Raw genomic sequence first — 72,089 nt, 5'->3', positions numbered from 1 at the left:
GCAGTCAACCATGGCTAGGCACATAACCATTTATGGATGACAATGTGGGCACATTTCACCAAATTTGATATGCTTGACCTTGTGGTATACTCAGTTGTGCAAAAACTATTCTCAATTCTGGAGCAGATGTAAATAATCATGATTATTTACTTCTGGGATTTTTTTAGCAACTTTCTGCCAAAATGTTGATACAAACAGGTGAAGAAACTCAACTTAAGCTCCCTAACAAAGTTTCACCAAGTTTGGATAAACTCTACTCAATTTGTCAACAATTTTGTGTCTTCAGACTCACTTTACAAAAGTGGCCACAATTTTCACTTTATAGATCCAATCTTACCAAATTTGATATGAGTGCTCAATACAACATGATAGAACTTGAGGTATGCTTGGTTGGTAAACAATGTTTGAAATTGGGACAAAACTAAATAAACATGCTTATTTACTTCTGGAAAATTTTAGCATATTTTTTATCATCTAAGCATACACACATGTTCTACACTTTAAAATAAGCCTCTGAGTCAAGTTTCACCAAGTGTGAACAAGATTTATCAAGTCAAACTCAATTTCTCAACAATCAATATAGATTCTAGCTTTCATCAAGCATTTGGTCTGTTTTGTGATCCAAATTCTATGAGTCTTCACAAAAGATGTTTGTAGTCTTGCATAGAGTCTCTGGTATCAACCTTGGTCAATTTTGAGTTAAAAGTAAATAATTATGATTATTTTCTTTTGGCCTAAAATGAACACTTTTTGCAATTTTTTCAATGGTCAGTCTTTTTGTGACATGTTTCAAGCCTCTGAGTCAAGTCAAAACTTAATTTGGCCTAAATTCTCAAGAAAATGAAAATAATATGAGTTTTTGTAAACTCTTGAAAATTTACCTCAAATGCATTCTTAAGCTTACCCACTGGTTCATAAAACTTTTATGACCACAATCTCCAGCCAGATTCAGTGTGGTTGACAGTCTTTTGATGTTGTTTCAAGCCGTAATCTTGAATTTTTGCAAGTTCACATAAACAACTCACAGATATTCTTTTGGAGTGAGCAATGATTTGAGATACCACCTTGGATTCTACTTATCCTACTCCTAGGCTCTACTACAATTGGGTTGTGGAAGGTGTCCACAAGCACTTGTTTTCTTGTTTTTTATGGTTTTGTGAGCCTTGATCTTAGGACTTGTCTTGTTCATCAATCATTTTCAAAATCCTAACCTAATCCTGCAATCCTACAAGGTACTTAGCAAGTACAATCTACTCCCAAGCTACCTCTACATAGCAAAATATGACACTCTTCAGCTATGTGGTTTTAAAGAGAAAGTTTAACTCTAGGTAGTCCTAGAGGAAGTTAAAGAGCAACTACACAAGATGCTCTTGTCTTCCTAGTTTAGGTTTGACGCCATGTGTTGAGTTTGGATTGAAGAGGGTCATTGCAAAAGGGAATGCATTGCTAGTCATGAATCAATTGCTTGGTTTGTGGAATGTTAAAAAAGCCAATTTGAAGAAGTGGTTCTATGGCATCAAGAAGATTTTTCATGAGTTTGAGATGATACAGTTTAAGCATGTTTCTTGTTAGTAGAATAAAGAATCTAATGAGTTAGCTAGGGACAAGTTGGATGCCTTGATAGATCCTTTAAAGGTCAAGGAAGCCTTGTATGCAAGAAGGGAATCATTGCAAGATGTAGAAGTACTTCTTGGTAAAAGGCAATGTCTAGAGGGCATGTCAAAGGTTTGACGTAAGAGGATAGTTACAAAAGCAAGAAACTACACATTGGTAGGTGATGATCTCATATTTTATGGCTCATCCCCAACAACGGTGCCAAAAATGTTGATGGGTTTCCTAACCTCACTCTTATCTTATTGCAGACATTGTGAGAACCAGGAACATAATTGTCAATCCATGGGACAAAGCTGACTCGACTAGTACATAGAGGCTACAAGAGGGTGTCAATCTCTTGGAAAACAACAGACAACATGCATCTAGCACAAGCTACACTCAAATGACCTCAGTCATCAAAATCTAGTCACTAATCGACAAACAAAACATGATTGTTACAGCATCAAATGACATCCAAATGTTAGGAAACTTATAGCACAAGTATACAAGACCTAAGCACCCATGCTTATGGTCTCAAATCTCACTTCAAGTGAAGTGCAAAAAATGTAATTATTAACAGCAGCAATGAGATTTTGACTTAGTCGTTTCTAACCCCGAATGCTTGTAAATGCTTAGCAATGATGTCCCAATACCCCGCTTATGCTTACCTTGCAATTTCCTATCTTAAATTCTTACTTATGATGAAATTAGGCCAAGGGTTGGCGACTCCAAAAGCTACAAATTACCAGGATATGTTTATGTAAATGCATAGAGCTGTTACCTATGGTTACAACGCAACAGATGACACTACAATGTGACAATCGACAAGGGAGAAGGAAGCATGAGAAGGAGAGAAGTGAGCGTCGTAGGCTCACGCTGTGTATTTCTTATCCAAAAACTTAAACTTAACTTTACAAAATTGGATTTCATACCTTAGCCAAGGTTTCTTCGGTCAAAACTAATCATTTGGGAGCTCTAACTAAGGATAAATTGATACAGTCTGGAAGCTTATATCTCCGGCTCATAGATTACAATATGCACTTGGAAAAAAGAAGTTACAATATTCTCGATCTATCAAAAGAATAAGTATTTTTACAATAAATCTCCCGAAAAATGTTATATGGGTTAGCTTGTTGCTAACACACACACACACACACATAGAGAGAGAGAGAGAGAGAGAGAGAGAGAGAGAGAGAGAGAGAGAGAGAGAGAGAGAGCTTAAGACCACCCCCATCTTTGCTTGTCTTCCTCATGAATGGCCATTGCCTCCAATATTGTCAACACAAATCCTTCCTACTGGGTGTGAAAATCTGCAATTTTTTCAGCTCTCAAAACCTGTTTAAAGAGTGAGACATGAGCATATGGATCCCCCTACCCATTCTACTTTATCTTGACACATTGGGACAATTGATATAGTTTCAATTGTCATGGTTCAATCACTAATTTGACCAATTTGTGGTCTCTTGCAAAGACATCTCTCACTCTCCCTTCTCGTTGTCGGGGGATATGGGTTTGAAACTTGAGCTAGGTCAGCACCGAGCTACTCGCTGTCGGTATTTAGAGCCAAGAATTTCCGCACCTCACAATAGAGTAGTTATAATTTACTTGGAAATGCTAATGACACACAAAAACCGCTCAAAAATTGATAATACTGACAAATTGATGCACAATTATTGAAGCAGTGCCATTAACGACACCTGTTAATTAATTCAAATGATGGTTTAGGAGTTTAAAATCCCCTTACTATTTTCCGTGGGCTGTTAATGGCTCCGTGATTCATCAAACCGGGCTAATTACACATACATTCACATCAATAATCAAAATTTCTCTTGTGATGGGCTTCAAGATTCAACCCTGCTTAACTTCGTCCGATTTGCTTGAGCCTTGGCTTACCGATCCCAACTTGTTCCTTGCTTAGATTCGAAAGCGAGATCGAGAGAGAGTATCTTCCCCTTGCTCATGCACGAGAGGAATAACCTCTTTCTTTCCTCCTTTGCTCGTCCAAAAACGAGAGAGAGAGAACGTCACTTCTTTCCTTGTTCAATCACGAGAGAGAGAGAGAGAGAGAGAGAGAGAGAGAGAGAGAGAGAGAGAGAGAGAGAGAGAGAGAGAGAGAGATAGTGTCTTGATTTTCCTTGTTAAAGTCCTGTAAGCAAGTTCAAGAGATAGAATCTCACCTTCTTCCTCCCTTTCTTAAGCACGAGAGAGAGTGTGGCTTGCTTCTCCAAGAGCATGGGAGAGAGAAAGTCCTTGAGCCTCGAGAGCTTGAGAGATAGAGCCGTGTTTCCTTCTTCTTCCCTCCTCTCTCCCTTGCCTTGAATACTTGCCTCCCCTTTGTTATTCCCTAAAAATTTCCCTTTGTTACCCTATTCTTGCCTCAGCCCATCGGCGTCGGTGACTGATGTAGCACATGACCCGGCATGATGACGTGCACGTGAGTGACTCAAGCAGTGCCGGTTTTTCCGTGGCTTGTACCAAATGTGGCACCAGGTAGCAAGCTGAGCATTTTTCCCTTCTTGCTCGACACCAACCGCGGCATGTAGATCTTGCTATGACTTCATCTTCTTCTCCTTGAGCTTGTCCTCGCTGCCTGTTGCTTCACGCCATGCTTTTTTTTTCCTATTCCCACTAAAAGCCCTTATTTTCAAGTATTGGGCGGCCACACCCTTACTCAATTGGGCGTAACTTAGGGCCCTTTTAACCTTCAAAGAGGCACCACATTTACAATACATGGTAACCAATGCAATATAGCATCCCCCCCGTGAGCAATCTCATCACGAATTCTCTCACCCAGAGCCTGTTGGGTAAATCTCGCAATCAACATGTTCTAGGAGACGACATTGCAGACAAAGAACTCCTCAAGAACGTTTTATGCTTTCTTAAATAACCACCTCATTTGACATGCATATTGGTCAAAGCCTTGTCAAGGATTTCCTTAGCCCTAAACTAACAATATCATCATGAATTTTGTTTTCCCCATCAGTGTCTCCTGCCCTCGAGATGCAAGTACAGGTGATTGGATTTTGAGAAAGGCATTCCCTTCACATTTGGTTAATTTCCGTACAGTTTCATTGCCCCAACTAGGCTGGGTATATCTTGCAATCATTGTTCTACATAAGATGACATTCCAAAACTTGGTCAAAGTCAAAAATTCGTAGATGGCAGTCCGAGCGAGCCGATCAGACTAGTACGAAACCGGCCCTCCGTGAATCTTTAACGGACAATATCTTGGCAATCAAAACTCCGATCACTGATCCAAAAAGACCAGAGTGCTCCACAAAGTGATCACTTCTGTCCCATGCATTTACTTAAATTTTGTCCCCTCAGTGTTGAGCTTATATGTGAAGCTACTCAATATATGGCTTCTCTATATATGGCACCCAGGTCCCCTCTATATATAGATCATCTCTTGTGTGTATTCTACACACTTTGGGGTTCTACTTCTGTGCTCTCTCCTTCTCTCTCAACATGGTACCAGAGCAGTACGTTTTTGTTTTCAATTTTTCTCCTGATCAAAATCGATTTTGCAGAAACTACCCGCATGGGGGATCGAAATCGATGTGGTCTACATCTTTGCAAAAGGAAGTTTTTTCAAATTCTGCACCGATTTTGAGTTATCGTTCACGGACTGTGTACATACCTGAAAAACAGCTTTTGCGTTTTGTTTTTGATTTTTCTGCTAATTGGAAACAATTTTGCAGAAACTACTCGTGTGACCGATCGGAATCGATGTGGTCTACAACTTTGCAGAAGGAAGTGTTTTCAAATTCTGCACCAATTTTGAGTTATCGTTCTCGGACTGCGTACATACCTGAAAAGCAACTTTTGCTTTTTGTTTTTGATTTTTCTGCTAATTGAAAACGATTTTGCAAAAACTACTCACGAAGGAGAATGGAATCGATGTGGTCTACAACTTTGCAGAAGGAAGTTTTTTCAAATTCTGCACCGATTTTGAGTTATCGTTCGCGGACTGCGTACATACCTGAAAAACAGCTTCCGCGTTTTGTTTTTGATTTTTCTACTAATTGGAAACGATTTTGCAGAAACTACCCGCCTGAAAGACCGGAATCGATGTCGTCTACAACTTTACAGAAGGAAGTTTTTTCAAATTCTGCACCGATTTTGAGTTATCGTTTGCGGACTGCGTACATACCTGAAAAGCAACTTCCGTTTTTTATTTTTGATTTTTCTGCCTATTGAAAACGATTTTGCAGAAACTACTCACGAAAGAGACTGGAATCGATGTGGTCTACAACTTTGCAGAAGGAAGTGTTTCCAAATTTTGCACGGATTTTGAGTTATCATTCGCGGACTGCGTACATACCTAAAAAGCAATTTCCGTTTTTTTTGTTTTTCTGTTTATTGAAAACGATTTTGCAGAAACTACCCGCGTGAGAGACCGGAATGGATGTGGTCTACAACTTTGCAGAAGAAACTACCCGCTATGGGGATTGGAATCGATGTGGTCTATAACTTTGCAGAAGAAAGTTTCTCTAAATTCTGCACCGATTTTAGGTTATCGTCTCAGACTGCGAATATGTTTGAAAATCAAAATTTTACTTTTTTCTTTTGATTTTTCTCATAATTGAAAACTTCTCAATTATATTTTTTCATCAATCATATATTTGTTACTGACATAACTTTGCTGCAGAAGCTAGTTACACATCGTTCCGATTCAGTCGAGCCGTTGATGATCGTCCAAATTCTATCGAGCTACTGTTGGTACATGATCTTTTGTTATATGATATACTCGTTCATTGATTCTCATATAATTATTCTTTTAGAGATATAGTTTACGTCGTTTTATTGATAATTTCTCATTGATACCATAGTGATTTTGATGGTACCATGATGATGTTTTGTTAATACTTTGGTCATGGTGATTTTCGTTGATACCATGATGATATGTCATTGATACCATGGTTATTCTCGGTGGTGCCATGATGATATTTCGTTGATACCATGGTTATTCTCGATGATTCCATGATGATATTTCTTTGATTCCATGGTGATTTTTGTTGATACCATGATGATGTTTTGTTGATACCATGGTTATTTTTGGTGATACCATGATGTTGTTTCGTTGATACCATGGTTATTCTCGGTGATGCCATGATGATGTTTCGTTGATACCATGGTTATTCTTGGTGATGCCATGATGTTGTTTCGTTGATACAATGATTATTCTCGGTGATATCATGATGTTTTTCGTTGATACCATGATCATTTATTATTTTTATTGATATAATGATGATATTTTGTTAATATTTTGATGGTATTCATTGATCACTACATTGATAAATGTTGTTTTATGTAGTATATACACATATCATTTGCATTACGTAATCACACATTTTGTACTTTTACGTTTATACTTTATGTACCATATGTTGTCGTGCATATATATGTCGTCAAAAGAGTGGCGTCGCGAACCATCTCTTATGGCATTGTGAACGTAATTATTTCATTAACGATGCTAATAATTTTCATGACATGTTTTTTTTTTGGAGTCTATGATCTATGTAGGATTGATCAAAGAATTGATTTTATGAAGACAAACTTGGTGACAATAAAAGATTTATGAAGATATGTTTGGTGATGCCATATTGATGACAACATGAAGACATGTTTGGTGATGCGATATTGATGACAAGCTACACAGCAGATTCACGGAGACACTTTTGATTACAAGCTAATCGATAGCTTTTACACCTCTTTATTGAACCTTTGTATTCATTATTGTATTTGATAGGATAGGAGTAATGTAACTCCTCATAAAACATTCATTGTAAAAGGAGTGATATAGCTCCTCGTAAACATTTGTATATTCAATGATTTTTATAATATAACGGTGGGTGTATATAGAGCTGTGGGTTTTTCCCTTGATCCCCCAAGGGTTTTTTCATCCACAGTTAGGGACCCTTATTTGAGCGGGGGTGTTGAGCTTATATGTGAAGCTACTCAATATATGGCTTCTCTATATATGGCACCCAGGTCCCCTCTATATATAGATCATCTCTTGTGTGTATTCTACACACTTTGGGGTTCTACTTCTGTGCTCTCTCCTTCTCTCTCGAGCTTATATGTGAAGCTCAACACTCAGCTGCAGTTGCCTAATTTGGTACGGATCTGTAATTGACTCAAACTTCAAACTGCCATAACCTTTTCATCGTAGGTCTAATGGATGAGCTGTAAAGACAAACCGATAGAGCACTTGAAGCACTATAGTTCTAGATCATAAACTCCCATATGTGCTCAATTTAATCATAATCCTATTTAGCATCATCAAGGCATCTGTTGGCCCTTTAAAGCCACATCTGGCATACATTAACCATTTAACTTGGCCTACTAACAAGCCCTGGTCATTGCTCAATAAATGTGTAGGCTCCAAAGAAGCTTAGCTTGTATTTCTCTGCTCTTTTTCCCATCATGGAAGCGGAGCTGCTCCACATCTACCGCCTCTGAACCTGCACAGCCTCTGGTCTATGCCAACTGCACTTAAGAAGCATCATCAAGAGCATCGTCAGATTCATCGTCTGATGCATACATAGCATTATCTTCAGGAGCTTGATCTATGTTAAAGTGTTCAATATTAATCTCACCTTCTTGTTGTTTAAACAGCTTAACTCTTTTTCATGGAATAGGCACTTTGAGCTTAGTGCCATCAAGCTCACATAACTTATAGGTCGCGTTATCATAAACATGAAGTACTACATATGGTCGAAAATATCGTTTAATCATCTTTTGCATAGCAATGTACTAGTTCTTCAGACTACTCATATACAAGGACCCAATCCCCATCTTTAATAGGATGAGGTTGTAGTCTGTGCTTACCATCAAATTTTGCTTTATTCTTTAACATTGCTTCCTTAAGATTTACTTTAGCCTGTTCAATATCTTCCTGACACCTCTCAAGTTGGAGAATGCACAAAGAAAGAAAAAATTTTGTAGACATACCTTCTTCCCATGGCATTATGGTCCAAGAAATAATTGTTTCCTTTGTAGGCATAATGGGTTTTTGCCCATACATTAGCTCAAATGGCATAGAACTTGTAACAGAACTATGTGTAGTTCGATCAGCCCATAAAGCAAATGGTAGGAGTTTAAGCCAATCACCAATATGTTCCTGGCATGCCTTTGCTAAATCTTTAACAATAGGCGGATTCCCTTTTTCACTTTTACCATTACCCTCTAGATTGTATGTTGTGGTGAGAGCCAATTTAATGCCCAAGCGAGCAAAGAAATCGCAAGCTTCATCTGCATCCAGCTCTCCTCTATCAACAGTAGTTCTACCAACACATCCATACCTGGAATAACATCCTCAATCAAGAACTTGCATACAGAACTGATAGATTTGGTACGCAAAGCTCTACCTTCTACCTGGTTAGTAAGATCTTCTCAGGCAAGAACAATATACTACATCTGCCAAACACCTACTGGCATGGTAATCAGGTCCACCACCCACTTGTAGTGCATAGCCACTGGGTGGGATGAAATCCATCTCGATGTCGCACATTAGAATACTGTTGGCATATTAAGCATGTCTTTACAAACCGAGCCACATCTTTATACATACCTTTCCACGAGTAACAATCCTTAATCTTGACAAAAGTTGCCTAGACTCCTCTGTGTCTATCCCATAAACTTTCATGAAATTCTTTGATAACATGTTGTTTGGTCTCTCTATCACAAACAACCCGTTGTGCTACCCCTCTATAGCACTTTGGTTGCTTCCATCAATGTCCATCCTTTAGCAAATAGTGGTAAGCCTTCTTTCTGATCCTTTTATCCTCTTGATTTGTCCATCGTTTATGCTTAGTAAGAGTGCTACCGTAGCGCCCGATCAAAATCCACTCTTCATCATAGAAATCCTCATAAAATACCTCAAAAATATGAGCAATATTACCACAATTTGCATGTAGATAAGAAGACGTGTAGAACTTCAATCCAACATCATCACTTGTGGTCAACATCTCTTCGTCTTCAATCCTAGCTCTTGATAACATGTCTACGACAGGACTATCTCTACCTACAATAAGACAAAATTCAAGGTTAAGAGACTTAATAAGCCAATCCATTGCAGCATAGCAATATCCGGAGTAGAGCAGTTTGCAATCATCTCTATCAATGGCAAGAAATCTATCTCTACCACGACTGAAGCTCCAATAAAATATTCTTTATCAAACCTTAGAGCAGTAGCAATGCCCCAAAGTTCTCTCTTAACCTGTGGGTAGCCTCTTTGGTGACATTGAGCACTTTTGTTCCAAATCGTACTGCATACATGTGCCCTTCTTCATCATCTTGACCTATAGCCCCTGTCGGGCTAGTGTCAACTATTAAAATTATCGGCCTTCCACATTTGTAGTCAACTTTACTCAAAGTAGGAGCCTCAAGAAGCATCTTCTTTAACTTCTTGATGGCTAGAGTGTGAACTTTTTCCCAAACAAATCTTTTACCTTTTCTCAACAGTTGATAAAGCACTTCTGCAACATGAGAAAAATGTGGAAGCCAAATAAGATAGAATACACATGTACCCAGAAATTGACGAACTTCAGTAATCAAAGAGCACATTTCCTTAATCTTTTGAATAGCTTCAACTTTAGCCTCAACTTTAGCCGGACTTGGCCTTCTACCTTCTGGACTGCACATATGCCCCACAATTAGAACCTCTTTAGCATCAAAAGTTGATCGTTGCCCTGAAAGTGTTAAGTTAACTTCTTTAGAGTCCTACCATATGGCTAGCGAATATTTTTGAGCAAGGAAATAACCGAGCGAACAATCTAAGAGAGAGAGAGAGAGAGAGAGAGAGAGAGAGAGAGAGAGAGAGAGAGAGAGAGAGAGAGTTGGCCCGTGACTCCCTAAAGAAAACATGTACAATCAAAGCCAAACTAAGTATTTGGTGTCACATAAATGAATCAATTGGTCATACTTGATCTAGAAAAGTTGCTTCCTCTCCTCAATTGGACTCGCACCTCTCTTATACCCCTTTAAGATCATAGAATATTTGCACGATAATCACAAAAACAATGACCATGGCTTGAAACGATTTATATTCGTGATGTTGATTGAATTTTCATTAAAAGTAAAAACATGCTTTACTTAGTGAAATCACCCAAGAAATCAAAATAGCCAAAAGAAATATAGTGAAGAACCATAAAGAAATGACTACTAATTAAGTCTAATGATTGAGTATACTTTGCCACCCATCCTACCGTATCATCTTTGCAACAAAACAAGGGTAATTTTTTCATTGTAACCAAGCTATCGCGTCTTTTCCTATCAATAGATACTTAATCAAAAAGTTGGAATGAACAACTAGCATGTCGCAATGGGACATGCCCATGAAGATTCATCTCTCCAATTATTTTCTTTCCCTTCTCTAGTGTGTTTTTTACAATGAAAGGAGATCATGTTACGTTTCTGTATCTTGAAATTGGGGAGCAACAATGTGTAGTCTCTCATGTATATTATAAAAATAATAATATATCCATCTCTTTGTATTGTTTGTAGCTATTTGTGGTGACACAAATGGGTGCATGCAATGGAAGGTGACAAAGAAAGGAGATTGTGAGCAATAGCTTTGGTTTCTGGGTGCAGAGAACATGGATCCATTCAAGGTAGCATGGATATATATGTGCAATTATTTATGGTCAAAGAGGGCCATCTAAGGCAATGAGATTTAGCATAATTTATAATTTTGGGGGTGCATTAATAATATTTTCCTCCATTGTTGTTTCTTTAGCCATCAGTGCAGATAGAGTTTGCAAAACTCTGTCCTCTCTCTATGCATTTTTGTAGGGCACTTTACAAAAGCCAACTAATACCGTTCGCGATTGATCAAGTAAGCAAAAATGTTACTCTTGTTGCATGTGAAAGTGCTCAAAGGGATTAAGTACACAAAAGTTGCCATGCACTAAAAAATTCCTTAAATCTGTCATCATTTGAATCTCATAACTCTATACTGGTAGCCTCGTTATTATATTACCTAGAATCTTTTATAGATCCCTTTAAGTTTCATTTGATGATTCTCATCAATCCTTCAACTTGAACAAAAGATCACTACAGTATTGGGACTTGAACCCGGGGAGACGGAAGTTCCAACGAGTTGATGCCGCCTTGTATCTACAAAAAAACCATGTGGTGGCTTTTGCGTTCAGCTTCTTGCCATTGTCCACCTCTGCACAGCCCCGCCTTGGTAGCCTCCCATATGTCTGATCATCGCGTCTCGAGTGACTTGTCTACTCCTGCCTACACCCCTTGCTCCGACGCAACACGGCCCTGGAAAGTGCTTGCATCTTCAGAGATTCAATATCATTTATGATTTTTTTCAAATCGTGGAGACATACTATTACTGACATACTCGCTCAACTTTATTTAAAAACACTTTTCACAGATTCCCTCCATTACCGCCCCCTCTAGACACCCCCCTACCACTGCCCCTTGGGCATTGGCCCCTGCCACTACAAGAGGCTCTTCATATTAGCGACGCTCACACAGCGACGCTCAAAAAAAAATTTCCCGGCGTCGCTATGAGCGTCGCTATAAGCGTCGCTATGAGCGTCGCAAATTTCTTTGTAAATTTGCGACGCTCATAGCGACGCCAGCTGGGGTAAAAAAAATAACCGAGCGCGCCCAAAAACTCAGATCTCAGATCTGAGTTTTTCGGCGCCCTCAAGCAAAGAGCAGGTAACGCTCTCCCTCACTCTCTCTCTCTCTCTCTTTTTCTTCTACACACACACACACACACACACACACACACACACACGAGGAGAGGAAGGAGAGCTAGGTATGCTCCTTCCCTCTCCTCATTCTCATGTTCCCTTCCCCTCTTTCTCTCTCCCTCTCTCTCTCTCTCACACACACACATACACACACACACATAGTGTTTTTGAGAGAGAGAGAGAGAGAGAGAGAGAGAGAGAGAGAGAGAGAGAGAGTACAAACAAAAACAAAAATGCACACACATACATAAACAAAGAATGCACACACACATTGAGAGAGAAAAAGAGAGAGAGAGCATGCATAAACAAAAAACGCACGCATTGAGAGAGGAAAAGAGAGAGAGAACATGCATAAACAAAAAATGCACACATTGAGAGAGGAAAAGAGAAAGAAAACATGCATACGATCCAAAAAAACGCACACACATTGAGAGAGAAAGAAAGAGAAACTAAGGGAGCGTCGTAGGAAACTAATTAAAATTAAAAGACCTAAAGATCTAGCCGACGAGGAGTTGAACTGAAGACCTATTATTCAAGAGGGAAATGGCATAATCAATCTATCATACTTGGCATGGGTGATAGAAAGGTTATACCATTTATCTCTTTTTATTGGCACACACATCCACACACGCGCACACACACAGGAAGAAGAGAGTTATAACGTCGTAGGAAACTATCTTAAAAGACGTTAAAGATTAGGTTATATGTAGACTTACATTAAATTAGATTTAGGTTTATTTTTAACTAGATTTACGTTTATTTAAGCTAGATTTAGATTTACGTTATATTAGATTAGATGCGGGTCTCCATAGACTGCGATGCCTGCATGAAGCGGGTGAAGAAAGCCCTCAATGGAATATAGGGTATTGCTGCCTTCACTCATGGTGGGCTCCGTCGATCCAAAAGTACTGGTGAAATGTCTTCAGAAGATAGGGAAGAAGGTGGATCTTCAGGGCGGCAAGAGTCACTACATCCCCGACACAATGACCATCTAGACAACCTCTAGTCATTAGACTTACGTTAAATTAGATTTAGCTTTATTTTTAGTTAGATTTACGTTTATTTAGATTTACGCTTATTTACGTTAGATCGAGTCCACGCAAGAATTACTTACGGTTTAGGGTTTAGAGTTAGACGAACAGTGAAAAGATCTACTGTGAAAAGATGTTAAGATGAAGTGAAGTGCTACAGCTAGAGAAGAGGCAAAGGGATTTTGTCCACTACATGCAGTATCATGTAGACGTGGGTGTGTAGATTTCTTGTACCCACAAATATAGGTATTGACCAATAAAGACGAGATTATAACCCGGTGGTTCTGATCTCCGTGCACCTCTAGACCGAGGTGTGCGGGGATTGGACATGACTAGAGAATGTGAGGTAAAGAGAGAGAGAGAGAGAGAGAGAGAGAGAGAGAGAGAGAGAGAGAGATAAGACGAAGAATGCCAATAGAATATTAAATTTGTTGTCCAGGTTATAAGTTTTTTATCCTCATTATGAGTAGCGACGAGGATGTGGGACCGTCCAACCGAAACACCTATCTCTCAACGAGGGTCTTATGTCCTTGTAATCAATACAAGCATGCTGTGCGACGGACAAGACGTGTTTCTTTGCAGCACGTTCGCGAATTTGGGGAGTTCGATCCATCTATTATAGATCGAGTTGTTTCCAATTATAACTCGTCGGACTCTGACGCTGGCCAACAAGCAGCAATCTTGCAACCCAATAGACGTATTCGCAGGCGCTTTGGTCAAGCAGCATATGTGAGGCCACAAGATGTAGCCTCTGACAGCTCGGGGGATGATCATGCAGAGCACATTCCCAATGAGGCAATGTTTGAGCCCGAGATTGATGAAATGATCGAGACGATCATGGATTCAGAAAGGCTTATCTATGATGATATGAAAAGTGAAGCCGATACGTCATTGTATAATGGAGCACGTATGTCTAGATTGAAAGCACTCCTGGTTCTTCTCAACATGCAGGCAAAGTTTGGATGGAGTGACACTAGCGTCACAGCGCTTTTCAAGTGATCTATTACAATTAGTTTACTTTAATAGAACTCTAAATGTATAATGATCTGATAGATTTTTACACGACTGTATCATATTTTTATGTTGTGTAGATTGCTGAAAGAGCACATTCTACCAGCTGACAATGTGATGCCAGATTCCCGAGATGAAGCAAGAAAGATTTTGCGAAACTTGGGGATGGATTACAATTCTATCCACGCTTGTCCTAATGACTGCATTCTTTTCAGAGGGGAATACACAGACATGGAGAAGTGTCTGAAATGTGATTCCGAAAGATATCGAGTAGATCTCCACGGGACAAAAATTCCACAAAAGGTTTTGCGACATTTTCCTTTGCTTCCTCGCATCAAGCATTTCTTCGAATGTAAGTCCATGGCCGCCCTAGCATCATGGCATGAGGAGAATAAATCTTCGGATGGTGTGCTACGAATTCCTGCAGATTGCGCAGCCTGGAAACATATAGATGGAACATGGTCGGATTTTGCCAGGGAAGCTCGAAATTTGCGCTTAGGCCTGGCTATGGATGGCGTAAATCCATTTGGTCAAAGATCAACATCTTACAGTGTATGGCCCGTTGTCATCGTCAACTACAACATTCCCCCGTGGTTGACTACGAAGAAGGGGCACCTATGGCTAAGCTTGATTGTGCCAGGGCGATATAAAGTGGGGAATATGGATGTGTATCTTCGTCCACTATTGGAAGAGCTACAACAATTGTGGATTGGCATAGAGGTGGTGGATATGAGCCGACACACAGGACGACGGAATGCTTTGATCAGAGGTATTCTAATGTGGACCATGCATGACTATCCCGGGCTAACAGAATGCTCAGGTGATCTATTGACACTCCTCACTCAGACACTGTAAATCTTGTTTTTCCCCATAGTTGATCTATTATCATGTGTATACATGCAGGGCTTCAAACAAGCGGATACAGAGCATGTGTCACATGTGGACCTAGACTGAATGCACGTAGGGCACCCTCACTGAAGAAGCAAATCTACGAAGGTCATCAAGCGTATCTTCCGGAGAATCATGTGTTACGCGACGGCTTTTTGGGAAGAGAGCCACCAAGGATGTCTGCACAAGCATGGTTAGAGCAGAAGGAGATGTGCGATGACGGATTGCCTCCAGGGATGAAGAGACTATCTCTATGGTACGAGTTACCATACTGGCCCCGACTCGTGATCAATCACTTGCTCGATCCAATGCACATATTCAAGAATGTGGGTAATCTACTATGGGACCATTTGACCGGCAAGAAAGATACTTTGGGAGCCAGAGTTGACCTTAGAAATGTGGATCGTATGGAGCAATATTGGCCGCAAACAGCGTCTGATGGATCGATAAAACTTCCTAAAGCACCATGGATTTTCACAGGAGCCCAAGAATGCAAAGTAAAAGAGGCCATTCGATCTTTGCGGACCCCCACTGGCGTAATGCACTCGCTCCGAACGTGTTTTACTAAAGAAGGAAAGCTTACCGGTTTGAAGTCACACGATTGGCATAAAATGTGTTAGGTACGTTCATAGTGGACTTTAATATCATTGCATAAAATGTGGACTTTAATATCATTGTTGCACATACTTTACAGTTTATTTTACCAGTTGCCATTGAGGGATGTTTGTCTCTCGACATCCGTAACACAATCTACAAACTTGCAAAGCTGGTGCAATGGATCTCACAAAAGGAGATCGACGTAGACTCCATACCATTCGCCAAACTAAATGTTGCGGAGCTTGTGTGCATGTTTGAGAAACATTTTCCTACTACAATACTAACCATTCAGGTGCATCTTCTTGTTCACATAGTTGATGAGGTGGAAATAGCTGGCACAGTTCATTCCAGATGGATGTTCTTCTTAGAGCGTTTCATGAAAACGCTTAAGGGATATGTGCGTCAAAAGGCACGTCCGGAGGGTAGCATGGCAGAAGGTTGGTTGGTATCAGAGTCCCTAGTGTACATTGGAGAGTGGCTAGACGGATTTGATAAATCCCGGGACACGCTATGGCGAACCATAGATGATGAGCGCATATCTGGGATTGTCATGTGCAATCTCGGTGTTGAGAAGAAGATGACGGAAGATCTAGAGGCTAAAATCAACCGATTTTGCATGCTTCACAATCCAGTGATGCAAAAGTGGATTTCACAATATGAGGATGCAAAGCAAGAGCGACAAAGGGCACGAATCGAGTGGAGACGGGGAAGACGACCACCGATGCACTATCCAGCGGTTCTGGAGAGCCTACCAACCTTCATGAGCTTAAGATGGTTGCACAACCAATTGAAAAGCGCACAACAATGCGGTGACGAAGTGACTGAAGAAGAGTGGGAGTACTCTCGGGGTTGCGCGACCAAGGTAAGTTTGCAATGTACGACTCGCAAGTGACTTTATTTATAAACGTTTGAACGGCCACTCATAATCTTTGTTCGTTGTAGTATAAGTCATACACAGCAGCATGGTGTAAAGGTCGACATTTTAGGGTGGAACGAATCGACAAAAAGCGTTTTACTCAAGATTGTGGAATCATGGCAAAATTTGAACAGTCTAGTCGACGACGTTCCTCTGATGCAGATCCCGTGGTGGCGGAACTCACTTACTTCGGCACGCTGCAAGAGATTTTGAGGATCGATTACAGAGGTTTTTTTGTCGACTTGTTCGACGTTCAATGGTTCAAGATAATCATGGAGGGTCGAAACGCTACTGTGCGTAGAGGAGAGTCTGGTTTTCTTGAGGTGGATTCTACTAAGAAATGGACTGACCTAAGAGACACTTTCGTACTACCCGAGCATTGTGAACAAGTAAGTATATAAATAGTTAACATCCCCCTTTTACAAGTTATGTGCTTGAAAGCTCTCATGTAAGTTATGTGGCTCTGGCAGGTAGTATTTCATCCTACAAAGTCTACATCAAACTGGTGGTACGTCATAGAGGTAGCCCCTCGTAGTGCAAGGACGTATGAAGGCTACCATGTGCCAATCACAACGACATCAATGGAGGAGATCAGAGAAGATGCTCAATCAGAAGCCGCTGCGGTGGTGCCAGACGAGCATCAAGATGCTACTACTCTATATGGGGTGCATGCAGAGGAGCTACAAAATGAAACAGAGGATATGTGTTTAAACGGAGAGCTCTATATAGATATAGGAAGTTATGCTGAGTTATGCGAGGATGAGAGAGAGATCTTAAAGCCACAAATATTGTATTTGAACAATTTTGCTCCGTGCTGTAAAAGCTCTGGCTCTCTAAGTAGCTTCCATGGTGTGTAACGCTCTTTTCTACTCGCGCTCACATCTTTTGATTGAAAATTCTGAGTTTTCGACTTGCCTCTTCTATCACTCGATTCATTGCGTCATTGTATTTATATGCGTCATTACGTCATTGTATTTAATGGTCTTTGCGTCATTGTCTACTCTATTCATTCAATATTAAGTTTAAATATTCGTGTGTTTAATGTAGGTATGGATGATGAGGAGTTTCTTTCTTCTTTGTCACCGCAGCAGAGACAGTGGTACGTGGAGCGTCATCGCTCTGGCGCATCATCGCGCGTTCCTAAACCATCCGCATCTCCCTCTCTTTCGGAGCATTCGGCGCGCTCTGAAGCTTCGGCGTCGACGAGACGAGCGTCACACTTGTCTAGACACCGGCGCTCTAGTGGTGGCGGTGGCGGTTGTTGTGGGGATTCCGCCACCGATGCCTCCACACCGCCTCGTGTTCGACGAGGCTCTTTACCCTCCCCTTCTTTGCCCGCCCCCACACCAGCCACAGCATTGCCATCTACGCCAGGTTTTGCACGGCTGACTGTTCCTAGAAGCTACACACCTCTACCTACTCTGCCAGGAGCCACCCCACTCGACACTCCTCGCTTCGGCGCCCAGACACCGGTGGAGACACCTGACGTCCGTACCCCCATCGACACGCCGCTAGAGACCCCTGTCGGGACACCCAGGTTCACGCGTCACCGGCCAGAGGGCTTGCCTTACTCCGTCGACATCAGCGGCGGCATCATCATGGATGATGACGGCAAGAAGGTGATCTCGCGCATGCGTGGTCTTTGCTCTCAGCTGTTTAGACACTATATACTAAACAAATGGAGTGAAGTACCAAGTGATTTAAAAAACAGAGTTATCAGCATACTTCATGATGAGTTTCCCGTTCCAACACGGGATCAGCGCTTCAATGAAGACCTGATGAAGATTCGAATGCGCGAATACTGCAAACACAAGCGTTCCGAAGTGCAAAAAGCAATCAAGAATGGGTGGAATAGGCCAGATTGGCTGGCCAAAGAAGATTGGAAGAATGCGAAGAAAGCAGCGCGCGAGAATCTCGACAAGTGGAAGCAACAAAAGGATGCAGCCAAAGCGCGAGTAGAGGCAGGGAGCTCGCACCACTTGGGGAGCGGTGGATGGGCATCATTTGAGGCCGATTTTGTAAGTCTTTTCACATTGCTCTTTATGCATGTTCGATAGTTTATGGTTTATGAGTTTTTTAGTTCTAACATAATGAAATCTTTGTATGTTTTGACAGTGGTCGATGACAGGACGTGATCCCACACCGTACGAGCGCGAGTACGCAGGCAGGAAGGGCTTAAACGCCCTGATGGACATTCTCAGTTCTCGCGGCGGCATGGTTAGTATTAGGTTTTACTCTTTTTGATTTTTTGTATTGTTTTATAAATGTCGTTATATGTTTATATTTACTGAAAACTGTCTTATTGTCTTTTTTTGCAGAATCCGACAGATACACCGCTTGGACGCGATGAGACGTCTGATTAGACGACGTCAGTTTAGCCGTAGCTAGATAGCATTAGTTTAGGGTTTCTCATAGCTTATGTATCATGAGACGGATTTTATACGTCTTTTTGAACCATGTATATTATTACATTTGTCACCGCAATTCCTTTTGCCAATCATTTCTTTATGCCTATGATGTTGTACAATTGTCATTATTACATTTGCCAATCAATTCAGTTTGCCTATGATGTGTACAATTGTCAATTTTGCAAACAATGCGTCTTGTGGGTGACTATTTTGGGTCTATTATCTACCTTTGCACTTTTTTTAAAAAGTGAATCAAGTACAATATGGTTGATGGGTGGCAGGGCATTCAATGCCCTGCCACCAAAAAAATATTCTCTCAGGCGTCGCTATAAGCGTCGCTATTTATGGCTCTGTAGCATCGCTATATGCGTCGCTATACTCTTTTGTGAGAGCGTCGCTATAGGCGTCGCTATGAGCGTCGCTATATAGCGACGCCTATAGCGACTTCTATAGCGACGCTCTCGTAGCGACGCTGTTAGCGACGGTTTTAGCGACGCCGGGGGTTATAAAAACCCAGTGTATTTCCGTCGCTAACAGCGTCACAAGAGCACACAACCTCTTGTAGTGTGCGTACCCCACCTACATGTCCCTTATCTCTCGCCTACGATGAGTAGCTCGTTGATCATCCCTCTACACGGAGTGAGAGATCGCCATCACAACAACAGCAAAACAACTCTCTTCGGAGAGAGTGTTAGAAGCTGGACACACCCCAAGGCAACTAACTACTCGGAAGATTATTATTTTTGTAATTATTCATTCATTGAGGAAAACTTGATTTTTCACCTTGTAAATATTGGGACTTACAGAAGTTTCCATATTGTATCCGAGTTTTGATAGTTAGATTAGGTAGATGGTTGATTTTGGAACTTTGGGGTTTGAGAATTGTAAGGTATATATACCACTTTTTGACCTTAATAAAAGACCTTTTTTCATTTAAAAAAAACAAGTTTTGAAGTCTGAGAGTGAGCGTACTGTGTATGAGAGAGAGTGTGAGCTTCATCTTGACGCTACGTGTGCTCCAGTGTTCGGAATCGAGTGCGGAGAAGTGCAGCGTGTTACCCTCAACGAGAGCTACGCGCCAATACCTACATTGCGCGCGTGCAGTCCGGTTTTGCGAGCTCTTTCTACGAGCTTCATCTGGTGTTTGGGTGAGCATACAATGTCTGATTTTGCATTGCAACATATCCACGCGTTCACATTGAGTAGAACTACACATTAGGCACTTTATATTTCATAAACGAAGACCTGCAGATTTTGGCCAGACATCCTACGTGATTTTGCAACGGGTGTTTTGGGTTGGGATTTTGTTTCATAGACCTTAGGGAGAGTGTCCTATTGGTGTTAGTAGGGTCTCCTTCAAGTTCTATGATGTTTCGAGATTGTTTGATGGGTGTTCCGCTCTAGAAAGCGTTGTAGGAAGTTTCCTCTTATGCACTCTTGAAGGCTGTGACTTAGACAATTGGTAGAGACCTCTGTAGGAATTAGTTAGGAGTCGATCGAGTGTAGGTTGACACCTTATGCTTGCTTCCACGCTCCTGCAGGTCAAGCTTCATCCTTAGCTGACATTATATGTTAGGTGAGTTCTCGTTGTGCTGACGTCCGTCGCGGTGTATCCATCCAACATTGGCGCCGCTGCCGGAGAAAAACCTTAAGTAGGTGACCGAGACTAATCCTTGAGGATTGGGATTTTTGGCTTGCCAAGAGTCTTGTTTTTCATTTAGATAGGATCAGAGGGTGGAGGACTCTCGAGGTCTTAGAGGGAGTCTAGGAAGCGTGTGTCTGGCCTAGATCCTTCGACTTTGGTAGATTAGGTAGACCAAGATAGTTTTAGGTAGTAGTCGAGTTCTTGAGTAGAAGTTGGAGTGGTAGAAGCGGTGAGAGGAGAGCTTAAGAGTCCAGAGAGGCCATAAAGCAACCAAAAACACCATTATCACCATTCCGTATGATAAGTAGGAGTAGAGTAAGTAGGACATCATGATTTAGGATCTAGAGCATTTCATGCATGAATACTTGCTTGTTAAAGTCATCACAAGTTTGTAAAATACGCAAAAGTGTGTTTGAAAGCCTAATTGAAGTCTAGAAGTTATTGTGAGTGTTTCTGATAGATCTACAAAGCATCAGGAGCATTCCTGTCAGAAAAAAAATTAATTTCAAGCCAAGAGACATCCTATGCGTAGGATGTCTATAGGCTAATCAGGGAGGAATTTTGGGATTTTGAGTTGACCAGTGTGTTTAGAAGGTAGGGTTTACCCTAATTTCAACCGGAAAGTGAAAATTTGACCATATCTTGATAGGATAAGGCCAGATAGAGTGAAACTGCCAGACATCCTACCCAATTTGTGCCAAAACATTATTTTGAGACCAAAACCATAAGGTGGCTGCATGAGCATGTCTTGCATGATATATTGAGTGACTCAAAGGGGTTTCGCTTCATTTGGGTGAGAAAATTGGGTTCAAAGCGGACTTTAGCACTTTTGACTGAAAAAAGCAAGAACAGCTAAAATTTGGGACATTTGAAATCCAAACCAAAATCTAAGCATACCACTGGGTTACTGACATCAAGGGGAAGCTGTGGGACAAGTCTGGGGTCAAACAAGCCAAAAAAACATCCTACGCGTAGGATATCTTCTGAGTGATTTTGGACTCTAAACCAAATTTTGAGTATACCAAAGTGATCAGCAACTCAAGGGGAGCTTGGGCTTTGAGTTTGAAGCCATTCTGATGAAAAAGACATCCTACGCGTAGGATGTCTAAAGCAAAAAATTGCAGCCAGACTTTGACAGTGAGCATAGCAAGGTGTTGTATAGCCTAAGGCAAGCCTCCTAGTCAATTTTGGTCCAAATTGGAGTTGATTAGACTGATCAAGATCAGCAACAGGCTGTCGGAACAGATTTCTGACTCATTGACCAACTAATAGGTGTCCAAATCCAAAAGTAAAAGCAGCTGTAGGCTCAGTACAACAAGGGGAAACCACAGTGCAAAAATCCAGGCAAAACAAAGCAGGAGACATCCTACGCGTAGGATGTCTATTAAGGCCTACTGAAGAGAAAATTTGACTGGGAATAGACAATGAGATTCCATTTGGCTTACGGGATCCAAAACTTCTTTCAGAAGTGAATTTGGACCTTGTTTGCCCATTTGACGAAGCAAAGACTAAATTCAGACTTTTTCGCGTAAATTGACCAACATCCGAGTGAAGTACAGTTTCAGATTAGCAGACCTAATCCAGAACATCAGTAGTGTACAAAATACAGTAGTGGTTGAGATTAACTCTCTAGTTATAGCAATCATTACTAAAATAGCCTCTAGAAGATAAATTCTTTGATTCAATTACCGAAATTAAAATGCTTGTGTACAGGTATATTTAGAACAAAGCAAGAAGTTGTGCAGAAACTGATCCTTTGCCAGGAAGATACATTGTTAGAGACCAGAAGGTGGTAGGTGACCAAGGTAGCTTAGTGTCCATCGAAGAGAGTGTAACTCAGGCAAGATCCACTAGCACCGATTATTGAGGAAGGTAGTGATACTGACACTTCGTCAGACAAATCTTTCTTCATGATGGGTAGTTAACAGCCAGGAGGTTTCACCTATGATGGACCTATGCGAGGAGGAAGCATCTCCCAAAATCCTTTGAATGATTCCAAGCTCAATGTGATCTTCTTAGAGGGAACAAACTCGAGGGGAGCTCTAGTCTATTCTGACTATCCAGGACGCAAGTTCATTTGTATCGAAGAGAGGCCAGCTCAGAGATTGGAGATAATCTGAGTCTATGATGACGGAGATAGATTTCGAGACGAAAAGGGGAACCACTATCTGATAGTTAGTAACCCTGAAGATTACAACAGATATGGAGATAACGTGGCGAAAGGGAAAATAGTTTCAGAAGATCAAGAACTGCCACCAAACATTGATCGATCCGGAGCTATTTTTATGTATGATAAGAAAACAACCAGGGTTCCAACTTATAATGAGAAAGTGGGAATCTACAAGCATGAGAGCGAGGGTATAGTCTCTTACTTTCGCAGCAAAGAACCATATGTAAACGAATTAGGCAAAGACAAGGCTCTTTACTTATTCTCTTATGAAACTGCTATGGGGAAGGGTATAGTTTTTGTTGATAGATACGGGCGAGAATACCAACGTATTCTCCCAGAGGAGGTAGAAAGGGCAACAGGTCCAAGAGAATCAGCATATGCCCCTGAAGAAGTGTCAAGATCCACCTACACCCCAAGCAAGTCAACCAATCCTTTTTCAGATGGATATGACGCTACCTCACATTCCACCCGACCGCAAGCATTCAACAACCAAGACCAACCGGAAAACCATCCATCATTGCAGGCATGGCGTTGACAGAGTGCAACAATGGAACAAGACCGAAACCGAGATGGTTATCAAGCCGCACGAGGGCTAAGCGATTTGCAAGAACCACCACTCTATTCAAGGTATCAAGGAGAGAGTAAGCCAAAGACTCAAGGGTCAACAGAGCCTCGGGGACCACCCATAGAGCGAGTTCGAAGAGAAGGGCCACCTCGAGCGAGAACCGTTAGAAATTATCGCTTAGGAGCACCACTGGGAGAGGAACCAGCCTATTACAGAAGACCTGAGGAGGTATATCGATTAGGACGTGGAGATCCAATGATGAGGTTTGTAGACCATCGAAGAATTAGACGTTCTCAAGTGCAAAAATGGGTAAACAAGAAATTCACAGGAAGTAGAGACCCAAGAGATCATGTAGCAGCCTTTGTGCGTGTAATTAGAGCCGAAGAGGTGTTAGACTTTCCTACCCAATTTGCAGGGTTTGGACTAACCCTAGAGGATGATGCTGCCACTTGGTTTGACTCTGTAGAGCGTAGAGACTTTGAGTCTATGGAGGAAGTGTTTGACGAGTTTATAGAGGAATTCTCACAAAGGGGAATAGCTCATAATACCATCTCACAGATCCATAAATTCAAACAAAAAGATGGAGAATCTGTACGAAAGGCCGCTCTAAGACTAAAAAGATATGTTAAGTCCTGTCCTGTTGAAGAACTGCCAACTCAGTCCAGACTTATGCTGATATTCATCCAAGGACTAAGGAATGCGGGTCTCCAAAAAGATTTACATATGAAGAGGAGCACGACGTTGAATGAATTGACCAAGGAGGCTCTTTACCTGGTGGACAATTGTGCGGTATACAAAGAGGGGGAGTTCAAGGACCTTGATGACGATTCGTCTGCACAACAAAGTGGAAGCGAGTCTTCTAAGACAGCACCAAAAGGAGAGGTATTTGTAAACCAGGAGCAGCTTGTAGAAGAAGTGCTAAAAAAGATCAACTTTGTATGCCAAACCCCAGGCTAAACAGCCCAAGTGGTGTGCTATTGAACAAAAATGGATAAACCATGGGACCGATGAATGTTATTATAACAAGGGATATGTGAGAGAGAGACCTTACGCTCCCCAAGCTCCAGTAGCTTCTCCTCAAGTTCCACAGATGTCTAGATATCAAGCAGGCAACCTACCAGGACCTGTAGGGGTAGAAAGACCACAATCGGTGTTGGGGCAACAACCACCCCTACCAGGATTACGACCAGTTGGTATAAGATACACACCAACTGTAACTGAATCAGAGGATAAGGCTTTAGTGCCTATGCATGCATATTGTGAAGATCCCAATGGATATGCGGCAAACCCTGTCTATAATCCACCGGAAGAACCCTCGACACCAAAAACATGGAACATGATAGAAAATACAGGACCACCAACTGCTGCACAGGCAGCAGGAGAAGGAAGATACAGCTTAGATGAACGAACACTGATGTTCATAGCCAATGGGGGCATGGGCGGACAGAGACATGCATACCAACAAAGAGGAGCTCAAGGAGCACCTCAAAAACCCAAGGGACCGTGCTACAAGTGTGGTGGAGACCATTGGCTGAGAGACTCTCCTCATGATGAAATCATTAGAGTCAATACGTATTGCCCAGAATGTGGAATTACTCATTTGATTCCCGATTTCCCTAAAAACCCAAGCAAAGGAGCAAAAACCACCTTCAACATGCTAGAAACAGTACCTTCCAGTGGAGGATCGGAAAATGAAACAATCATACCCATCCAGGCGGTAACACGAGCCCAAGCTCAAAGAAGGACGAACGAACCCATAGTTTAAACCAAAAACCGATGCCCAAAGTTCAAAAACAAGAAATCAGAGAAGCACTTGGAAAGCTAGAAAGGCGCATAGGAAAGCCAGGAAGGAACGAGAGCAAGCAGCTCTATCCGAGGAGTTAAAACATACAAAGGATAGATTGGAGAGGTTAGAGGATCTAGCTAGCTTAAGCTCATACACCACAGAAACCATATCACCCAAGGAAATAGCCAAGCCCAAAAGTGCGGGATTAGGAGGATCTGTACTGGCAGACAAGGTAAATGAGGAGTTGGATGCACTGCTAAAAGCTTATGAAGCTAGACTTAAAAAGAACCAAACCCAGGAGCAAAGGTGGATGACTTATCCATATGCAGAAATAGAAAAACAAAGGTTGGAAATGTGTAAAAGGATGATTGAAACAGCTCAATCATTGATGGAAGACCCGCTGGGTAAAGCTGCAAATTGGCATGAGGCACCAGCTCCAACCCCTATCCAACCAACTTTAGAGAAACATGTGGAAACAAAGGAAAGAATCACTAATGCCTATGAGTCCAGAGGAGAGCCTATCATAGTGCCAAATACCACAGATGGGACAAGTGACGGGTTCTAGCCTAAAATATTGGCAGAAATGGGTAAGGACTGTAACGGTCTAGATGATCTGTGGAAGCAAATCCGTGAGGCCAACGAGACTAATAGGATGAGTAACCACATGAATAGCACGAGAAAAGAAAAGAAAGTGATCTTACCTCCTATTGAAGAATTTGAGGCAAGATCACAAATGAACTTTGACATACACTCACAAGGGGGAGACCAAGGATCAATTAGTTCGGAGCACAGCCAACCAGACTCGCTGAGAACTTTAACCTCTTACCTAGGAGAGTATGAAGCTAAGTCGGAAGAGAGAGCAATCCCATCACAGAGACTTTCTTCTAATAAAGTGATGGATTCGCAAGAATTGATTGAGTTGTTGTCCACCCCGGTGGCATGCACAATCACTTTGGCAGAACTCCTAAGGTTAGGACCAAACATGTGGACCACAATAGGTAAATGCCTAGAAAAATTTGGAGTGAAAGATCCCACCTTGAAGTTACAGGAAGGGATCAGCGAGTTGGACAGGACTCAACTAAACACTAGGCTAGTACCATTGAACAAGGTTGGAGAGTACTGCGAGTGAGAAGATGGAAACACCACGCTACCAGTATAATTCCAAGGAGTAGTTTCCAAAGCTATTCTTGACAGTGGAGCGGGAGTTGCTATCGCCACCAAGGAAATCTGGAAAAAATGGGGAAAGCTAGCTTTGAGGGCTACCATAATGAAACTGCAATTGGCAGATGGATTTATGGAGAAGCCTCTAGGACTCTTAGAAAAAGTGATTGTCACTTCGTGCAGAATCAAGTATATATGAGCATACATTTGCAATAGTCAATTTCGACCAAAAGAACAATTACGAGATCATCTTGGGACGACCATTCATGCAACAATTGAAGATGGTCCAAGATTGGGGTCACGACCACATATACCTCATACATGGCGAGACAACAACTAAAATACACCTGAAAGACCATAGTTACAAAGATGTGAACCAAACACCTGTGGAAGATTTTGATCCAGCTACAGTAGCAAGATCAGAACTCCCGGCATGGTTAGGGCAACGAAAAGAGATATGGATGTGCGGAGCTTCACATTGTGGAAGCCTAAGAAGAGAGGAATGCGTCTTAGAAAGAGCTATAGAAGACAAGAAGTATATTCCGGAACCTATCCCTGAAGATGCCTTGGAACCTCTAGAATGGGAACACATCCTAGCAAAATTGGATGTATGTACCATTACAGATAGTCCAACAACAAAATTTTGGGATAAGGATGGCTATGATGTGCTATCCTATTACATGGTAAGCATTATACCAGGAGAAGAAGAGACGGTAGAACCACCAGAACAAGAAGAGTTCAGACACCTCAAGTGAGCGTGGGAATGAAATCGAGAATATCAAGTTTTATGATTTTGCTAATCAACACACTAGACGCCAAGAACGCTATAGGAGGAAACGAGCAGGAAACAAAGCGAGAGAGAACTTGATGCCCAGGATAAAAGGTAAAACTCACTATTTGATGCTTGTAAAAGCAGAGGATTGTGGGAAAGATCACATATCGAGAAGATTCTCAAAAGATCAAAAAGAAATAACGCGAGAGTAAATAAAACTGGTACGAAAAGCTAAAACCGAAACAAAATCACAAAAATCTCAAAAATAAAAAAAAGAAACAACAAAAGACCAAGATTGGACCAAACTGGAGCGTAAACAGAAATACCAAGAACTGAAACGGTCTTTGAGAGAGATATGGACTACTGAAGAAGATAGTGATGGTAAAGGGGAGTCGGAAAATGGGAACATGAATGTACCATCACACTATCGGAAATTTACTATCCAGGATAGAAAAATCATCATGACACCACCAGTCAGGGCCTGAAAATGCAAAAAAGATATACCTTGCAGAACCAGGTGAAAAGCCTCAACCGGTCTATATAGCCAACGATTTAGAGCCTGAAGAGGAAGGACGGCTAAAACAACTTCTCAAGAAATATAAAGATGTATTTGCTTGGTCCTATAAAGACCTCAAAGGAGTTGATCCATCGATATGCCAACATACAATTCCTTTGAAATCGGATGCAAAACCTAGCAAACAACGTCCTTATACATATAATGACACATTTGCTAAACGAATCAAAGAGGAGATTGATAAACTGATGGAAGTTGAATTCATCTATGAAATCGAACATACAGATTGGGTGTCACCCATTGTGGTAGTTTCCAAAAAGAATGGAAAAGTGCGAGTGTGTGTAAACCTCAAAAAGATAAATGCAGCCACTATAAGGGATAATTATCCCTTGCCAATCACAGAACATGTACTTGAGCGGGTGGCTGGGAAACGGGCTTATTTCTTTTTGGATGGGTTTTCAAGATACAACCAACTGGCAATAGCAAGGGAGGATCAACACAAAACAGCATTTGCCACAGAATGGGGGATTTATGCGTATCGAGTTATGCCGTTTGGCTTAACTAATGCCCCAGTCACTTTCCAGAGATAAATGACGCATGTATTCAAGGAATACCTAAGAATATTCTTAGAAATTTACATGGATGATCTTTGTGTACACTCTCTTTTACGAGAGGAACATATTGACCATTTGCAAAAGGTCTTTGAAAAATGCAAGACATATCGAATCTGTTTTAACCCGGAAAAGTGTGTATTCATGGTTAAGCAAGGCCGCATCTTAGGACACATTGTCTCAAGAAATGGCATAACCACAGACCTAGACAAAGTCAAAGTCATTGTAGACCTACCCAGGCCTACTAATGCGAAATAAGTGCAATCCTTCATGGGACACTGCGGATATTATCAAAGATTCATATACATGTACGCGGTTATCGCACAACCTCTGTATCATTTGCTAGTCAATTTCGATTGGACCGAGGAGTGTGAAACTTCATTCCAAAAGCTGAAGGAAAACCTTATGTCAACAACTGAACTGAAGGCACCAGATTGGGAAAATATATTCCATGTTCACATTGATGCTTCTGCATATGCCATCGGGAGTATTCTGGCTCAACCTGGAGATGGAACAATGGATTTTCCGATTTGCTATGCGAGCCGACAGCTAAACAGTGCGGAAAAAAACTACACAACCACCGAGCAGGAAGGGTTAGGAATGATTTATGCTATAAAGAAATTTCGGCATTATTTGCTCGCAAATAAATTTTTGTTCTTGACAGATCATCAAGCTCTTTTGTATGTGGTAAATAAACCATGCAATACAGGGAGAATTGTACGCTGTATATTGCTAGATTTTGACTTCACAGTGGCAGTCAAAAAGGGTAAAACCCATCTACGAGCGGATCATCTTTCAAGGATACACAACGGGGAAGCTCCTGAAGGAGTAGAGGATGACATACCAAATGCTTATATTTTCAATATTGAAATGGTACCCAAATGGTCTCAGGAAATTGTTAGCATTCTTTCCTTTGAAAGTGAGTTTGATAATATGGAGTGAAAATCCAAACAACAAACAATTCGACAAACAAAAAAGTTTCAGTTAATAGTAGGACGACTGTATCATCTTGGATCGGACCTAATCCTACGATTATGTATAAATCCGGAAGAATTCGAGTGCTACCTTGAAGAGGCACATGTCCAAGATTTTGCATTTCATTGTTCAATAGTGAAAAAACACCAAAGATTGAAATAGTTAGGGGTTTATTGGCGAACTATGTATGCAGACACACATTCTTATGTTACCAATTGTACTATATGTAGTGCCAAACGACGAGTGGATCACACAACTTTGTTTCAGGTAAACATTGCACCTGTATGGAGTCAATATATCATTGAAATCTTAACCACCAAGACGTTCCCCAAGAACATCACAAGAGCACGGAAAAAAGCTATAGAGCTGGAAGCTCACGACTTCCAGTTAATTGGGAACCAACTCTATAAGCGAGGAAAGGACAATCAACTTAGAATCTGTGCAAGTGAAAGCGAATACCTGCTGACTCTAGAACATGCACATAGCGGAATAAGTGGAGGCCATTTTTTGGGCGATAAGACGACAAAAATTATCTTAACCGCAAGAATTTGGTGGCCTACATTACACATGGATGTGCTGAAGAGTTTGTAAAGCGTTGCAACGCATGTCAACGCACCAAGGTGCCAATAAAAAGAGATGAGATGTCATTACGGCCAATGATGGGAGCAAGAGCATTTGCAAAATGGGGCATTGATTTTGTGGGACCTATATCACCCCCTGCATATCGCACCCATACCCAATATATCATTGTGGCTACGGACTATCTCACAAAATGGGTCGAAGCTAAGGCAACACAAAAAGCTGATGCACGCACCACTGCACAATTTTTGTATGAGAATGTTTTTGTACGTTACGAGTTACCAATAGAAATTGTCAGTGATCGTGGGACACGTTTTCTCAATGAAGTCATTGAATATCTGCTAGAGGAATTCATGGTCATACGTAGGAAATCTGCTCCATACCATCCAAAGGCAAATGGACAAGCTGAGGCCACAAATAAAACACTAACTATGCACGGTTCTCACTAAAATAGTGTCAGAATCAAGAACAGATTGGGATCAACAGCTACACTCAACACTATGGGCATATAGGGTGGCTTACAAAATATCAATAGGAACAACACCATACAACATGGTGTTTGGCCTAAATGCTATACTACCCATAGAGTTTTTAATTCCAACTCTAAGAGTAGCAAAACGCTTAGAATGGACAGGGCATGAAATCTCTTCAAGAATAGATGATCTTGAAAAGCTAGATGAACTCCGCTTACGAGCTCTAGCTTCAATCTATGCTAAAAAGAGAAGACAAAAAGAATTTTTTGACAAACATGTGCGTACTAAAGAGTTCAAAACAGGAGATTACATACTTGTTTATACTTTGAAGCAACATGCCAAGAAACTTAAAAAGCGAGGGATAGGTCCCTTGGTGATTAGCGATCTATCACAAAGTGGATCTATCAAGCTTGCTACATTAGCAGGTGAAGAAATGCCGAACTCGATTAGTGGATGTCGACTGAAGAGATATCATCTACCACTCACACAGGAGATGATCCACCAAATTCATCAAGGAAAACAACGAATGAAGGAAAAACAAAGAGTACGAGAGGAAGCTCAAGCATAAGCACAAGAACGCATAGCAAAAAGAAGAATTCTGCGACAACAACAACAAGGTGGACCACCATTGCGAATCAATGCCATTCGACTGACGTAGTTGGATGAAGAACAGTGGAGCCAATAATTGCGGTCAAAGTGGGCAGCAATCAAGTTGAATCGACGGCATTTCTTGATTCGGGAGCTCATGCAAATTTGATCTCTTACGGATTATACCAACATATCAAATTCACAGGTCAAATTCATTCTACTCCTCAAGTACTGGAAAGTAGCACATCACACCCGTTGAAAACATTGGGATGGACTATATTGCATGTACAGATACATCAATATATTTACCCACACAAATTCTATGTGGTGGAGGATGAAAGCACACAACACCCAATGGTGTTGGAACAACCGTCGCAAAAAGAGTACAATGTGCAGATAGATTGGAATGCAAAGGCAGTGAAAATTCAACATCCAAATGAACAACAGGTGATAGCCTTTGCTCAGCAATACCAGAATAATCAACTACAAGCCATGCAATCACTGGAAAAAGATCCGAAAGCAAAAATGCCACCAAAGAATAACATGATACCCAAGACCAACAATCAGGTAAAAGCCAGGCATGCTAATTACAGACATACGAAGTCACCGGCCGCAATGCAAAGATCTAGGTTATCAATACAAGGGGAACAAGTATGGATACGGAAGGATAAAACTGACATGGCGGACAAACAACAATGCAACAAAAGAATTCCAACAAAGCAGATTGTTCAACCAAAAACCAAAGGCATAAAACAGATATGGATCCCAAAGAAAATGCTTAGCCATAACCCAAATGTCACTCGCATTTGGATACCAAAACAAAAGAAAAAAGAACTCCCTTCAGTACAAGAAACAACCGAAGGCACACAACTGTATTTGAAAAAGGAAAACCGACTTATGTGGATGCCAATCAACAACAAATAAGTGGCAAACAAGGAAGTGCCAAAACATCTACAAAAACTGGCAGAACCAAAATACCAATGGAAAGCAAAGGCAATACGGCCCATAGCCATTCCGGCCCAGCCAATTCTCTCCTTAGAAACAGCTACGGCTCTATCAACAGTGTCGACAAAGCAATTTCCTTTTGCAAAAAAGACAATCAAACAGAGAGCAGTAGAGTTACAGCTATTACTTGCAAAGAAAACAGGAAACCTCGACGGCGAATTCCAATAAGCATCTTGCTTATTCCCTTCTCTTGCACAACATTAATTTTTCCATGCATTGATCGGGTATGCATAAAACAGGGCCACATTAATCGGACAGGCATTAGCACAACTTTTTTCAACCTATGCACGGCACATACTCCGAGGCGATACCTTGTCGTCCGGGAGGACTCCGGCTAGGAGGGGGGGAGGCATTCTCAAATGCGGAACCAATAACAGAAACAACAAAAAAGGGCATGATTTTTGACTATTTTAAGATTTGTTGTTTGATTGCAAATTTTTTTGGAGTAACCCAAGTATAGATGCCCTTATGCAGCATGTATCTATAGGTATATGGGGCCAAACGCCAAATCAAGTCCCTAGGTGTGTGTATATAAGTAGAAATATTCATTTTTCGGGCAAAATATTGGTAAAACGGTGAAATCCGGCCATAAAAATTGCATGTGAGTGTATATAATGTTTTGCGGGGATGTTTGTGATTTATTATGATTTTTGGGAATTTTTTGGGTTGATTTGTTATTTTCTTTTTAATATTGCTAATTTTCGGCAGAGAAACTTCAAAAATACAAAAAAGCAGGTGAAAAACGGTCGTAATGAAAAACAAAAAATATGAGGATGATCAGTGACTATAGGACAACCTATGGTACGGTGGGGGTGCAATTATGAAACTGGAGCGAAAAGCGTGTTTTGGCCAGGTTTTGACCGAAATACGAAATTTCTGGTAAACAGAGGAAATTTTTGAGCCTAAACCGCATCTCGCAAGAAGATAGGAGCACATGTCAAATGTCATGAAAAGTGGTTTGGGGACCTCCATTATAAGAAAATTTCACCTCATTTTTAGCTCATTGTCACTATTGACTTTGTGGAGAGAGCTTCTACCACCTAGAGCGGACCGACCTTCCAGCAGCTTCTACGACGCGCACGACTACCCAACGAGCTCCAGACATGAGAGGTAGGCTCACCACCTTGAGCTTTTCGCGCATGTTTGTCGTTATGTCGCGAAAACTAGCATAGGGGTCACACAAAAAGCGGGCGGTAGAGACCTACAAGTAGAGACGGCGGCCTAATGGCTAACCCGAAAGCAACAAGACTTCATCGGAAGCTTACCCTAGCCTAGGAGACGAGTCCTGGATGTCCAAAGGTAATAGAAAACCATCGGGAAAAACCCTAATTCCCAGACACCCGCAAGAGGCCACCAAATGGAAAATTGACGAAACGGTGACCAAATGCTACCAAAATTCATGGGTGGGAGCATCTCGACATGCTCGAAAAGTCTATGTGACCCGCATGACCAAAAAGTGACCCGAAGCGACATTAAACTTCAAAAACGGCATCAGACACACAAAACGTCAAATTGCTCTTGCGGCCAAACCGCAAGCCCGTTTGCCACCAAACTTCACGAGCGGCTTTCCTAGACCATCAACAACCAAGTCCTATGGTGGTAGACCACCACAAATCATCTAAGGTATGTAAACGCAACCGCGAGTGCTTCTAGAGCGACAAATTGCCAAATGAAGCTCTGGTGAAGCCAAAGTCGACAAAAACCATACGGCAAGGATCCCCAAGGGATCGGGAATCTATGGGGACCAACATCAAGAAATTTCATCCGCCAAAAAGCACTCCAAAAGTCAGAAAACGGCTAGGAAGCTCTGAAGTCCACATAGGGAGTTATTCTCTATCCATTTGACTTTTTTGTTGAAATTAGGCTCAAAAGGGACTCAAGGGGACCAAGGGCAGGCACTAGGAGCACCACACATGAAAAAATCATCAGGAGACATCCTACGCGTAGGATGTCTCAAGGGCACTTCTGGACACAAACTCCAACATTTTTCATCATACACATTTTCTGAATGACATTTACAAGCTATCCACCAAGTCTCATCACATTTGGACCAAAATTGACCTCATATGCATGAAACAACGCAAAGTTAGGACATAGGGGCAATAATGGGCCATAGACCTACCAAATCTTGTCCAAATCACATGAAACTTGCACAACACATTCACCAATACATAAACAACCAATCTGTGTGGTCAGAAGCAAAAAATGGTGAAGTAGACATCCTACGCGTAGGATGTCTATCTGACTTTTTTGGCCTGCAGAGGATTTTTGTTCATTCCAGATCCAATCACCTCATCATCAGGAGCTCACATATCAAGTTTGAAGCCCAAAAACACCACACAGGCTCTTACAAGCATCAATCCTTGTCCAAATCCAAATCCAAGAGCATGGCCATGTTCCATAGGCCAAGGACTACCCATAGAACAAGTTTCATGTCATTTTGATGAAAAAGACATCCTACGCGTAGGATGTCTCCAACATAATCTAGGGCTTCTGTGCAAAGAGTGACATCATGGGAGCCAATACCATGGTGCAATGAGCCCATATACCAATTTTCAACCCATTTGGACATCTATTGCTACCTATGATGGACTTTCTACCCAATTTGTGACCTAAAGCCTGAATCAGCCCAAAAATCCACTTTTTCATATCCAAATCCAAATCCAAGCATATAGCCATGTTCCATGAGCCATGCATTACCAACATGGCAAGTATGAACCAACTCTGATGAAAAAGACATCCTACGCGTAGGATGTCTAAATGAAAAGTTTTTGCCAAATTTGCACTGTGAGCACATGCATAGCTTCACAAGTTCCTTTTAAGCTTTATTTTCAATTTTCAAGTCATTTGGATAAGTAAAACTCAGTTCGCAGCTAATATGGAAAAAAACGCTAACTTCGGACGACTGAGTGCAACAGGATCAATGGTAGCCGCGAAGTCACCGGCAAAGAAGAAAAGAATGACCATCAAGGATTACCTAGAAGAAGTGGAACCCTTCGTCATTCCAAAAGGAACACTAAAGCCCACCAGCACATGGATACAAGAAGATCTGTTAGAGTCCAACAACCTAAAGATCTACCAAGGAGTGTTCAAAGACACTGAAGGCAATTTTATCGAGCTACCAATGCTGCCGCGAGAACTCAATGAGTTCGTAAGAAGCAAGATGGCCGGATACTTGGAGAAGATTGATCTCCACAACTACTTTGAAGCAATACCGGCAGGGGTGGACATCAAGAGAGTTTGGGAGTTTGTGACAACCATCAAAGAGGATGGAATGGCCAAAGTAACAGATCTACAAGGCAGGCCAGAAACAGAGATAATCATCACTGAACAGGTTGTAGCAGATGCACTAGACCTCTCCAACGAGGGGGATAGTGTAACTAAAAGAAGGGATGAGGTCAAGGTGTACAATGAGAAGAAAGGGAATTACACCTTTGAAGATATTGTCAACCCAAGAGTGGCAATCATGAGCCAGTTATACAACCAGTACTTCCACATGTGCACGAAGAGGCCACAGAAGTACAGAATGCCGCCAGTTGCAATTGCCACGACATTCACTTGGGCAATGACGAAAGGCACCCCAAAGATAATCAATTATGCGGCGTATATACGTGACAAGAAGCCAACCTATATTGTGCTAGGAGAACTAATCACCAAGGTGATTTATGGAGCACTACACGCAAAAGGAAGGTGGCCTGACCCCCCGTCTCAGAACGACTGGCTAAGGCTAAAAGAAGACAAAGAAGACGAGCCTCAAAGAGCACCAAGGGTGGCTACAAGACTGAAAAGACTGCTAGATCCAATTCAAGAGGAGCAGCTCGAGCAAAAGAAAGGAAAGAAGGAATTTTCCCAAGTACCTGCCAAAGAAACAAGGTCACAAAAAGCGGCAAGACTAGAGAGGCTGATGGAGAGCTTTCGAGCAGAGAGAGCCCTCAAGGGTGATTTAAGTGAACTCTGGAAGCCGTCTCTAGAGTCTATGTCAGGATCGTCCCGAAGAGTGCAAAGGGACAGATTTGAGGACTATATCAAGAATTTTGAGATTCTTGATGCCGCATCAGAGAATATACCACATGTCCCTTTCACAGAGGAGGAAGTACAACAAATACGGCAGAAACTGGTAGATGAGCAAGAGAGCCAAGAAAGATAAAGAAAAACTAAAGCAGACAGAGATTTAAAAGGCAAGCCCACATCTCTACCGGCCAACCCTAAACCCAGCCCACAGCCATCGCCACCACCCTCACCACCTCCAAGTAGCCCTCAACCAGAAGATAAGGAGGCTGAAGACAAACAAGAAGAACAACAAGAAGGTGAGCAAGAGCAGAGTCAAGAGCAAAATCCAAAGGAAGAGGCTAAGCCTCGAAGTGAGCAAAATGAATTAGAAAATTCGTAGTACGCATTTTTGGACCTGCTAGCTGCAGGATACACTAAGGAAGAAGCTGCCACAGTCGCATTCGACTTGGTGAGGATAGGGCCTAAAGAACAGATGCAAGGCATCAGGCTAGTGGAATTAAAGGAAATTGCCACAGATATAGTGGACCTGCACCCGCCCTCCAACGACTGGGACGTGGTGATTGTAAAGAATGAGGATGAAATAGAGCTACACAAGACAAGCACAAAGCACACAGAGATGGAAAGCTTCTTCTTCTTCGCACAGAAAAGAGAGTACAAAATGACTAAGTGCTAAAATTGAAAGGTAGCACATATGTACATGTGGTCACTAAGTGTGAACTCGCTAGAAGCGTACTAGGCTAGCACTATAAGTGTATTCTAGCTGTAGAATCACAGGCAGAGATCCTTCGTGTCGGTCGACTAACGCGCTAGTGAGTAAATGTCGTAAGCGGCCAAGACCCGTAGTGGATGCCATCTCAAGATATAGAGCTCGACATCTCAACACTCCCCCTTGAGCTCTGCATGTCGCAAAGTCCAAGCATACTCCGGAAACGTCAAAGATTATCAGATCGGAGGGCCTTGGTAAAGATATCTGCTATCTGCTCCTCTGTACTGACGTAGACCAAGTTGATGTCGCCCGCCAACACTCGCTCTCGAACCATAGTGGTAATGGACCTCTATGTGCTTGGTCTTGGCATGGAACACTAGGTTCCTAGCCACCTGCATGCTGCTGAGGTTGTCACAATGGATGACAATTTGCTGGTCCACCTGCACTCCCAAGTCCTCAAGTAATGTGCATAGCCAAGCTACCTCGCACGCCGCAACTGCTGCACCTCTGTACTCGGCCTCTGTGCTCGATAAAGCAACCGTAGGCTGCTTTTTGTTGCTCCAAGTAACAACAGCACTCCCAAAAGAGAACATGAAGCCGCTCATAGATCTCCTATCAACAATGCTACCTTCCCAATCTGCATCTGTATACCCATACAATGCTAATGGCACATCTACTACATAGAACAATGCGTAGTCAAGAGTCCCTTGCACATACCAAAGTGTGCGTCGTATTCCATCCAACTGTGGCTTCCTCGGAAGCTGCATGAACTGACTCTCCAAGCCTACTGTGTAGCTCAAGTCTGGCCTCGTGATAGTCAAGTAGATTAGACTACCCACAATCTTCCTGTACATATTGACATCCTCAACAACATCACCCTTCTCTGCATTCAGGTTTGCATTCACATCCAAGGGAATAGAAATTGTCTTACAATCATCCATACCATACTTTGACAACATGTCCAAATCATATTGTCTCTGTGACAACCATACACCCTCTGGAGTCCTAATCACCTCAATGCCAAGAAAGTAGCGCAACTCGCCCAAATATTTCATTTCAAACTCCTGTTTGAGAAGACCCTACACATGGTCAATCTCCATAGTATTGTCACCCACAATAATAAGGTCATCTACATATATGGTAATGACCACAATCCCCACATCACTCTCACGTACATAGAGTGAATGATCAACATGAGCTCTCCTAAAACCAATACTGACAAGATACTTGGCAATCCTGTCATACCATGCTCTAGAGCCCTGCTTCAAACCATACAAAGCTTTGAGAAGCCTGCATACATAATTTAGGTGACCTGGATCGACATAACCAGGTGGTTGATCCATATACACTTCCTCTTGCAACTCACCATTCAAGAAGGCATTCTTTACATCCATTTGATGCAAAATCCATCCTCTAGATGCAGCCACTGCTATGACAGCTCTCACAGTCGTCATCTTTGCCTCTGGAGCAAAGGTCTCCTCATAGTCTATGCCATACGTCTGTGCATAACCCTTTGCGACCAGCCTTGCCTTGTGACACTCAATGTTACCATCAACCTTATTCTTGGTTTTATACACCCATTTACAGCCAATAGCTTTCTTGCCACTTGGCAATGGCACCAAATCCCATGTGTCGTTTGCTTCCAATGCAGCCATCTCTTCATTCATTGCATCATCCGAATGCACATTTCCAACTGCATCCTCAAAACATATGGGCTCCACATCCTGTATCACCTTAGCCATGTAGGCTTGGTGATGCGCTAGATACCCATCATAAGTCAATTTCTGAACTGGATTTCTGACTCTGTTAGATCTGCGCGGTCCTGGGTCACTCCTTTGCCCTCTAGTATCTTCTTGTACTTTCCTTACACTAGGTGTCTTGACAACCGGAATTCCAAATTCCTCATCAAGACTTTGTTCAGAACCATATGAATCCATGTCTACATGTGAAAACCCTGACGATGCATCAGCCATAAAGGGAGGTTCATCTTTCTTTTCCTTTCCTTTTCGTGATACATTCCCTGTACCTGCTGGTGGAGTAACCTGCGTACGTAGTCTACCATTCCATGGCTTCTCAACGGAGCCACAAGAAGACGACTCTTGTGGTCCACTCAAAACCTGTGACTGTGGCCTCACATTTTGTACAACCACATCATCTTTTACATCAGCCCCAATAGTGCCATGTGCATTACTATACCAGATGCTCATCTCAACAAAGACTACATCTCTGCTCACTCGTAATTCTCGTGTAGTAGGATTGTAGCACCTGTACCCCTTTTGTTCAATGGAATATCCCACAAGAATACATTTCTCTACTTTAGGATCCAATTTCCTACGCAACTCATCTGGTACATGCACGTAAGCTATGCAGCCAAACACTTTCAAGTGTGCCAAATGAGGCTTTGTACCTGTAAACTTTTCCTCAGGCGTTACATCATGCACCGCAGTTGTAGGTGTTCTGTTCATAATGTACACAACTGTATTTACAACTTCAGCCCATAAATGATGAGGCATGTTCTTCTCATTCATCAATGCACATGCAACCTCTGCAATGTGCATGTTTTTCCTTTCTGCGACCCCATTCTGCTGTGGAGTATATCTGAATGTAAACTACCTGCATATACCATGCATTCACAGAAAATCTAAAAAATCATCGGAGAAGTACTCTCCCCCTCCATCTGACCTCAATGTCTTGATTTTCATATCTATCTCCTTCTCAATCATGACTTTGAAGTCCTGAAAGTGACCAAACACTTCACTTTTGTTACGCATGAAGTAGACCCATCCTTTCCTTGTATGGTCATCAATGAAAGAGACATAATACCTGCAACCATGTATACTTGCAGTATCGGTTGGACCCCAAAAATCTATGTGCACCACCTAAATTGGCTTTTTACATACATTGCGCTCATGTGGAAATGATTCCTTTGACTGTTTTCCAAACTAGCATGCTACACACACTTTATGCGTACCATCGACCTTGAATTTGGGCAAACCTTCTACAATCTGTTTTGATTGCATGCTGCGCAATCTCTGCTCATTGACATGGCCAATGCATTTGTGCCAAATGTCAACATCATCCACAACACCTGTGCCCTGTGCAAATAATGCAGCTTTTACCTCAGGCATGTCTATATTCAACGTAAACATTATGCCCACACATTTTCCCTCTGTGATTAGCTTACAACCATTCTAGAAATCTTCTACATAACAGCCATTTGGATTGAAGCGAACCTGCAAACCCTGCTCAACCATTTGTCCAACAGAAACAAGATTCTTTGTAATGTTTGGGCCATGAAGTACATCTGCTAAGTACTTTGATTTCCCACTCTTCATATTTAGAGGTATATCCCCTACATGAGCAATGGGGTGAGCAGTGTCATCTCCTGTTTGCACATAGCCTGACACATCTGGTTTGCGTATATCTCTAAACCACTCTCCACGAGACGTCATGTGATTAGAGGCACCTGAATCCACATACCAAACATCATCTTGGGTGGAATTCTCTATAGTCATTGTATTCATTACATGCTACATAACAAACATGCGCTCGTTTTTGCTGTCATCCGCATCTATGCTAGTAGATGCATAGTTGCCCTGTTCTCTCTTTCCACTTGCTTTTCCCTTTGGACAGTCACGTGACATGTGACCTCTTTCACCACAAGTCCAACATTCTCTACTGTCTGCAGTATGTTGCTGCCTGCTTGATCCTGCATCACGACCTCTTTGACTCCCTCTGCCTTGAGACTGGTTTCCCCTACCACCTGTATTGTTTTGATTTGATTGACCTTCTTGAAATTGGCCCCTGCAACCAATTGGGCCTCAACCACGACCTCTACCTCTACCTCTGTTGGAGTTAGAATAGAAGGCCTGTTCAGACCTATTTGTGCCACCAGAAGAAGACGTGTCAAGACCAAGGTTCTTATCCTCAAGAATAAGCATAGAAATCAAATCTTGGAACACGGGGATGTCGTCTCTTGTATTCATGGAAGACCTGAAATGTACATACTCATCTCCTAGACCATCCAAGAATGCACGGACAATGTCATCGTCTTCCACTGAGACTTAAATAGATCCAAGAGCCTCAATGATACTCTTGATCTTCAAAGCATAATCATTGATAGAGAGGTTGTTCCTCTTAACCTGATTTAGCTCCGACTTTAGTTGAAGCTTCCTAGCCTTGGTGTTCACCTCAAACACTCTGCCTAAGTTTTTCTATGCAATGTGTTGGACGAATACGCGCGACGGACGTCAGCACAGCGAGAACTCACCTAACAAGTAATGTCAGCTAATGACGAAGCTAGACCCGCAAGCGCATGGAAGCAAGCATAACGTGTCAACCTACACTCGACCGACTCCTAACTAATTCCTACAGAGGTCTCTACCAATTATCTAAGTCACAGCCTTCAAGAGTACAAAAGAGGAAACTTCCTACAACGCTTGCTAGAGCCGAACACCCATCAAACACTTTCAGAACAACATAGAACTTGAAGGAGACCCTACTAATACCTATAGGCCGCTCTCCCTAAGGTCTATGAACCAAAATCATGACCCAAAACACCCTGTGCAGAAACACGTAGGATGTCTGGCCGAAATCTGCATGTCTTCGTTTCCGAAATCTGAAGTGCCTAATGTGTAGCTCTACTCAATGTGAACGCGTGGATATGCTGCAATGCGAAATTAGATAATGTATGCTCACCCAAACAATCGATGAAGCTCGTAGAAGGAGCTTCCAAAGCCGGACCGTACGCATGCAATGTTGGTATTGACGCGTAGCTCTAGTCGGGGGCAACACGTTGCACTTCTCCGCACTAGATTCCGACCACCGTAGCACACGTAGCGTCAAGACGAATCTCACACTCTCTCTCTCGTACACAGTACGCTCACTCACAAACTTCAAACTTGTTTTTAAAATGACAAAGGTTTTTTCATTAAGGTCAAAAAGTTGTATATATACCTTACAACTTCTCAAACCCTAAATTTCCACAATCAACCATCTACTCAGTCTAACTATCAAAAGTGGGATACAATTTGGAAACTTCTGTAAGTCCCAATATTTACAAGGTGAAAAATTGGGTTTTCCTCAATGAATGAATAATTACAAAAATAATAGTCCACCGAGTAGTTGGATGCCGTGGGGTGTGTCCAGCTTCTAACATCCCCCCCCTCCTTGTTCATGTCGTCCCCGACATGGCCTTGATAAGCTGTTTCATCTTATCCTTTCCCGCATCTTTAGCAGTGATTCGTACCTTGCATGTAGATTCAGCATTGTGGGGCCAAAGATATCTGTACTCATGGTGAAGAACCCCGTATAGAATGCTTCTTCAAAATCCTGGAGGTGATAGGATGGTAGAAACATAATTCTTTGATACAACGCATGTATCACCTCCTTGGAAGGCTGACTTGACCGATCATAAGCACATCTGTATGTATCCTGGAAGAAGAATATGCTGTCGGTCACCTGGCCTGGCTTGAAGGTCTCGATCACTGTTAGGATGGTTCTGCAAATTTTTATCATCATAATGCATGTAAGGTCAGGTGAGCCAGTGAACAACTTTATGGCGCCCGTTAGGGTTTTCACCATGTATTGTACACTTATTCTCTCACTTGCCTTCACACCCGACAGCTTTGGGTAGTTCAGCCAAGTGGGTTGGCTTCTTTGCAAGATTTCTTGTGCCTTCCACGTTGTCGTGCCGTGGCACGTACATAGTGTGAAATAAAACATTCACCTCACTCTTGATATTTCTCGATGTATGCAAATAAAAGCACTCATGTACATATTGTGATATACGTTGAAGCGTCTACTGCGGTCGCTATCATGTACATATTGTGATATACGTTGAAGCGTCTACTGCGGTCGCTATCATGTCCATACCTATCCGGGGAGTCGTGGCCCTAGATGTGGCTCATTTGCGTGCTGTTTTACTTGATAAGATGCCTTATTTGGTTTGACAATGTACATATTGTGATATACGTTGAAGCGTCTACTACGGTCGCTATCATGTACATACCTATCCGGGGAGTCGTGGCCCTAGATGTGGCTCATTTGCGTGCTGTTTTACTGGATAAGATGCCTTATTTGGTTTGACAATGTACATAGTCCAAGTGTTTCATGGTGGCACACTCATCTCGCCTACAAAAATTGATGTGGGCAAAAACTGCCAAAAATAGTAGCTAACAGGCGCCGTTGCAGAATTGCATGGAAAGTGACCCAAAATGGTATATGGATGAAAAATCATGATTATCTATGATTTTTATGCTTATGCGAGTGATCCCAAAAATTTAGGGAATTTTCTGACTCCGTTTGGGATTTTTCGCATCAAAAATGGCATTTTTTTGATAAAAAATGAGCTGAAAATGGCCTAGTTTTGGTCCAAAGTGGCAAAATGGCCCAAAAATTGACACATCATCTCATAATGCCATGGGGAAGAGAGAGAAGGGGGATTTTTACAGAAAAAACCAGAAATTTTGCACTACTGTTCAACTGCTTCCATGGTTGCTCAATCTATGTGTAGGGTAGTCCCGCCTCTTCAAAATCTTGTATCTGAGCTAGTGAGGGAGTGAATTAGGGTTTCCCCTTATCAAAATGGTGTGTGGTCTTCAATTTCAAAGCTCTTAAATCTCTGCAAATTCAGAAAATGGTCGCCTGGAAGGTGGAAGCTCATGTATTCCTTTCAGTTGTTTGATGTGACGACTACGTAATTGGGGGCGAGGCTACATGATACCATGAAAGAGGTTTGGGTTTTGATTGAGAATTGTACTTGTATGAGCATCAAGGTTTCATGGCTGAAACATTAGTGTTTTTCAATGGTCTTTTTAAGTAATTGAATGTTATTTGATGATCCTCTCATCATACTCTCGACTACGGAAACAAGCAATTTCCAAGCACGATAGGAAAGAGGGTTTGTGACTTTGCTGTCCTGAACGCTCTTAGATTCTTTGTCTCCCTTAGAAAGAGGGTTGGCGATTCTCCACAAACGCTTTCTCTCAAAGGGTTTGTGACTCTCATCACGTACTCTCACAGCCAGAGGTTCTGCACCTTCCTAGCTAGACCGCACACTTTTCGACATTTCTGGTGAACCCGACGCGAAGCAGATGGGGTGGGGGTTCAAATGCTTGTTTTGAAAGGTTTAATTACAAATAACTAAATCTATGGATCAACAAGAGCAACAAGGCATTCGTTTTGATCAAGGCACAATGCAAATGTTTCAAGCGCTCGCCATGTTTATGCAACAACAACAGGCTACAGAAAGAAGGGAGGCGTCAGCAACAAAAGCCCTTCAAGCTATTGTGATTAAAATGGACCAATTTCAAGGGAAAGATGTCACAAAGTTTCTTCGTGGTTATGTAAAGGAGATGGAGCTACAACGAGTTCCAGAGGTGGACATGATTCGTAGTGTTGAGCTTGTTGTAGTCCCCGAGATTAGAGACCATGTAAGGGGAATCAGGGAGGAGCATGGAGAAGGTTGGGAGCAATTCAAGGCAGCCCTAAAGGAGGAATACTTCATGGAGGACTCTGAAAGGGTTACAAAAAGGACCTTCTTGGAATGGGTTGCAAAGCCAAAAGAAGGACTTTCCATCACCGAACTGTTGAGAGAGTTTGAGCAACGCTATGCTCAACTTTCAGGAACAAAGCGGGCTACTTTGGATAGTGAAAAGACCGAATTGTTCCTTCAAGCTGCAGGTCACGAGCTCCAAGAAAATCTAGAGCTACTCCTTGAAGACAAGAATACAGAACATGGTTTAAAGGATGAGTGGAAAGAGGTTGAAGACGCAGTCTCATTGCTTGCTAAGAGGCAACGTCGTGGGGACAAGATGGTGGTGAATGGTACTACCTCTCCTCCTAGCACGTCAGAGATTCCACCAAAGCCTACTGTTGTGAGTCCAAAAGGTGATAATTCAATTCTTGATGAGCGTGTTAAGGGCATGTGAGAAATGAAGTTAAAGCTAACAAGGCTTGAAGAGAAAGGACAACCTGTAGGACAAAAATCCCAAAGAAAAGAAGGATTTGTGCACAGATGCATATGGTGTGATGGCACGGACCATGGCATAAGGGATTGTGATAGCTTTAGTGATGCCTTAAAAAGAGATCTTGTGTTTTTTAAGGATGGCAAGATCCATCTGCGGGAGACAGGTATGCCATTAGGAACTAACTTTGGAAAAGGAGGTATGCGGAAGTTAGTGGAGGATATGGAAACTAGTCATGCTATTTCTGCAGTGGAGGCTGCTACCTATGGGGCAAAGATAGAGCTAATTCCAAATAAAGTGTTAAAGTATACTCCATATGATTTTGAGGAGGTTGATAGCTTGTGGCCATATGCAGTAGCCTCAGCCGAAAAAGGGAAGGTAACTAAACAGGTATTACATGAAGCCGGTGATTGCATACGCCATACAACAGGTTGGGATGACCCTGTGGACTCTTTATCAGTGCATGCCTATCTTGCAAAATGCTATAACAATGAAGTAATTGTGGAAGAGAAGCGCAGACGTGAGAATGGAGATGCAGGTCCTTCTACTTCAAAGAGGGTTACAAGAGCTGGTGGAAGAAAGGATCCAGGACCTTATTATGAGGCTCCACCACATGTGCCTCCTCCTCCTGAGATTCCTATGGAGGAGGCATCTACAGGAAAGAAGAAAGAGCAAGGAAAAGCTAAAGCAAAAGGCCCTGCATACAAACTACAATCTAACATTGAAGCTTCCACAAACTTAAAGCAAGTATTGGAGGAAAGGATTTTGAATAGAAAAGTTGAGTTTACCTTGGGTGAGGTTCTTGGCATTGCTAAACGCGAGTTTCATGAAGAAATTATAGATATCATAAAAAGAAAGAGGCAAACTCTCACTAGGTCTATTCCTCCACAGTCTGAGGGTGAAGGGGAGTCAAGTAAGGCACATGGAATACATGTCCAAGAGAGTGATTGTGATGAAAAGTTGGTAGGATGCTACCAGTCTTCTCGAAGAGATGCACATGCTCGATTTGCAGATGATGATGATGATGATGAAGCCTCCTATAAAAGCCACTACTCCAAAAGTCATTGGGCAAGAGCTACAACAGAAACCCTAGTCAAGGTGGGTGATCTTGAGGAGCCATATGTTGCATTGATAGATCATGGCTCTGAGATCAATGTTATGTCCAAGAGTCTTTACATGAAGGGTAAGTGGACGATAGATACATACCATGGGGGGATGATTAGAGCTGCAAATAACTCATCAGGAGAGCTGTATGGGGCTTGTCCAAATGTGGAAGTGATGATTGGTAATGTGAAGGATGAGCAAAATTTCTTTGTGCAGGAAATGTCTACCTATCCTCTTATCCTTGGGCAGCCATACATCACAGCCGTTCGCATGGAAACAAAGGTCTTGGATGATGGTTCTTCTTATGCGAGGGTAAAGTGCAGAGATGGGAAGCGAGCTGTGCAATTTTTGACTGTGTGTGTGAATCACGAGAGGAACCGCAATAGTCTTCGTGAGTATCCTCTACCAAAAGAGAACAAAGAGTACAGGGAGACAAGGGGTTTTGGCCATGTACCATTGTGAGGCGGGATTGCAATGGTACAAGAAGAAAAAGATTCTCGCGTGACCCAAAGCAAGAAGAATATTTTCCTACAGGTTTCCAGGGATTAACAGAGCATGGGTCAGTATGTTTTATGAAGCTTGAGGATATGAAAAGAAGTGCACGACAATATGTATATAGTGTACATAAATACATGAAAGAAAATGGTTTCATAGAGGATAGTGAATACATTTCAGGTTTCTTTGAACAAGTTTCTCATGTAGATACTATGCTTGAGCTTGAAGATATAATGGATTCTAGCATGCAAGATGGAACCCACATTGTGGAAGTATGCTCTATGGAAATTTATGATGTGATTGAGGCTTTTGATGATCAGAAAGATTTCAATGCTAATGAAGGAACGGAAGTGCGTGTGGAGACCAAGTACAAAACGGTGGCAAAGAAAGTGAGACCAGTGGCCTTACCTTTACCATCAGATTGCAAGAAAAAGCTAGAGCAAGCTTCTTTGCAGTCGAGTCTCAGGGATCCAAAAAGAACTGGACACAAGTTCACAATGGAATCCCTAAAAGAGATGAAAGTTGGCTGTGAAGAGTTTTTAACGGAAGAAGAGAAGAAGAGTTTTAAATAAATGCTTTCAAGACATGGTAAGGATTTTGCTTTCCAGCCACATGAGATAGGGTGTGTTGATCCTAATGTTGTTGCACCTATGGTGATCTTCACTATCCCTCATGTACCTTGGAATCTACACCGAAATCCGGTTCCAAAAGCACATTTGCCAAAGTTAATAGAACTACTCAATGAAAAGATTAGCATGGGTATCTTGGAGCCTTCTTGTGTTCCATATTCAAACAGGTGGTTCATTGTGCCTAAGAAGAATGGAGCTTTGCGGTTCATACAAGATATGCAACCTGTAAACAAGGTTACCACCAGGAATGTTGGTACAGGAACTATAGTGGATGAATTTACAGAGGCGTTTGCAGGAAGGTCAATTTACTCAACGGGAGATCTCTATTCAGGGTACGATCAATTTCAGCTAGATATTGAGAGTAGAGATTTGACAACTATGAAAACACCTTTGGGACTGGTAAGGATGTGTACCTTACCTCAAGGAGCAACAAATTCAGCTTCACATATGATGAATGGGATGAACAAGGTTCTAAGTGACTTCATACCTCAAATCACAATGCCATTTCTTGATGATATGCCCATCAAAGGATGTGAAGACAAAGATAAAGATGAAGATATGGATTCAAGGGGGTGCCGTAAGTTTGTTGCAGACCATATCGAAGATTGTGAGAATATTTTGTCAAAGCTGGAAGAAGTTAATCTTACCCTGTCAGGGCAGAAATCTATATTTGGTGTTAATGAAGTGTTGATTGTGGGGCATATGTGTGGTCCTTATGGTAGAAGGCCTTGTCCAAAAAAGATGGATGCAATCAAAAACATGAAAGAAACATGTACAACTATAACTGAAGTTCGAATATTTCTTGGTGCTTGTGTCTTCTATCTTATTTGGATACCACACTATGCACATATAGCAAATCCCCTTTATAGGTTGTTGAGAAAGAATCAGAAGTTTCGGTGGAAAGAAAAGCACAGAAAAGCCATGAGAAAGCTAAAGAATCTACTTCTTTCATCGCCAACCCTGAGAAAGGTGGACTATGCATGCGAGAGACCTGTCATTGTGACAGTGGACACGAGTCCTACAGGGATAGGATGGGCAGTAGGGCAAGATGATGATAAGGGAGAAATCTATGTGGTGAGATTTGGAGCCAAGATTCTGAGTTCTCGCCAGCGCGATTATGCACAAGTAAAAAGGGAACTATGGGGAGTGGTTACAACATTGAGGTGTGACAAGGAGTACTTGATAGGGGCATCAGTGGTTGTGGAAAGTGATTGTTTGCCGCTTCTTGGAATGATCACGAACTGTTCGACTCCTGATATTGCAATGCTGCGATGGATAGCCTACATAAAGTCCTTGAATCCTGAGTTCAAGCATATTCCAGGGAAAGACAATCCAATGGCAGATATGCTATCTAGGGCAAGGTATGAAGATGAACAGGACATGATTATTGAGGGAGATGATGTTCGCACAAAGTTTTACACTATTGATCATACAAAGAGTAGTCATGCATGTTTTGTGTCTTCACTTGAGTCCTTTTCAGAGGAACTATATGAGGATGACTGGCTCTTGATAGGTCGCTACTTAAGTACTCTGCAGAAGCAGGATGATTGGACTGAGCAAGAATTTAAGAGGATAAGAAGAAAAGCATATGGATACTTCTTGAGGGATGGCTACTTATGGAAGCATCCTAAATGAAGAGATGGAACACCATTGCGTGTAGTATGCGATAAGGTTACTCAGCAACAAATCATCAAGGAGTTCCATGAAAGTTTATGGGAAGGACATCGAGGGATATGGGCAACATTTTCCAAGGTAAAAGAAAGGTATTGGTGGAAAGGGATGTATAAGGATGTGGCTGAGTTTGTGGAGTCTTGTGTGACATGCCAAATGTATTCAAATGTACGGCATCGTGATAGACTACATCCTACTTATCCATTAACCATGCATTACAAATGGGTTGTGGACTTGGCTACAATGCCTTTGGGACTTTGGCAAATGAGGTATTTGGTGCTTGCAAGAGAAGATTTGTCTAATCAAGTTGAAGGGTGAGCATCGAGGACAAAGAGTACGCAAGCTGTATGTAAATTTCTTCTTGAAGATGTGATCTGTCGCTATGGGTGTGTGGGAAAGATAACTGCAGATAGAGGAGAATTGGATGCTGATGAAGCAAGGGAATTCTTCTCTAGAATGGGCATCAAACTAGCTTTAACTTGTTCTTATAACCCAGAGGGAAATGGAAAAAGTGAAAGAGGAAATCCTCCAATAATCAAAGCTTTAGCTAAGGCTTGTGAAGGTAAGCTTGGAGAGTGGCCAAGGTTACTGCCATTTGCATTGTGGGCTGACCGTACAACACATAGTTCAATCACTGGCTATATGCCTATTGAATTGATGTATGGTCAAAAACGTGTGATTCCAATTGAAGATGTAGTTCTTACATGGAATGTATTGCCATGAGAAGATGGAATGAGTAGAGAAGACCTTCTTGCATTGCACATACGGCAACTAGAAAGAAGGCCTGAAGACATTGAGCTTGCAAAAGCTTGACTAAAGAATGCAAGGTTGAAAAACAAAGACAGATTTGTTTGGTCCTTATGTTGTCAAACATGTGCATGGAAATGAAACTTACACCTTGCGTGAGCTGCATGGGACAAAACTGAAAATTCCCATTGCAGGAAAAAGAATTAAATTATGCAAAAGGAGAGGGGATTCTCATCCATTTGATGCACAACCAAGTGAAGAGGATGATGAAGCCAACTATATGCAAACTGAGGATGAAAGTGAGAATATGGCATCTGACCATGAGTTTTAATGCTCTACAAATGTTGTTGTGGCACATACCGGAGGATGTGCAAGTTCAGAGGGGGTGGATGTCGTGCCATGGCACGTACCTAGTGTGAAATAAAACATTCACCTCACTCTTGATACTTGTTACGGCATTAGCCGCACATGCGGTCCTGCGGAGGTCTAGACACTGCGGATCAGGAGTCATGCGGTTTGCGGCGGCCGTAGCAGCAGTTCTTCACGGGATATCATGGGACAGGGGTGTGTGCACCGTTCCCATCTGTGCTGGAGCAGCGGTTGTATATGGAGGGGCATACTTGTCTTTTGATGTAACTTAACCAATCTCTATGATATTCATGGCATCTATTGTTGTAACTCTGAGTCTAGAATATACATGAATGAAGCAAGAGGTGTTCTGGGCATGTGTACTGTGTACTTCCTTCTCTTGTCATTCTATATGTTGATGTTCATATAATGTAGTTGCGGGTAATCATTCCCGTAATGCCTATTGCTCCTGTGTGGACAATAGCCATTACATCTCGCGACCACGATGTGTGATGGATAGCCTGCGATGAATATGCATGCTCACTAAGTCGTAGGGTCCGCCTAACCCTGTGGTTCCAATTCTAGGAAGACGACGGAGGAGAGGCGGTTCAGATGAATTTGTTTTTTCTTCACTGTAGATTGAGGAATCTGTATCTCCATCACCAAGCCCAGTGCGGGGTAGGCGGTTGCGGCGAGCGAGACGTACTCCGTGCCGTCAGTCATGTCCTCCTGTCGTACGTTCACCCTCACCCACATAGGTTGCTCCACCACTGTCTCTGGTAAGCAGCCCAGGGGTATCTCCGCCACTGTCTCCACCTCCTAGTGCTCGTCAGCTTTTCTCGGGAGGAGGAGGAACAGTTGGGCAAGGGGTGATGGCTCATCCTCAGATTAAGTATAGTTGGTTTCGAGGTCTTTTGAGTGAAGACCCTGATGCACATTTTCACCAATTCAATAAAGCTTATGGATTGAATCATCCTGGGGTGGTAATTCCTCTCCATCAACAATCAGTGTTTGAATCTACACTCTCAGGGAAAGCTGCGAAATGGTTGTCCGAATATCTTGATGACCATCTCCAGACGTATGCCGATGGATCCATAGCGTTTCTACGAAGGTTTCGAACGGAAAAGACAGTCCCTCAACATTTGGAGAAGCTTTGAATGCTCCGGCAGAAGTCATTGCCAGTGGAGGATTACGCTGCAAAATTTCGGATGCTTTTGCAAAGGGTACCTCAGGCACAAAGGCCGGTAGCCAAAGTGCTGAATGATTATTTTTTTGCGGGGGCTCCACAAGGATCTTACAACTGCTATGGCAACAGTGGATAAGGTAACTACTCCACTGGATATTGTAATTGCTAGGGCTGTAGTAGCAGAAGAGGCGTTAGAGGATACGGAATATCCAAAGAAGTCAAAGAAGAAAGACAGGAAGAAATCTCATCGGAAGTCACATGAGAGTGGCAGTGATAGTTCGGAGTCGGAATCCGTAGTATCTGATTCCTCGGACTCAGGCAACAGTGATTCAGGAAAAGAATCGGAGGAGACACCGCGAAAAAAATCCCAGCGTCATGGGAAAGGTGTATCATCCGGATCGACGAAATCGGCTGTAGTGGCTAAAAGTCTGAAGGAAATATGGTGTACCCAATGTCGGAATCCGGGCCATGCTGCTCAGGAATGTGCAATGAATCAGAAGTGGTGTGCGATTTGATTGACCAATACTCATAATACAGTGGAATGTTATTTCAATGGCCGGGGTCGTCGGAGTCGAGGGGACTCTTCTACCTGGCAACAACCACAGATAGGGCAGGGACAAGAGCCTGCTGTGGCGATGGCTCATGCTCATACATCCGAGACGCCTGTGCAAGGTCAAGCAGGAGGACGGGGTCAAGGCGGAGGACGAGGTTGCGGAAGAGGTGGCCGAGATCCTAATCGCCCCAAGACATGCCTTTTCTGTTTGGGGGATGGACATTGGCAATCAGAGTGTATTGAAGCTATGGAATACGATCGGAAAAAGCAGGAACGCGCTGCAGGGAAACAGCCTAGTGTGGCTATGGTTCAGATTGAAGGACTGGAGGAGTGTGACCCAGTGGTTTCATTAATCACGCGATCGGATAAAAGTGTGGTTCCAACTCCCGATTTGAAAATTCTGGATTGGACGGCTCAAGAAGAAGTGCGGAAAAAGACTGTGTCCTGGTTGCCACAATCCGCACCATCAGTGAAGACAGCAGGACCATCGACATCGACTACGCCATCGACTGTGGGTCTGGAAATAAAGGAAGGGAAAGATGGAAATAAGGATGGTATTAAAGAACAGGAGGAGTGGAATTCCGTTTGGAAAGAGGTTCTCATGTCACCAATTCAAGTACCTCTGGGTTCATTGCTGAAATTAGTCTCGAATTTCCATAATGCACTGCTGCGACAATCGGCCACTAAGCTGCGGGAAGTCGCCATTGGGAAGGTTGAAAGTGAGGATGATGATTCAGTTCTGTTGCTGGCGAATAGGATCATGGATACCCGCATTCCGGAGCTTTCAGTTCGATACCATGGCACATACATTGACAAGGTACTCTTGGATGGAGGAGCGGGGGTAAACATTATCACCCAAGCAGCGTGTGAGCGTTTTGGTCTCAGTGATTGGGAGCCTACACCCTTTGTAGTCCGCATGGCAGATCAAAGAAGAGTGCAACTAGTGGGTTTACTTCGGGGCATTGTTTTGGATGTGGCGGGCTTATCCTTTGATGTTTCCTTAGTAGTCTTGAATATTGAAGATCATAATCAGGATTATCACATTATCTTGGGAAGACCCTGGTTACGACAAGCGAGGGTAAAGCATCATTGGGAAGAAAATATGCTTACAGTAAAGAAGAGTAAAAGAAAAGTACGTGTGATGGTGGGAACATGCCGACAACCAGTTCAGGCAGCATGGCCGGTGATAGCTGAGATAGTTAATATGGTGGAAGGATTAGAAGAGGATGAAGAGGAACAATTTCTCAAAGCTAATCCAGATTTGGTTTCTCTATACCGACATAGAGAGACTGTAGCACTAAGCTGAGTTGCTCTCTATACCTGCGAGCATGTTGTTCTCTCTACTTGCTCACCTCTCCATCGCACCTCTGACACTCATCACCTCCTCACATTTGCACACCCAGCTCGCCCCCTTGGCACAGTCAACAGATAGAATAGCTACCCTCCCTTAGGCTCTTCGCTGAACTCAAGGAAACTAGCATGCGCAGCCCGCCAGAGAGAGAGAGAGAGAGAGAGAGAGAGAGAGAGAGAGAGAGAGAGAGAGAGAGAGAGAGAGAGAGCAGCCTACGCTCCTATGAGTGGCTCATTGCGGGTGAAATTTCTCTGATTCCGAAAGGGAATCAAGGGGTTTCAGGAACTCTAGGAGGAATAGGGGAGAAACAACAGGTGCTTCCGAGTCCTGAATCATTGGAGGACGTGATTCAGCAAGAACGAGCATTTGAGGCGCAAATGGGAAAAATTACAAGGGTTAAGGAAGATGAATTAGAGAAGGTTTTTCTTGGGGAGCAAGCGGAGTCGCAGCCCATATACATTAATAAGCAGCTGGAAGCAAGTTTTAGAGTTGATTTGATCAAGTTACTGACAGAGTTTAAGGATGTTTTTGCATGGGAATATGCAGATATGCAGGGATTGGATCCTAAGTTTTATCAGCACACGATCAATCTGAAACCGGATGCGGTGCCAGTGAAGCAACACTCATATAGGATGAATCCGAATCTGGAAAAGCAAGTTAAGATGGAAATTGATCGCCTATTGGAAGTGGGTTTTATTACCCCTAATGATAATTAGGAGTGGATTTCTCCAATTGTGGTCGTACCAAAGACAAATAAGCAAATCCGAATTTGTGTGGATTACCGGAAATTGAATGCAGCTACTGTTCCAGATTCTTTTCCGCTTCCATTTTTGGATTCCATTTTGGATGATGTAGCAGGACATGAGATGTATACTTTTTTGGATGGATTTAGTGGATATAATCAAATCCGAATGGCATTGCGGAATCAGCCAAAAAAAACTTTTATTACCACATGGGGAGTATTTGTTTGTACAGTAATGTGGTTTGGATTGCGGAATGCACCTTACACTTTTCAAAGGGATATGTTTCAAATTTTTGGGCCTTATTTGACGGATTTTATGAGGATTTTCTGGATGATCTCAGTGTTTTCGGAGCACAATTGGAGCATTTGAAACAATTACGGTTATGCTTTATGAAATGTAGAGAGGTGAAATTCACTTTGAATCCTTTAAAGTGTGCATTTGCTGTTCGCAGTGGCAGGTTACTGGGTCATATCATTTCTGAAGATGGTATTTATGTGGATCCGTATAAAATTTCCGCAATTATGGAAGCACCTGCACCGGGAAACCAGAAGCAATGTCAGATATTCTTGGGTCAAGCCCGATGGCATGGGAGGCATTTGCGGTTTGTCGTGCATTTGGCAATCTGGATTACTCAGGCGGCTCATGGTATAGATTTTGAATGGACACAGGAATGTGATTTGGCTTTTCGGAGATTAAAACTGCAGCTATCCAAAGCTCCGATTATGTTGGAACCAAATTGGGGTGAGGATTTTCATGTGTTCATGGATGCTTCGGATCGAGCTATTGGCAGTGTGCTGATGCTGTAACAAAGTCAAGGATGGTTCTGACCTGTCTATTATGCCAGTAGACGATTATCATCCGCAGAAAGAAATTACTCTGTAACTAAAAGGGAATGTTTAGGGATGATTTATTTAGTAAAGAAATTCTGGCACTATCTATTGGGCCAACGTTTTTTCTTCCATGTGGACCATTCGGATCTTTTATACCTGGTAAGGCAACAGAATTTGACGGGAAGATTGGCCAGATGGGTGCTTTTGCTACAAGAATTTGACTTTGAGGTCATACATCGGCCAGGGGCCCAACATGCGATGGCTGACTACCTATCTAGGTTAGATTCCGGAGAGCATCCGACGGGTGTAGCTGATGAATTTCCGGATGCGTCTCTGTTTCTAACGGGAGTAGCTGCAGAGGATATCAGAGTCCCGCAACAGGCGAGGGTTATTCCTAGCATTCCATGGACATGGTATGAGGAGATGTTTCACTTTCTCAACAGCGGCAAAATGCCTTCTTTCTTGTCCAGCCATCAGAGGAAACGTATGGCTATCAGAAGCTGGAATTTTGAGATTATTATGGGGAAGCTCTATTATCATACAGTGGCAGAGGTGTTACTCCGATGTGTGCTACCAGAGGAGCAGGAAGCAGTATTAGAGGAAGTCCATACTGGTATTGTGGGAGGTCACTTTGCAGCATTAATCACAGCTCGAAAGGTTCTCCAATCTGGATTATGGTGGCCCACATTGTTTCAGGATGCAAGAAATTATGTGCAGCAGTGTGATGTGTGTCAGTGGTTGGGGCAACCTACCAAACGGTCCAGAATGCCTTTTCAGCCAGTTCTGCCTTTGGATCCTTTTCAAAAGTGGGATTTGGATTTTGTTGGTCCTTTTAAACCAGTGGCAGCTCACACAGGAAATAAGTATATCTTGACAGCCACGGACTATGCTACCAAATGGGTGGAGGCATGGCCTTTGAAAGATAACACTGCAGTTTCTGTGGTGGGATGCTTATATAAGGATATCTTTTCTAGATATGGCTGCCCTATTGAGTTGGTTAGTGATAGGGGAAGTCATTTTTTGAATAAGGTGATGGAGAGAATGCTACGGTTTTATTTTGTATAACATAGGAAATCTTCTCCATATTATCCTCAGCCGAATGGGCAAGCAGAATCAACCAATAAGAAATTGATTCGGATTTTAACAAAGTTGGTGAATATGCATCGGACGGATTGGGATGTGAAACTTCCTTCCGCCTTATGGGCCTATCGGACAGCTTATAAAGTGGCAACAAGATTGACCCCTTTTAAGTTGGCATTTGGCACGGAGGCAATCACTCCGGTGGAGCATGTGATTCCGAGTATGCGGATGTTGATTGTGGATCAGCTTCTTCCGGAGGATTCTGTGATTTATCGATTGGATGTTTTGCAAGAATGGGATGAAGAGCGGCTGAATAGTTTTGCAGTGCTGCAGGATCTACAGTCTAGGCAAAAAAAATGGCTGGATCGCCCGAAAGCACGGTAATTTGTTCGGGGACAGCTGGTCCTTGTCTTCAATTCCCGTCTCGGGAAGATCCCGGGAAGCTTAAATTACGGTGGTCAGGACCGTTCTAGATTGCGTGCGGACCCATCTCATTTTATTTGGCGATTTGAGGGGGGAGGTTATTTCTGTGCCGGTCAATGGTTTCAAACGATGCCATTATGTTTCACCTACCACGATTCAGTGCCCCTTTGTTGTGGTACAAGAGCCGGAAGCCGCCCTAATCATGATTGGGGATTCTTTTGCATGCAATCTTGGAAAGCGGGGAAGGATCTATGATGGTTGTGACACCGTGGATCGCCCTATTTTGGGAACTCATTGTGGAAAGGTTACTACTGCATGCAGACGATTTTTATTGTGGTTCTCTTGTTTCCTATGTCGCGCGCTCTTGGTGCTCTACTCTCTACTCCTTCATCTCATCGCCACCATGACAGCTTCCCTTCTGCAATGTGTCCCTTTCACTCCCGTGCAGTAGCTTGCACTTCGACGAGTGGACGCATGGCTGCAAGACATGCGGCTGCGTGTGTTTGCCAACCTGGATTGGCAAGGGATCCCAGTTCACCCGTAGGCAGCAGGTTTGATTGAGCAACTCACTGTTGGCGATATGGTGGTGCTGAATAGTCAGCAGATTCAGTTAACAACAGAAAGGATTTCAAGGTGTTGTTGTTTTCCCAACGATGGTGTGGTGCGCGCCTCTCATGTGATCCCTGCTGCAGATGTAGAACAAGAATTTGGTTTGAAGGTCAAAGGGGAGTATAAACTGTCAGGGTTGTCAGATGTAGCAACCAGAGATGCATATAGGTGGTTTCTCGAGGCCATTTGGCTGCAGGCCAAAACTTATACCATTTCGACCCGAGCAAGAAATGTGTTGCATTCGGCAAATTTTGGGCCAGTAGCTTGGGCAGCGGTGGTCAGAGAACGACTGCTGGCGGAGTGCCAACGAGTGATGGCACAGTTGGGTAGGAATACCCCAACCAATACAAAGGTGGGCCAACTGCTCACATTGATTTTTACGTTGAGAGAAGTTTTTCCTCTCGCCCTGCGTCCTCTCTGCCACTTTGAAGATGATCGCTTGATGGTCCAAGGCACTAATGCTCCGCTATCGCAAACACAAAGCTTGGCAGTGCTAGCTGAGAGGGAAACACAACAGTAGTAGGTGGGCGTTGGGGATTTGTCTGGTCCATCGACAGGAGTGGTATCCTCTAGAGCCCAAGAGATGGCCACTGCAGGAGCAGGATCAGCAAGCCGCAAGCGCAGCAGGGAGGAACAACAATTTTCGACACCACCTCCGGCAACTGCATCTCTTGTTTCGAAAGATTCTGCGGTGGCTCGCTGGCATCGCCGAATGCAGGAGAGAGTGAGCAATGCTACTCCTTTGCGGAGGAGCTATTCTCCGGTTGCGGATGTCCCCGCTCAACCAGAAACTTCGAGTACTACTAATGCAGCTGCCTCGACGGGAGGTACTCTCCCCGCAGTGCTACCCTAGGAGGCTACTACAGCAGCGACCCCTTGTGACCAATTACAGGCATGCGGCACATTTTTTAGCAGACTTGCAGAGTCTATTCGTGCGGCCTGGCCAGCCCCAGCCACAGAGGGACGAGTCAATGAGTTGGAAGCGTAGGTAGCGGCTTCGCAGACTCGCATTGCCGAGTTAACCACTCAGAATGAAGAGCTGACTGCCACGACTCACCAGCAAGGGGCAGAAATACAAATGTTAAGAGAGGCTAATGCTGAGTTTGTGGCCTCTATCCAACACGAACTTCTTCAGTTGAGAACACAGCATAGCCTAGCCTCTTACTTAACCTCGCACCCTGGCGATGTAATGATCAATATGATTGATTTGGACGCATTGGCAGTGGAGATGCAAGAAGATCTCCGAATTTTTTTAGATAATCAATTACAAAGCTGGAGCACACACTTGGCTGCTGAGGTGAGAGCACAGCCACCCACTCAGCAAGTTGTGGTGCACCAACCCGAGTCATCCAACACGGACAGAGGTAAGAGTGTTGTTCTCGAGGGTTTTGATGTTGCTGATTGGGCACAAGCTACAGAGGATTGTGCTGAAGCCCAAGCTCATGTATCTCGTTTGCAGAAAATGATTCGTCGATTTCGTAAGGAGCGGCGTAGGGTCTGTTTTTGGGTGGAGACCTTAGCTCATTCTTTTTCTCTCAGTCTACCACCTTGACCTCCATTTTGGTCTTCTCTTAATAGATACCTTTCTCGCTATTATCCGTTACATACACCTCTTGCTCCTCTGCCATAGCCGCCTCAATCTATCTCTTTGCCAACGCAGTTTACTCCTCGGGCCGCCTGGCCGGAACAAATTGAGATAGATCCACATCTTATGGATGAGGTCTATCGGGCACATACTGCAGATTTTAGAGGCTTTGGCTATATTAATATTTCCTCTTCACCAGAGCAGGGTGCAGAGAAACCACCGGAACCTTCCAACCGGAGGCGCTGAGTGTGGGTTCGTGCAATACACCGTGCGTGCCAGATGTTACGGCATTAGCTGCATATGCGGTCCTGCGGAGGTCTGAACACTGCGGATCAGGAGTCATGCGGTATGCGGCGGCCATAGTGGCAGTTCTTCATGGGATATCATGGGACAGGGGTGTGTGCACCGTTCCCGATCTGCGCTGGAGCAGCGGTTATATATGGAGGGGCATACCTGTCTTTTGATGTAACTTAACCACTCTCTATGATATTCATGGCATCTACTGTTGTAACTTTGAGTCTCGAATATACATGAATGAAGCAAGAGGTGTTATGGGCATGTGCACTGTGTACTTCCTTCTCTTGTCATTCTATATGTTGATGTTCATATAATGTAGTTGCGGGTAATCATTCTCGTAATTCCTATTGCTTCTGTGTGGGAAATAGCCATTACAATACTTCTCGATGTATGAAAATAAAAGCACTCATGTACATATTGTGATATATGTTGAAGCGTCTACTGCGGTCGCTATCATGTACATACCTATCCGGGGAGTCGTGGCCCTGGATGTGGCTCATTTGCGTGCTTTTTTACTTGATAAGAGGCCTAATTTGGTTTGACAATGTAAATAGTCCAAGTGTTTCATGGTGGCACACTCATCTCGCCTACAAAAATTGATGCGGGCAAAAACTGCCAAAAATAGTAGCTAACAGGTGCCGTTGCAGAATTGCATGGAAAGTGACCCAAAATGGTATATGGATGAAAAATCATGCTTATCTATGATTTTTATGCTTATGCGAGTGATCCCAAAAATTTAGGGATTTTTCTGACTCCCTTTGGGATTTTTCGCATCAAAAATGGCATTTTTTGGGTCAAAAATGAGTTGAAAATGGCCTAGTTTTGGTCCAAAAGTGGCAAAATGGCCCAAAAATTGACAAATCATCTCATAATGCCGTGGGGAAGAGAGAGAAGGGGGATTTTTACAGAAAAAACCATAAATTTTGCACTGCTGTTCAATTGCTTCCATGGTTGCTCAATCTATGTGTAGGGTAGTCCCGCCTCTTCAAAATCTTGTATCTGAGCTAGTGATGGAGTGAATTAGGGTTTCCCCTTATCAAAATGGTGTGTGGTCTTCAATTTCAAAGCTCTTAAATCTCTGCAAATTCAGAAAATGGTCGCCATGAAGGTGGAAGCTCATGTATTCCTTTCAGATGTTTGATGTTACGACTACGTAATTGGGGGCGAGGCTACATGATACCATGAAACAGGTTTGGGTTTTGATTGAGAATTGTGCTTGTATGAGCATCAAGGTTTCATGGCTGAAACATTAGTGTTTTTAAATGGTCTTTTTAAGTTAAATTGAATGTGATTTGATGAACGGAAACAAGCAATTTCCAAGCACGATAGGAAAGAGGGTTTGTGACTTTGCTGTCACGAATGCTCTTAGATTCTCTATCTCCATTAGAAAGAGGGTTGGTGATTCTCCACAAACGCTTTCTCGCAAAGGGTTTGTGACTCTCATCATGAAATCTCATAGCCCGAGGTTCTGCACCTTCCCAACTAGACCGCACACTTTCCGACAACGTCCTAACCCTTGGTAGAGGACAGAAGCTGAAGTTGTCTCTGATGTGTTTAGGTGCCTCTACCAAGTGGATTAGGTATTGTGGGTACTTGGTAAGCCAAGAATTCCTGCACTTTGGCTGAGAATGTAGTATGAGCTTAACTCCTTCTGGCCTCGAGGTGTCTGCGTTGTAGAGAGGGACCGTTGGCTCTTCTCTGATTCGTCTGTTTATTGTTGCTGCCTCATATTTCAGCAATGGATATGGGAGAGAGGGCTGAAGCCACTCATGCCTGAGATTGCTGGCGTCGATCTTCTGAATGGTCATAGATTTGAAGACCCTCTGCTCCCATTCCAACGCTTCCTTTGTGCTTTCTCTTAGCTCTGCCTCTATTGCCTTACACAATTTTTCCTCCTCTTCTTGTGTTAGATCCTGCGGCTCTTGAGAGGATCCTGCTATGCTTTCCTCTGGCATGGGTGTGTCCACAAGATCTGCCACATTGTCGAGGTCAATGCCCTCATTGGTAGATGGCCCTGAGCTTTCTGCTTCCGCTTGTTGCCGGCCTTTCAACTCCTCAATTTGCCTGAGGAGTGTCTGCTTTTCCGCTACGGCTTCTCTGCCCATAGTCACGAGGAGGTCATTAAATTCAGCGTTTACTCTTTCCGCCTCCTCGAGCTTTATCTTTATGCTCTCCAATTATTCTTGTAGGGCTTTTTGGCTGTCTTCCATTCTTGTTTGCATTGTGATAGAGCCTTCAGCCATCATTAACCTCTGCTTCTCCTCGAGAGTCAGCTCCTTCTGAAGTTCTTGCATCTGATCTTCATATATTTGACTCTCGGAAATGATTTGAGTCGAGCTCGTAGCTCTAACTCTAGCAGGTGATGCTCGCAGCCTCTGGATGGTTTTATCTTTGACTTTTAATTGGTCCTTGAGCTCAAGGACTTCATCCAGGCTTGCTTCTTGTTCTATCTCTACCTTTTCCTTGGCATTCCTCATGGCCTCTACTTCTTTTGTTTCTTCTGCCAGCTGTAGTGTCAGATTATCCCATTCTCTTTCAGCATCTCGCAATGAATTGCTGAGCTGCAGCCACTCCTCTTCAGCTGCTTGTATTCTTTTTGCTGCTACCTCATTTGCTTCTTCCTTTGCTTGGCAGTTTTCTAGAGCCGTTACCAAGCTGGCCTGGAGGTTAGCTTCTCTCTCTTTTAGCCCTTGGCTTTGTAACTGCAGAAAATCCCTTTCCATCTTGGTCTTTTCTTCGGTGGCCTTTAGAGTTATCATTTCTTCGTCTGATGCCATAGATTGTGCTCGTATTCCAGCTAGCATTGTCATCACCATGCCCCAGTCATTAGAGGGCGGGTGCAGGTCTATCGTGTCGGTAGCAATTTATTTTAGCTCCACTACTTGGATGCCTGGCATCTGTTCTTTATGCCCTATCCTTGCGAAGTCGAATGCGACTGTGGCGGCTTCTTCCCTTGTATAGCCTGCCACTAGCAGGTCCAAAAATGCATAATAGGCCTCATCTAGACCTTTTTGTTCAGACTCAGGCTTGGCCTCTTCCTTTGGCTCAGGTTCTTGCCTTTGCTCTTGCTCCTCAGCTTGGTTTTCTTCTTGTTTGTCCTCAGCCTCTTTATCTTCTGGTGGAGGGCTGCTAGGCAGTGGTGATGACGGTGGGTTGGGTTTATGGCTATCTGGTAAAGCTGGAGGTTTGCCTTTTAAGTCCCTATCTGCTTCTGTTTTCCTTTCCCTTTCTTGTTCATCTAGTAGTGTCTGCCTTATCTGCTCCACGTCCTCCTTGGTGAAAGGGACATGGGGAATGTTTTCTGCTGCAGCATCAAGAATCTCGAAATTCCTGATATAATCTTCAAAGCGGTCCCTATGCACCCTTCTGGATGATCCGCCGGACAAAGACTCGAGAGATGGCTTCCAGAGTTCGTTTAAATCACCCTTGAGGGCTCTTTCTGCTCGGAAACTCTCCATCAGCCTCTCGAGTCTTGCCGCTTTTTGTGACCTCGTTTCTTTGGCCGACACTTGAGCAGAATCCTTTTTCCCTTTATTCTGCTCAGGTTGCTCCTCTGCAACTGGCTCTAGCTATCTCTTCAACCTCGTAGCCACCCTTGGTGCTCTTTGTGGCTCATCTTCCTTGTCTTCTTTTACTCTTAGCCCATCATTCTTAGATGGGGGATCAGGACACCTTCCTTTAGAGTGTAGTGCTGCATAAACCACCTTGGTTATCATTTCTCCTAGCACTATGTAGGTTGGCTTTTTGTTGCCCATTTTTACCAAGCTGTCATGTATGTATGCCGCATAGTTGATTATCTTTGGGTTGCCTTTTGTCATTGCCCAAGTAAACATTGTGGCAATTGCACCTGGTGGCATCCGGTACTTCTGTGGCCTCTTCATGCACATGTGAAAGGATTGGTTGTACAACTGGCACATAATTGCCACCTTTGGGTTGGCAATGTCTTCAAAGGTGTAATTTGCCTTTTTCTCTTTGTACACCTTGACTTCATCCCTTCTTTTTGTTACACTATCTCCCTGATTGGAGAGATCTAGTGCATGGGCTAAAACCCGCTCCGTGATTATGATCTCTGTATCGGGTCTGCCTTGCAAATCTGTCACCTTGGCCACTCCATCCTCTTTGATGCTTGTTACAAACTCCCATACTCTTTTGATGTCCACTCCTGCTGGTCTTGCTTCGAAATAGTTATGGAGGTCAATTTTCTCCAAGTAGCCAGCCATTTTGCTTCGTACAAATTCATTGAGCTCTCTTGGCAGCATTGATAGCTCTATTACATTGCCTTCATTGTCTTTGAACACTCCCTGGTAGATCTTTGGGTCGTCTGACTCTAACAAATCTTCTTGTATCCAGGTGCTGGTGGGCTTTAGTGTTCCCTCTGGAATGAAAAAAGGTTCCACCTCATCCAGATAATCTTTGATTGTCATTCTTTTCTTCTTTGCCGGTGACTTCGAGGCTACCATAGATCCTGTTGCACTCAGTAATCCAAAGTTAGCGTTTTTTCCATATTAGCTGCGGAACTGAGTTTTACTTATCCAAATGACTTGAAAATTGAAATTATAGCTTAAAAGGAACTTGTAAAGCTCTGCATGTGCTCAAAGTGCAGATCTAGCCAAAACTTTCCATCTAGACATCCTACGCGTAGGATGTCTTTTTCTTCAGAATTGGTTCATACTTGACATGCAGGTAGTGTAAGGCTCATGGAGCATGGCCGTAGGTTTGGATTTGAATTTGGATATCAAAAAGTGGATTTTTGGGCTGATTCAGGCTTTAGGTCACAATTTGGGTAGAATGTCCATCATAGGTAGCAATTGATGTCCAAATGGGTTGAAAATTGGTATATGGTCTCATTGTACCATGGTATTGGCTCCCATGATGTCATTTCTTGCACAGAAGGCTAAATTTATGTTGAAGACATCTTACGCGTACGATGTCTTTTTCTTCAGAATTACATGAAACTTGTTCTGTGGGTTGTCCTTGGCCTATGGAACATGGCCATGTTCTTGAATTTGAATTTGGACAAGATTTGATGCTTGTAGGGCTCTGTGAGGTGTTTCTGGGCTCAAAAAGTGTATCTTGAAAGTGTTGGGGGTCAAAAGTGATTCGAATGGCTTCAAACTTGTCATATGGGCTCTTGATGATGAGGTAATTAGATCTCGAATGACAAAACATCCCTTCCATGCTAAAAAGGTCCATTAGACATCCTACGCGTAGGATGTCTTTTTCATCATTTTCACTTCCTGACCACACAGATTGTTTGCTGATGTGTATGTGAATGTATTGTGCAAGTTTCATGAGATTTGGACAAGATTTGGTAGGTCAATGGCCCCTTATTGCCTCTATGCCCTAACTTTGCGTTTTTCCATGCATATGAGGTCAAATATGGTCCAAATGTGATGAAACTTGGTGTATGGTTTGTAAATGTCATTCAGAACATGTGCATGACAAAAATTGATGAGGTTTGTGCCAAAAAGTGCCCTTGAGACATCCTACGCATAGGATGTCTCTTGGTGATTGTTTTAGTGCTAGTGCTTCCAGTGCTTGCCCTTTGCTCCCCTAAGTCCCTTTTGAGCCTAATTTCAACAAAAAAGTCAAATGGATAGAGTATAACTCCCTGTGTGGACTTCAGAGCCTCCGAGCCGTTTTCTGACTTTTGGAGTGCTTTTTGGCGATAAAACTTCTCGATGTTGGTCTCCATAGCTTCCCAATCCCTTCGGGATCCTTGCCGTATGGTTTTTGTCGACTTTGGCTTCACCGGAGCTCCATTTGGCAATTTGTCGCTCTAGAAGCACCCGTGGTTGCTTTTTCATACCTTTGATGATTGTGGTGGTATGCCACCATAGGACTTGGTTGTTGATGGTCTAGGAAAGTTGCTCGTGAAGTTTGGTGGCAAACGGACTTGCTTTGGCCGCAAGTGCATTTTGACTCTTTGTGTGTCTGATGCCGTTTCTGAGGTTTAGTGCCGCTTCGGATCACTTTTTGGTCATGCGGGTCATATGGACTTGTCGAGCATGTCGAGATGCTCCTATCCATAAATTTTGGTAGCATTTGGTCGCCGTTTCGCCAATTTCCCATTTGGTGGCCTCTTGCGGGTTTCTGGGAATTAGGGTTTTTCCTGATGGTTTCCCATTGCCTTTGTCTATCCAAGACTGGTCTCCTCGACTAGGGTAAGCTGCTGATGAAGTCTTGTTGCTTTCGGGTTAGCTATTAGGCCGCTGTCTCTACTTGCAGGTCTCTACCGCTCGCTTTGTGTGTGACCTCTATGCTAGTTTTTGCGACATAATGACAAACATGCACGAAGAGCTCAAGGTGGTGAGCCTACCTCTCATGACTGGAGATGATCAGGTAGACGTGCGCGTCGTAGAAGCTGCTGGAAGGTCGATCCGCTCTAGGTGGCAGAAGCTCTCTCCACAAGGTCAATAGTGAGAATGAGCTAAAAATGGGGTGAAAATTTCTTATAATGGAGGTCCCCAAACCACTTTTCATGAAGTTTGACATGTGCTCCTATCTTCCTGCGAGATGCGATTTAGGCTCAAAAATTTCTTGATTTGGACTCCATTTGCTATGTTTACCAGAAATTTGTCATTTCGGTCAAAACCTGGCCAAAACACGCTTTTCGCTCCAGTCTCATAATTGCACCCCCACTATACCATAGGTTGTCCTTTAGTGACTGGTCATCCCCATATTTTTTGTTTTTCATTACGACTGTTTTTCACCTGCTTTTTGTATTTTTGAAGTTTTTCTGCTGAAAATTAGCAAAATTAAAAGGAAAATAACAAATCAAAGCCACAAAATTCCCAAAAATCATAATAGATCACAAACATCACCAACACACCTTATATACACTCACATGCAATTTTTATGGCCGGATTTCTCCGTTTTATCAATATTTTGTCTGAAAAATGGCTATTTATACTTATATACACACACCTAGGGGCTTGATTTGGCGTTTGGCCCCCTATCCCTGCAGCTTCATGCTGCATAATGGCATATATACGTGGGTTACTCCAAAAAATTTTGCAATCAAACAACAACCCTTAAAATAGTCGAAAATCATGTACTTTTTTGTTGTTTCTTTTATTGGTTCCGCATTTTAGAATGCCTCCCCCCCTCCTAGTTGGAGTCCTCCCGGAAGACAGGGTTTCGCCTCGGAGTATGTGCCATGCATAGGTTGAAAAAGTTGTGCTAATGCTTGACCGATGAATGTGGCCCTATGTTATGCATACTCAGTCAATGAATGGAAAAATTAATGCTGTGCAAGAGAAGGGAATAATCAAGATGCTTATTGGCATTCGCCGTCGAGGCTTCTTGTTTTCTTTGCAAGTAGCATCTGTAACTCTACTGCTCTCTGTTTAATTGTCCTTTTGGCAAGAGGCAATTGCTTTGCCGACACTGTTGATGGAGTCGTCACTGGTTCCGATGATAGAATTGGTTGGGATGTAATAGCTATTGGCCTTATGGTCTTGGCTTTCCATTGGTATTTTGTTGCTGCCGACTTGTGTAGATGGTTTGGCACTTTCTTGTTTTCCACTGGTTTTTCTTGCATCGGCATCCACATATATCGGTTCTCCTTGTTGACATGCAGATGTCTGCTTTCCATTGTTGCTTGTACCATAGGGAGTTCCTTTGGCTTTTGCTTTGGTATCCAAATGTGAGTGACATTTGGGTTATGGCTAAGGATTTTCTTTGGGATCCATATCTGTTTTATGACCTTGGTTTTGGGTTGAACCGTCTGCTTTGTTGGAATCCGGTTATTACATTGTTTTTTTCCGCCATTGCATTTCTATACTTCCGCATCCATACTTGTTTACCTTGTTTTGGTAGCCTAGATTTTTGCATTGTGGCCAGTGAATTCAACTGTCTGTAATTAGCATGGTTGGCTTTTACCTGGTTGTTGGTCTAGGGTTTCATGTTGTTCTTTGATGGCATTTGTGCTTTTGTCTTTGTTGTCAGTGATTGCATGGCTTGCAGTTGATCATGATGGTATTGCTGAGCAAAAGCTATCACCTGTTTTTCATGTTCATGTTGAATTTTGACCGCCTTTGCTTTCCAATCTATCTGGACATTGTATGCTTTTTGCCAAGGTTGCCCTAGTATCATTGGGTGTTGTGTGCTTTCATCTGTCACCACATAGAATTTGTGTGGGTAAATATATTGATGTAGTTGTACATGCAATATAGTCCATCCTAATGTTTTCAATGGGTGTAATGTGCTACTTTCCAGCACTTGGGGAGTAGGATGAATTTGATATGTGACTCTGAGCTGTTGGTATAATCCGTAAGAGATCAAATTTGCTTGAGCACCCGAATCAAGCAAAGCTGTTGATTCAACTTGATTGTTTCCAACTTTGACTGTAATTATTGGCTCCACTTTTTCCTCCTCCAACTTCATCAGTCGAATGGCATTGATTCTCAATGGTGGTTTACTTTGTTGTTGCTGTTGCAGAAGCCATCTTTTTTCAATGCGTTCTTGTGCTTTGGCTTGAGCTTCCTCCCGTACTCTCTCTTTTTCCTTCAGTCTTTTCTTTCCTTGATGAATTTGTTGGAGCATCTCCTGTGTGAGTGATAGATGATATCTCCTCAGTCGACACCCACTAATCCAGTTTGGCATTTCTTCATCTGCTAATGTAGCAAGCTTGACAACTCCACTTTGTGATAGATCATGAATCACAAATGGTCCCATCCCTCGCTTTTTCAGTTTCTTGGCATGTTGCTTCAAGGTATAAACAAGTACGTAATCACCTGTTTTGAACTCTTTGGTACGCACATGTTTGTCAAAAAAATCCTTTTGTCTTCTCTTTTTTGCATAGATTGAAGCGACAGCTCGCAAGCGGAGTTCATCTAGCTTTTCAAGATCATTAATTCTTGAAGAGAGTTCATGCCCTGCCCATTCCAAGCTTGTTGCTACTCATAGAGTCAGGATTAAAAACTCTACGGGTAGTATAGCATTTAGGCCAAACACCATGTTGTATGGTGTTGTTCCTATTGATGTTTTGTAAGCTACCTTGTATGCCCATAGTGTTGAGTGTAGTTGCTGATCCCAATCTGTTCTTGATTCTGACACTATTTTAGTGAGAACCATGCATAGTGTTTTATTTGTGGCCTCAGCTTGCCCATTGGCCTGTGGATGGTATGGTGCTGATTTCCTATGTATGACCATGAATTCCTCTAGTAGATATTCAATGACTTCATAAAGAAAGTGTGTTCCACGGTCACTGACAATTTCTATTGGTAACCCATAACGTACAAAAACATTCTCATACAAAAATTGTGCCGTGGTGCATGCATCAGCTTTTGGTGTTGCTTTGGCTTCGACCCATTTTGAGAGATAGTCCGTAGCCACAGATATATTGGGTATGTGTGCAATATGCAGGGGGTGATATAGGTCCCACAAAATCAATACCCCATTTTGCAAATGCCCTTGTCCCCATCATTGGCCTTAATGGCATCTCATCTCTCTTTATTGGTATCTTGGTGCGTTGACACGCATCACAATTCTCTACAAACTCGTCGGCATCCATGTGCAATATAGGCCACCAAATTCCTGACGGTTAAGACAATTTTTGTCGTCTTATCGCCCAAAAAATGGACTCCACTTATTCCGCTATGTGCATGTTCTAGAATCAACAGGTATTCGCTTTCACTTGCACAGATTCTAAGTTGATTGTCCTTTCCTCGCTTATAGAGTTGATTCCCAATTAACTCAAAGTCACGAGCTTCCAGCTCTATAGCTTTTTCCCGTGCTCTTGTAATGTTCTCAGGGAACATCCTAGTGGTTAAGAAGTCAATGACATATTGACTTCATGCAGGTGCTATGGTCACCTGAAACAAAATTGCGTGATCCACTGGTCAATTGGCCCTACATACTGTACAATTGGTAACATAAGAATGTGTATCCGCATACATAGTTGGCCAATAAACCCCTAACTGTTTCAGTCTCCGGTGTGTTTTCACTATTGACCAATGAAATGCACAACCCTCGACATGTGCCTCTTCAAGGTAGCACTTGAATTGTTCCGAGTTTATACATAATTGTAGGATTAGGTCAGATTCAAGATGATACAGCCGTCCTCCTATCAACTGGAAGTTTTTTGTTTGTCGAATTGTTTGCTGTTTGGATCTGCATCCCGTATTATCAAACTCACTTCCGAAGGAGAGAATGCTAACTATTTCCTAAGACCATTTGGGTACCATTTCAATGTTGAAAAGATAAGCATCTGGTATGTCATCATCTACTCCTTCAGGAGCTTCCCCATTGTGTATTCTTGAAAGATGGGTTTTACCCTTTTGACCACCACTGTGAAGTCAAATTCTAGCAGTATAATAAACCAGCGTACGATTCTCCCTATATTGCAAGGTTTATTTACTATATACAAAAGAGCTTGATGATCCGTGAAGAACACAAATTTGTTTGCAAGCAAATAATGCCGAAATTTCTTTACAGCATAAATCATTCCTAACCCTTACCTCTCGGTAGTTGTGTAGTTCTTTTCTGCACTTTTTAACTTTCGGCTCGCATAGCAAACCGGAAAATCCATTGTTCCGTCTCCAGGTTGAGCTAGAATACTTCCAATGGCATATGCTGAAGCATCAATGTGCACATGGAATATCTTTTCCCAATCTGGTGCCTTTAGTACAGGTGCTGATATAAGGTTTTCCTTTAGCTTTTGGAATGAAGTTTCACACTCCTCGGTCCATTCAAAATTGACTAGCAAACGATACAGAGGTTGTGCGATAACTGCATACATGTATATGAATCTTCGATAGTATCCGCAATGCCCCATGAAGGATTGCACTTGTTTCGCATTAGTAGGCCTGGGCAGGTCTACAATGACTTTGACTTTGTCTAGGTCTGTGGTTATGCCGTTTCCTAAGACAATGTGTCCTAAGATTCGTCCTTGCTTAACCATAAATACACATTTTTCCGGGTTTAGACAGATTTTATATGTTCTGCACTTTTCAAAGACCTTTTGCAAATGGTTTATATGTTCCTCTCGCGGAAGAGAGTGTACACACAGGTCATCCATGTAAATTTCTAAGAATATTCTTAGGTATTCCTTGAAAGCGTGAGTCATTAACCTCTGGAAAGTGGCTGGTGCATTTGTTAAGCCAAATGACATAACTCGATATGCATAAATCCCCCATTCTATGGCAAACGCTGTTTTGTGTTGATCCTCCCTTGCTATTGCCAGTTGGTTGTATCCTGAAAACCCATCCAGAAAGGAATAAGCCCGTTTACCGGCCACTCGCTTCAGTACATGTTCTGTGATTGGCAAGGGATAATTATCCCTTATGGTTGCTGCATTCACCTTCTTGAGGTTTACACACACCCGCAGTTTTCCATTCTTTTTGGAAACTACCACAATGGGTGACACCCAATCTGTATGTTCAATCTCATAGATGAATTCCACTTCCATCAGTTTATCAATCTCTTCCTTGATTTGTTTAGCAAATGTGTCATTATATGTACAAGGACGTTGTTTGCTAGGCTTTGCATCCGATTTCAAAGGAATTGTATGTTGGCATATCAATGGATCAACTCCTTTGAGGTCTTTATAGGACCAAGCCAACACATCTTTATACTTCGTGAGAAGTTGTGCTAGATGTGCTTCCTCCTCAGGCTCTAAATCGTTAGCTATATAGACCAGCTGAGGCTTTTACCCTGGTTCTGCGAGGTCTATTCTTTTTGCATTTGCAGGCTCATCGTAAGATTCTTGGTTGGTTCTCTCCCTCATTGGTGGTGTCATAATGATTTTTCTATCTTGGATAGTAAATTTTTGATAGTGTGCTAGTACGTTCATGTTGCCCTTTTCTGACTCCCCTTTACCATCACTATCTTCTTCAGTGGTCCATATCTCTCTCAAAGACCGTTTCAGTTCTTGGTATTTTTGTTTACGCTCCAGTTTGGTCCACTCTTGGTCTTTTGTTGTTTCTTTTTTTGATTTTTCAGATTTTTGTGATTTTGTTTCGGTTTTAGCTTTTCTTACCTGTTTTATTTCTTCTCGCGTTCTTTCTTTTCGATTTTCTAAGAATTTTCCTGATATTTGATATTTTACACAATCCTCTGCTTTTACAAGCATCAAATAGTGAGTTTTACCTTTTATCCTGGGCATCAGGTTCTCTCTCGCTTTCTTTCCTGCTCTTTTCCTCCTATAGCGTTCTTGGGGTCTAGGGTGTTGATTAGCAAAATAATAAAACTTTATATTCTCTGCTTCATTCCCACGTGCACTTGAGATGTCTGGACACTCATTATCTGCATCATCATTTACTTCTAAATGTTCAGAGGAGTTGTAAAACTCTTCTTGTTCTGGAGGTTCTACCGTCTCTTTTTCTGGTACAATGCTTACCATGTAATAGGGTAGCACATCATAGCCATCCTTATCGCAAAATTTTGTTGTTGGACTGTCGATAATGGTACAGACATCCAATGTTGCCAGTATGTGTTCCCATTCTAGAGGTTCCAAGGCATCTTCAGGGAAAGGTTCCGGAATATACTCCTTGTCCTCAATTGCTCTTTCTAAGACGCATTCCTCTTCTCTTAAGCTTCCAGAATGTGAAGCTCCGCACATCCATAGCTCTTTTGGTTGCCCTAACCATGCTGGTAGTTCCGATCCTACTACTGTAGCCAAATCAAACTCTTCCACTAGTGTTTGGTTTACATCTTTGTAACTATGGTCTTTCAGGTGTATTTTAGTTGTCGTCTCGCCATGTTTGAGGTATATGTGGTCATCACCCCAATCTTGGACCATCTTCAGTTTTCGCATGAATGGTCGTCCCAAGATTATCTCATAATTGTTCTTTTTGTTGAAATCGACTATTGCAAATGTGTGCTCATACTCGATTCCGCACGAAGTGACAATTACTTTTTCTAAGGGTCCTAGAGGCTTCTCCATGGACCCATCTGCCAACTACAATTTCTTTTTGGTAGCCCTCAGAGCTGGTTTTCCCCATTTTTCCCAGATTTCCTTGGTGGCGATAGCAACTCCCGCTCCACTGTCAAGAATAGATTTGGAAACTACTCCTTGGAATTCTATCGGTAGCGTCGTGTTTCCGTCTTCTCCCTCGCAATATTCTCCAACCTTATTCAATGGTACCGGCCTAGTGTCTGTCCAACTCACTGATTCCTTCTTGGAGCTTCAAGGTGGGGTCTTTCACTCCAAATTTTTCTAGGCATTTTCCTACTATGGTCCACATGTTTGGCCTTAACGTTAGGAGTTCTGCTATCGTGATTGTGCATGCCACCGGGGTGGATAACAACTCAATCAATCCTTGCGAATCCATCACCTTGTTAGAAGAAAGTCTTTGAGATGGGATTGCTCTCACTTCCGACTTAGCTTCATATTCTCCCAGGTAAGAGGGTAAAGTTCTCAAAGAGTCTGGTTGGCTGTGCTCGAACTAATAGATCCTTGGTCTCCCCCTTGTGAATGTATCTCAAAGTTCATTTGTGATCTTGCCTCAAATTCTTCAATAGGAGGTAAGATCATGTTCTTTTCTTTTCTCGTGCTATTCATGTGGTTACTCATTCTATTAGCCTCGTTGGCCTCTCGGATCTGCTTCCATAGATCATCTAGACCGTTACCGTCCTTACCCATTTCTGCCAATATTTAAGGATGGACCCCGTCACTTGCCCCATCGGTGGTATTCGGCACTATGATAGGCTCTCCTCTGGACTCATAATCATTAGTGAGTCTTTCCTTTGTTTCTTCGTGTTTCTCTAATGTTGGTTGGATAGGGGTTGGAGCTGGTGCA

The sequence above is a fragment of the Adiantum capillus-veneris genome, chromosome 13, assembly GCF_014529385.1.
Source record: "Adiantum capillus-veneris isolate H3 chromosome 13, ASM1452938v2, whole genome shotgun sequence".
Taxonomy (NCBI): Eukaryota; Viridiplantae; Streptophyta; class Polypodiopsida; order Polypodiales; family Pteridaceae; genus Adiantum; species Adiantum capillus-veneris.
Note: the sequence above shows the minus strand (reverse complement) of the source record.